Here is a 72,089-nt window from a genome sequence, read left to right on the forward strand (position 1 = left end):
TGGTCCCATAAGAGGAGGGGACAGTGTGGCAGACACTGACCGGTGTTGTGGAGGGGAGGGGACAGTGCGGCTGTCACTGCCCGGGGTCCCGGAAGAGGAGGGCATAATGTGGCTGACACTACTCAGTGTCCTATGACAGTAGGTGAAAGTGAGGACGACTTTGCCTGGTGTCCCCGAAGTGGAGGCGACAGCACAGATGACACTGCCCGGTGTCAATGAAGTGGAGTGTACAGTGGCCAACGATGTATGGCATCCCAGGAGAGGAGAAGACAGCATGGTCAACACTAACTGCTGTCCTCAGAGAGGAAGGGACAGCACAGCAGACACTGATCAGTGTCCTCTGAGGAGGGGACAGCATGGTCAACTCTGACCAGTGTCCCCAGAGAGGAGGGGACAAGACAGCCAAAACTGTCCATGATCCCAGGAAAGGAGGGGACAGTGAAGCTCTATGGACACTACCCATTGTCCCGAGACAGGTGATGACAGCGTGGACAACACTGCCCAGTGTTCCTGAAGTGGAGGGTACAGTGCAGATGACACGGCCCAGTGTCCCATGACAGGAGGTGACAGTACAGACTAAACTGCCCGGTGTCCCTGAAGTGGAGAGAACAGCACACAAGACACCGTCCAGAGTTCATGACAGGAGGTAACAGCATGGCCAGAACTGTCTTCTGTCCCAGGAGATGACAGTGGGACTGACACTGACTGGGGTATTGGGAGAGGAATGTACAGAACGGCTGACACTGCCCAGTTTCCCGTGACAGGAGGTGACAGCACAGATGACACTACCCAGTGTCCTTGAAGTAGAGGACAGCACAGCTGAACTGCCCTGGGTCCAAGGAGAGGAGGGGACAGTGTGGCAGAAACCGACTGGTGTCGCCAGAGAGGAGGGGACAGCACGGCTGACTCTGCCCGGGGTCCCAGGAGAGGAGAGGAGAGCACGGGTGACACTACCCAGTATCCTGTGACAGGAGGTGACATCGTGGATGACACTGCTTGGTGTCTCCGAAATGGAGGAGACAGCATGGCCGATACCGTGTGGTGTCTGGGAGAGGGGGGACAGCATGGCTATCACTGTCCAGTTTTCCCAGAGAAGAGGGGACAGCCGGCTAACACTGTCCGGTGTCCTGGGAGAGGAGGGTACAGCGCTACTGACACTACACAGTGTCCTGTGACAGGAGATGACAGCGTGGCTGACACTGACTTGTCCACAGAGAGGAGGGGAAAGTGCGGCCGACACTGTTCAGTGTCCTGGGAGAGGAGTGGCTGACACTGGCCACTGACCCGGAGATGAGGAGACAGTGTGGCTGACACTTCCCGGGGTCTGCTAAGTGGAGGGGACAGCGCGGCCAACACTGTCTAGAGGGTAATCCTCTTGGTTATGAGTATATTAAGTTCTGTATGTTAGAAGATGCTCAGTCCCAAATTTCTGTAAACCAGAAAGACTTGTAGAGTCCCCAACATTGACCACCAAAACATAAATGAGATAAAAGAGGGGGACAAATGGGAATGAGGAATCTCACAGAATGAACCGGCACAGCATACCACTTGGTTCTGGGTGCGTGCTGGTTATGTTTTAGAAGGTATAAACTTCTGCCATTGTAGAGCAAAATGAGGCAGAGAAAACAGAAAACAGAAAACAACAACAACAAAAAAACATATTTGGTATATCTCCCAAAATTAAGTTGAGTATGTTGAAGGGTATCTAGAAGTGGAAAATATATCTAGGACATGTAGTTGTAGAAATATGAAAGTCAAAAAAGGTAGAAACTTAAAAATCAAGAGGTGGTAAAATATCGTAGTTAAGATGGGAAAAGAGAAAAAAATTTGAAAATTTAAAGTCTGATATAAAAATGAGGTATACTGGAAAAAGGAAGAAAAAAATAGGAGGAGTACCCTCTGGTCTATATACTATATATATAGTATATACTATATATACTGGTCTATATACTATATATCCCTCAGACTTCCCCTGGAGGTTTCCAGTGCTGCTTGGTCAAGAACTTGCTCTTCCTATTGGGACTTAATCAAGATAAAAAGCTTCTGCACAGCAAAAGAAACAGTCAACAAAACTAAAAGACAACCTACAGAATGGGAGAAGATATTTGCAAATGACCTATCAGATAAAGGGCTAGTTTCCAAGATCTATAAAGAACTTATTAAACTCAACACCAAAGAAACAAACAATCCAATCATGAAATGGGCAAAAGACATGAACAGAAATCTCACAGAGGAAGACATAGACATGGCCAACACGCACATGAGAAAATGCTCTGCATCACTTGCCATCAGGGAAATACAAATCAAAACCACAATGAGATACCACCTCACACCAGTGAGAATGGGGAAAATTAACAAGACAGGAAACCACAAATGTTGGAGAGGATGCGGAGAAAGGGGAACCCTCTTACACTGTTGGTGGGAATGTGAACTGGTGCAGCCAGTCTGGAAAACTGTGTGGAGGTTCCTCAAAGAGTTAAAAATAGACCTGCCCTACGACCCAGCAATTGCACTGCTGGGGATTTACCCCAAAGATACAGATGCAATGAAATGCCAGGACACCTGCACCCCAATGTTCATAGCAGCAAGGTCCACAACAGCCAAACTCGGTGTCCACCAAAAGATGGATGGATAAAGTAGATGTGGTCTATATCTACAATGGAATATTACTCAGCCATTAGAAAGGACGAATACTCACCATTTGCTTTAATGTGGATGGAACTGGAGGGTATCATGCTGAGTGAATAAGTCAATCAGAGAAGGACAAACATCAATATAGAACATAAGAAATAGTGAAAGGGTTTATAAGGGAAAGGAAGGGAACTGAGTGGGAAATATTATAGAGGGAGACAAACCATGAGAGACTCCTAACTGGGAAACAACCAAAGGATTGCAACAGGGGAAGTGGGTGGGGGGATGGGATAGCTGGGTGAGGGGCACTGAAGGGCACTTGATGGGATGAGAACTGGGTGTTATACTCTATGTTGACAAATTGAATTTAAATTAAAAAATTAAAAAAAACCAGTTACAATTAATACAACTGATTGAGAGTATACTTAGGAGCCATAGTTTCAGAGAAATAAAATTGTGCTTTTGTTTTTCAAGGAAAAAAGTAGTCTTTTCCAAAAATAGCCATTCTCAGTGTTTTTTTGGTCTATAAACTCTGCACTACATTTCCACCAGCAGTGTCTGGTTCAGTTTCTCTTTATTCTCAGCAGTATTTGATGTTATCATTCTTTTATATTTTAGCCATTCTGTTGGGTGTGAGATACTATCTCATTGTGGTTTTAATTTGCATTTTTCTAATGGCTAATGTTGAATATCTTTTCCTGATTTGCCATCTGTATATCTTCTTCAATGAAATGTCTCTTTACTTCTTTTCCCTGCGTTCTTCTTTTTTAAAAAATTCTTTTTATTGGAGTTCAATTTGCCAGCATATAGCATAACACCCAGTGCTCATCCCGCCAAGTGCCCCCCTCAGTGCCCATCACCCAGTCACCCCATCCCCTGACCACCTCCCTTTCCACTACTCCTTGTTCATTTCCGAGTTAAGTGTCTCTCATGTTTTGTCACCCTCACTGATGTGTTCTTCTAAATTGTTTTTTCACTTGTTGAATTTTGAGAGTTCTTTATATATTGTAGATATCCATCCTTTGTCTATATGTGTTCTGCAAATATATTCTCCTACTCTGTAGCTTGTCTTCTCATCTTCTTGATGGTTTTTCACAAGAGCAAGTATTTTTAATTTTGTGATTCAGTTTATCAATTTTTCCTTACATTGACCATGCTTTTGGTTTCAAAGTTTAGGAACTCTATGCTTAGGTCTAGGTCCTTAGCATTTTCTCCTTTTTTTTTTTTCTAGAAGTTTTATAGTTTTCTGTTTTACATTGAATTCATTATTCATTTTGAGCTAATTTTTGTACAAACTGTGACATCTTTGTTTCTGTTTTTTTTTTTATTTCCTGATAGATGTTTCTCCAGAACCATTTGTTAGAAAGCCTATTTGAACTGAATCCACATATTTATTGGTAAGTTTTAGAAATACAGTTGATTTGTGAATGTCTATCTTGTATCTTGAAACTTGCATAACTCACTTATTAGGCACTGAAATGTTTTATGTAGATTTCTTGGGATTTTTATGTAGATAATCATGTCATCTGCAAATAGAGACATTTTTATTTTTCCTTTCCAGCTCCATATTGAATATCAGTGATGTGAGCAGAATTCTTGCCTACTTCTGATCTTAGAGGGAAAACAGTCAAGTCTCATTAAGCATAATGTTAGCTATAGGTATTGTGAATGTTCTTCATCAAGTAAGTGGAGGAAGTTTCCCTCTTTTTTTTTAATGAGATTTTTTATCAGGAATGGGTGTTGAAATTTTGTCAAATGCCTTTTCTGCATCAACTGATATAATTGAGTGAGTTTTATATGCATATAACATTGGTTGACTTTCAAATAGCCCACCAGTCTTGCATCTCTGGAATAAATGGTATTTTGTCAGGGTACATGCTTTTTAAAATATATTTCATAACTGCATTTGCTAGTATTTTATTAAACATTATTGTGTCTATGTTCATCAGGGATATTGATTTTTTATAGTGTCTTTGTTTGATTGGTTATAGTAATGTCATAAAATAAATTGGAAAGCGTACCCTCTTCTATATTCTGAAGGAGTTTATGTAGAATTGGTATAGAATTGTGCAAAAAAATTTGGTGGAGTTCTCTAGGACATTATCTAGGCGTAGACATTTGTTTTGGGGAGCTATTGAGTTATAAATTTTATTTCCTAAATAGCTATGGTTCTATTTAAATTGTCAATTTCATATTATCTAAATTATGATAGCTTGTATTTTTCAAGAAAATGGTTTGTTTCATTTAAGTTGTCAAATTTATGTTTGTAGTATTCCCTTGTTATCCTTTTTATGTTTTCAGAAACTGTAGCAGAACTTCTGTTTCATTCTTAATATTAGTGACTTGTCTGCTTACTTTGTCAATTTTCCTAGAAGTTTGTCAATTTTATCTTTCCAAAGGACTAGTTCTTTGTTTTATTTTCTCTAAATTTTTCTGATTTTAATTTCATTGACTTCTGCTTCTGCCTTTATTATTTTGCTTACTTTGGTTTTACTTTGCTCCTCTATTTCTAGGTTTCTGGGATGAAGGCTTAGATTTGAGACTATTCCCTTTCCTTAAATGTAAGTACTTACTGCTGTAGTTTCCCTCTTAGCACGTTATCTGTGTTCCACAAATTTTGATATATTGTGTTTTTATTCAGTTCAATTTACTTTTTCTCTTAAGGCCTCCTCTGAAACCCATGGATTATTTAGAAGTGTGTTGTTTAGTCTGGAAATATTCCTTGCAACTTTTGACTACTGATTTCTAGCTCAATTCTACTGTGGGAGAAGAACATGCTTTGTAGAATTCCAATTTTTAAAAATTTGTTGTGGCTTGCTTTATGATCTACCTTATATTTTCTATGAGTTCTTGAAAAAACGTGTATTATTTTATTAAATGGAGTGTTCTGTAAATGTCGAGCAGATTCTGTCGGTTGACAGTGTCATCGAGTTCTTCTATATCCTTAATTTTCTGCCTAATTTTTCTATCAGTTATTGAGAGATGCTGTAGTCTTCACCTATAATTGTAGATTTCTTCTCATTTCAGTTCTTTCCGTTTTTGCTTTGCATATTTTGCAGCTGTGTCATTCGCTGCATGCTCATTTAGAATCGTTATACCTTCTTGGTAGATTAACATTCTCTCTTTGTAAGTTTTTTTACTTTGGAGTCTCCTTTACCTATAATGATATAGCCACCCCTGCTTTCTTTTGAATAATGTTTGTGGCACATATTTTTCCATCTTTTTATTTTCAAACTTTGTATCGAAGGAATCCCAAATTTCTTAACCATAGCTTTGGCCATCGCTAATTCTTTTGAAAATATTTCAGGAGTGGTGGTAGCTAAAATTTAACTTTGGATAATAATGTTTGGGTTCCTAGGAGTATTTTACCTAGAACCAACTAAATAAAGAAGAAAATATTTTTCATGAGTGGGAAGGAAATGCACAGAGAATTTGAATTTTTGACTTGTGTATATTAAAGAAAAGGCAACTTTAAATGATTACATAAATACACGTATAAACACCCAACAGATACAAAGTCACCACCTGATGTGAGCTGGTGACCAAATATAAGGGTAATATATTTAAACTTTGTTTATTCTTTAAGAGTTTAATGTTTTTGTTTAACTGAAATGCTCTTACATGGCATGCAGAAGAATTCTGAAAATGATACGTACAAGATGTGATCATTGGTATCTACTGTTGGAAATCTCCATTCACAGATTCTCACAAACTTAATACTCTTGTATTGTTTTCATGCAGTAACAGCCTTTATTTTCCTAGGCTTTCATAAAATAAAATAAGTGTGTGATTAAGGGAGGCTCAGCATTCCTACTTTGTTCTTGATAAACTTCCTTAACTCCTTTCCCAGGGCACTTGTGTGGCTAGGTTGGCTGTATCTGCCTTCGGCTCAGGTCATGATCCCAGAGTCCTAGGATCAAGCCCCATTTCAGGCTCCCAGCTCAGTGGGGAACTCGCTTCTCCCTCTCCCTCTGCCATTCCCCCTGCTTGAACTTGCTTGCTCTCTCTCTCAATTAAATAAAATCTTTTTAAAAAATTAACTCCTTTCCCTCATCATTCAAGGCCAAAATGCTGAGAATTCTGGATTTAGGCATTTTTTGTCCTCTGGCAACATCTCTCTGTTCTACTCTCCAGCACAGCACATGCTGTTCCTGCACACTAAATCTAACAGAGGAAATTTCAAGTGTAAACAACATGTATTTGCATATTTGAGATGGAATACTAATATGTTTTTACATTGTAACATTCTATTTCTTGGAACATGTCTAAAGCAGCAATTTTTTTCTAGGATTTTCTTGAAATCATTCCTTTTACCTTTCTCTTTATTAAAAATATTATTCTTCCTCCAACAGGACTGATTCTTAGGCTTATGATTCCTCAGGATTAGAATACGAAATATTTGAACACAGAGCTCACTCCATGTCAGATACCGTATTAAACACACTGCATGCACAATCTCTTTAATTTTTATGATGTCATTATGAGATTATTACCCCAATAGAAAATTGAGATAATAAAAATACAAGAACACTGATTTCAAAGAAGTTGAAAGATAACTTGCCTGCATTCATGCAGCTACTAAGTTCTTGAGCCTGTGCTGGAATCCATGCTTGCCTGACTCCGGGGTTACTCTCCTACCACTACACTAATCCTATACTACACTATCAATGCCAGAACTAGCTATTAATTTAACCTATTAGTCTCTGAAGAAAAATAGGTCTTTGTGGTTTGGCCACCATGTAAGTACTATATACCTAACTTACTAATATCCCAGTAGCTCAATTGCCCAGCATCCTGCATTTTCTGCAGCTTCTCTTGCTGCTTCTAGACCCTGCTCAAAATTTGTTTCTCTTTTCCTCATGTTGGATTAGTGGATTCAAACATTGTTTTCTCTTTTCTTCTGTATCTCTCCTCTATTTTTAAGATTCCTATACAGATTTTATATGCTTGTATGAGAAACTCACAGTATAAACGCACGTTAAAAGACAACTGCCATTTTAAAGGCAGTTTTATTTATTGCTTTTCTTGCTATTTATTGGTTCCCTTAAATAATCCTCAGACTTTTCTTTAAAAAAAGATTTATTTATTCATACAGATACAAAGAGAGAGGCAGAGACATAGGCAGAAGGAGAAAGCCCCCTGCAGGAAGCCGGATGTGGGACTCGATGGCAGGACCCTGGGGTCATGCCCTGAGCCAAAAGCAGACAAACACTGAGCCACACAGGCATTCCAGTAATACTTAGACTTAAGAACCTTCCATTTACATACTTACATATATTTTTAGGGTTTCCAAAACAGGGCCCAAGATATGTATTATTATAGAGTGGAGAAATATTCCAAATATTAAATGTTATATTCTTCCTACTTAACAATGTCAATATTAAATACATTTTTATCAAACAATTGTTTATTGTGTGTATATGTCAGATACCACCCTGGACACTAACTTTTACCCTGATACCTGAACTTTTTTAGGTAAAAGAACATTTTTTAATATTAAAAATAAATTTTCTCAATATAATAATATAAAAATTCATTTAAAAAATAAAAAATACAAACACAAAAGAGTTAGGACATATACACCACCACTTTCAATACTTTTATGACTATCCTTTCAAATTTTATCTATATTTTTGAACTGTTAAAATTTTTTTTCAATTGACACTATGTAATGAACATTTTTGTACTTTAAAAAAATTTTTTAGATTATTTTTTTTAATTTTTATTTATTTATGATAGTCACACAGAGAGAGAGAGAGAGAGAGGCAGAGACATAGGCAGAGGGAGAGGGAGAAGCAGGCTCCATGCACTGGGAGCCCGACGTGGGATTCGATCCCGGGTGTCCAGGATCGCGCCCTGGGCCAAAGGCAGGCGCCAAACCGCTGCGCCACCCAGGGATCCCCTACCTGCAACATTTCTTAATGAAAGAAGGTACTTTTTATTGAATATTTGGTGGTTGAGGAAAACACAACCCACCGCCTCTCTTCCTTGGTTACTCGTTTCTCACGTGGCCACGTGCATAGTTCTTTTTTTACTTTTAGCATGTAAATTTGGAGGAAATACAGTCCAACTTGTATCGAAGTACAAGAAATTTAGAAATGATGAATATAGCTACCATGGGAAGACGAAAGAAAAATCACACAAACTTTTCAGGAGACAACAAGAAAGACGTCATTTGGGATAACCGTAACGTCACCGCCATGGCGTCACGCCTATAAGCGGAGGCGATAAAGTGTTAAACTCCGCGCACAGCAGCGTTCCATGCGCGGCGCGAAGTTCCGGCGAGTTCTCAGACGGTGCCATCCGCCCCCGCCAAGCCCGGGGGCGAGCGCGGACGAGCACAGCCGTTAGACCCCGCGTTTGCGTCACGCCTCGGAGCGACGCCCAAACCTACGTCTTCACACACGGCCCCGAGGCCACGCCCACTCCTCGCCCTGGAGGCCGCTGGGAGCCCTCCGGGGGCGTGGCCAAAGGTGAGGCGAGGGAACGCGCAGGCGCACTCAGAACCTAGTCAATCAGCCAACTATTAATCTCGCGAGGGTTGAAAGTCGGTGGCGTAGGTAGTTGTCCTGGATGCTGGTGAGATAGATGATTTTTTTCCCCGAGGAAGAAAAGGGGGCGGCGAAGCTAGTTCCCGGCGTCGGTCTCTCTTTCGCTTTCCTTTCCCCTAACTCCAACCCTCCGCCCTCCCGTAAATCAACCCGCCTTCCCTGACCTCGGTGACCCAGGCGGCCCCGCCCACTCTTGTCGACGTGATTCCCGCCGTGAGGTAAGCGCCGCTCGAATCCCGAGCCCCGCGGAAGAGGAGGCGGACGCAAGGGGGAGGCTGCGGGCCCGGTTCCGGCTCGTAGGAGGGCCGCGGCGCCAGGGGGCATTCGGGTGGCCCTCTCGCTCCTCCGTCAGCTCGTTGCGACGTAACCACCCAGGCCCGGGCCTTCTCATCTCTGCCGAGCCGGGCCTCTGGCAGCAGCGGGTGACGCACACGGAACATCATGTCGTCCGCGGCGGAGCCTCCGCCACCCCCGCCTCCCGAGAGCGCGCCTTCCAAGCCTGCAGCCCCGGCCGCCAGCAGCGTGAGCAACAGCAGCAACAAAGGCGGCCCGGAGGGCGTCGCGGCCCAGGCGACTCCCTCTGCGGCTGGCTCCGGCCCCGCGGACTCCGAGATGGAGGTGAGAGTGGCTTGTGGCGCGGGGCGAGGGCGCAGTGGGGAGGGGGAGCCGGTTCCCTCGCCCGGATTTCAGTGATCGCACGCAGAGCCGTTTTCCACCCCTCCTGCATCCAAACTCGGCCTCGGACCCTTGGGATCCGAAGTGATTCACCCTGCGCCCTTGTGCTTAACCTCCCCACGCCGACTCCGATGGATTTCTGGCACTTCATGTTTACATTATTTGTCTCCAGCGAATCTTGCCAAATTCTCCAACGCTGTTATTAAACACATGTTATTGATTACCGAGGCCGAGAAGGACCTACCCGGTTTTTGTTTTCTGTGGGTTTTTTTTTTTTTTTTTTTCGGTAAACTCCCATAATTCCCTCACCCATCTCTGATTCTAGCTTTTAGTTTCCACTAAACTTGCGGGAAGGTAGGGAGAGATGCCCCTTAGTGGCGAGGGAAGGATGCGCGGGGTAGGAAGGCATTTAAAAGCGGTGCGTCCGAGGGCCCAGACCTTGTTTTTCTTCATCCCAGGCCTTGTGGGGGCGGTATCCGTTTTGGGCAGAAACAATGGCTTGAGCTGGAAGGCCGAGTGCGCAGTGGGGATAAGCGGGGCGCAGCTGCTCCCATGGAGGGAGACGAGGCTCCTCCCAGGCACTGTTCCTTTGGGAGGGAAAGCGACCAAGGCAGCAGCAGCAGCTGTCTTGGACCCCCATCTAATTTGAGTCAGGGGATGGATGGGTGAATGGTGAATTAATGACAATGGGGCTGTTGGCTTTCATGTTCAGCGCAATTCCTCTTTTTGGGCCTTGGCCTTCCTTCCACCCTCCTCCCCCAACCCCCCCCCCCCCCCCCCGAAAATTGGTACTGCTCGCTAGTCGAGCCTCCCTTCCAGAGCTAGGGTTGGCCAGAGGATGGTGACAGCGCTGCGGGGGTGGAAAGTTTGGGGAGCTGCCAGGCGGGTCTCTTGGGCATGCTCCAAGACTTTGTGATGTCTGGGAACAAAGTAATGGCTTGCTCCTTCCAAATTTTATTCTTGGTCTTCGGTCTGTTTTGAGTTATTTTATAGTCACGGCCTACAGATTTCTGGGATTTTTTCCATCCTTAGGTAGAAGGAGTGAAGGTAATACTGCTCTGAAAAGGATCCTTGATGCAGAATTAACACGATACGTAAATGGAAGTGCAGTTTATCATTGGAGCATTTGGCGTACCAAAGTTTTACTTGGGCACCAAAGGTCTAATCTAGGGTGACGTAACATCACGTTAATAGTTTATGAGAGAATTTTGTGGTGAGGGTAGGTTTTAGTGCAGTAGGACATTGATATCCTGTATTTTTAAGTGATTTGATTTTAGCTTCAAATTCTTATCAAGTGTTGCTTATTTTTCTTAAGGTTTTAAATGGTTGTTTTGAATTACCAGGACTGTTTAACTGGAATTCTTGCTTCGTGGTGTATGTAAGTGGGTTTGAAAATCTTTGACACTGAAAGCAATTGTGTGTAAATAGACAATTCTCTGCAAAAGGGTGTCCATAGTTTTCATCAGCCTCTCAAAAGGGTCTGTCGTTCAAATTCTGCAATAACAACCAGTATCTCACTGGAGAGGTTAAATATTAGAAAGCAGAGTATTTTAAAGCCTAAACTGCCTTTCAGTTGCTACTTTAAAATTCAAGTGGAATTAAAGTTTTAAGTATGGATATTGATGTCATAACAAGTACCAAATGAAGTCCAGGCCATATTTATTTGCCACATAAAGAAATTGAGTCTTTTGATAAGTAGAATCTCTGATAGAACCCAGGTCTGGCTCTGAAATGGACCCATTTCCCACATATTTTACCCTGTCATATTCTTACAAGAAGGAGGTTCGAGAATTTTATTTCTTGAGGAATGACTTATTTTTGCTTTTTTGAAATAGGAACATGGGTAATTTCATTTTTTAAATCAATTTCTTCATTTACTAGTTTTAGTCTTGATTTTGTTTCTCTTCGTGTTGATTTAAAACAATTTTTTTAAAGTAAATGTACCTTTAGTCATTTTCTTAACTGAACTTGGTTGGAAATCATTGAAGTTCAGTGATAAAAACTAGGTTTGAGTGTATATATTTAATGTATCTGGCAATCCTAAATTAAATGCCTTTTTTTTTGTTTAAAAGTAGAATTTAACGTGGATTTTTTTTTTCAAAATTAGAAAATAAATGAAGTCTTGCCTTCACAAATTTTTTTCTGACAAGGCTGACCTTCCCAGGAATATTAGCTAGCTTTCTTTGTATGCAGTGAAATATTCATTTTTGCTTGGTACTGATAAGTTAAGGGAGTAATTTCGTTTTTTGTTTACTATGATTTTTTTTTTTTTTTGGCAACATGGATGGAACCTGTTTTTTAATCTTTGTTGGTTAGACTGGTATTTCAGTACACTGTATGCCAACAGACTAGACTGATAGGTACATTGTATATCAATAATCATCTGACCTGGAATCCAAATCTTTTTTTTTTTTTTTTTTTTTTTTAAACTATGAAAGAAATAATGACTATTGTTGGAAAACGTATTTTTTTTAAGGGTATATTTTGACCTTTCTCATGAAAGTACCAGTACCATTTTGTGAAGTAAACTAGTAGAAGGCTTTATCATTTCTATTTGTGGACACCAGAGATTTGTGATGAGCCTAAGGTAACATAGGTGCCTAAAGATCTTAGCAATGAAGTTAGACTAGAATATAGATAATTTGACCTCTCAATTCTGGTACTGTACCAGAATTGGTACAGTTGTACCTGCTCCAGTTCCCCAGTTTTTTAATCAGAGGTAGCTTTATTATAGTACATATTGCCAAGCACAGTTTTGTACGTTGTTAATGAAAATTATACTTTTACTAACTGTTCTTAGTTGTTTCTTTGACAGATGAGTAGAACTTTGCAGAGTAGTTGTTGCTGTTTTTTGTTTGTGGTCGTTTGAATGTCAGGGTGAATAAATTTGCAAGAAAGGATATTTATTACTAATTTAGGAATCAGATTGTAGTTAGGGAGTATTCAATTTAGGATGTATGATAATTTTTTTGTATTTTTTCCAGAAGATGGAAATCAGAGTGAGTAATGATAATTTCTAGGTGTATATTTGGCAGAACACAGTAGATATTGCAGTTTTATGAGTAGAAGGGAACATAATTTCTATGTCATCTAATTTGGTTTTATAATATTTATTGAATGAAAAATAGATTTATTGAAAGTTATTTTATTATTATTCTAGGATGATGTAGATAATAGTGTTGTGTTTTAATCTTGCAATAGTCCTGCAGTTCAAATACTTGGGTTAAATAGGTTGTTGTCATCGTGGCATTTAATTTCATCAAGATATCCTATCTGGTTATACTAAAGCCATGTAAGTATCTAGCAAGTTTGGAGTAGGAATGTATTACTCAGATTGTGTTTTAAGTAGAAATTAGTTTAATAATAGTATGTTAACTAATTTTGAAGAACAATCCATGATTTTTCCCTCCTCCCAGGAAGTATTTGATGATGCATCTCCTGGAAAGCAGAAAGAAATTCAAGAACCAGATCCTACCTATGAAGAAAAAATGGTATGCTTTAGGTATATGAATAGAGTCTATAATAACTTTCCATTAGGTGGTGACATGGACCAAACTTCTGCATTTAATTTTTATAATTGAAGCACTGATACCAATTGAAATAGGTGTAACATGGGATACTGTAATTTTTGTTATTTGCCTATGTAAAGCAAATTTAGAAGTATTACATGAACACACAAATAGTATTATGTTAATATATGGGATATGTTACTCTCCTTTATTTTGAGATTTATTGTCAGGGAGTGAGGAGAGTAAAAAACCAGAGAAGTAGTTATTCAGGGTATATTCTGCATCGATCTATCATTCTGTTTCACTGGGTACAAAGACAGTAATACATGCTCCTTGCCCACAGCTTTTTTACAATATGGGTGAGATCTTTACAAAACAGCATATGATGTTACTCTACTTGAATCCTCAGACACTGAATCACATTTCATACCTTAGGAAACTTGTAGCATGACTTAACCATAACCTATGAAGAGCTTTAAGCTTAAGTTCAGATTCAGTAATAATAATGGCTAATAGCAAATGCTTACTATGTACTAAGCCCTATTCTGAATGCTTTATATGGCTTAAACTCATTTAATTATACTGAAATCTTATTTTATGTTTTAAAAATATTTTTTAAAGATTTATTTATTTATGATAGACAGAGAGAGAGAGAGAGAGAGGCAGAGACACAGGAGGAGGGAGAAGCAGGCTCCATGCCGGGAGCTCGACACGGGACTCGATCCCAGGGACTCCAGGATCGTGGCAGGCGCTAAACCGCTGAGCCACCCAGGGATCCTGAAATCTTATTTTAACATGTTAAATAATAATACTACCATACAATACAACACAGTATATATGCTCTTTAAGAGTAAAAAACAGTGTCTTAATCTTACTGTCTTCACCTAGAACAATATCTGGCGCATAGTATATTTTAAGAACTATTTTTTGAAACTTACTTTTTCTTCAACCTTTGACTTTCTCTTCAAGATCAGTAAATATTTTTTGAATCTCTTAGTTTCAAAATCCTAAAAATACTTAGGAACACATGTATATATGGATACATAATGTACATGATACACATAGTAATATGTAAAACATAAATGATATATTTTAATTTCAGTATAATTAACATACAGTGAGCTTCAGATGAGCTTCAGATGTACAGTACAGTTATTCACTAATTCTCTGCATTATTTCGTCTGCCTCTGCTAACTACCAGTTCTCTATATTTAAAAGTCTGTTTTTTCTCTTGTTTCTTAAATTCCACATGAGAGTGAAATCATAAGGTATTTTTTCTTTTTATTTCACTTAGCTTCTTAGATCTATCCATGTTGTAATGGAAAGATTTCATGAAATGACATTTTTATATATATATATTTTATATATGATTTCTATTATATTTTATATATGTGTATATCTGTAATTGTTCCACATCTTTTCTTTGCTGTCAGACTTAAAGATATATTTGCCAGCTCTGCTTTTCCCATTCATTTCCTCAAATCCATCACAATGGATGTTCTGTCACTAATACTGTACTAGTGAATCTAATTTCCCATTTATAGCTTAATTTTACTTTCATTCATCTCACTTTTGTCTGATATCGTTGACCACTCCTCAGAATTTTTGCTTGCCTTGTGAGAGCTTTTTTCCCTTGTCGATACCCTATTGACAGTTCCTTTGTCCTTTATCACATCCTAAACATTTCTTGAACAGTTCAATCCTTGTCATTGGTTTTCTTTTTCTTTTTTTTTTTTTTAAGATTTTATCTTTAAGTAATCTGTATATTCAGCATGGGGCTCAAACAACCGCAAGATCAAGAGTAACGTGCTCGCTCCACTAGCTGAGCCAGCCAGGAGACCCTATCACTGGTTTTCTTTAAACTGAATTCTCAGCATTTATCTCTAGCCCAGATGCTTCCAGCCATTGTATTTTCATTTGTTTGTTGGACATTTAAGTCTTTCTTAGGAATATCTAAAATTGCATTTATTCTATCTCATACATCTACATTTACTGATAGTGACAGTTCTTCTTAATTTATACCCAAGCTGTCCATGATGGTACTTCATTTTAATAGTCTTGCAAGTTTAACCTCATAATTCCTCTTTTTTCTCCATTGACCTATTCAGTATTCTTTTATTGCATGGGTTATTTTGTTTGCGTCTGTATCTGTTTCCTTTTAATGATCTGGCCTCTTCCAAATCTCTCCATATATTTCTTTGAAGTTTTTCAGTCTCCTAGTTATTTCCTTGACTAACACTTTTCTTTTAAGCAATCTCCTTTATCATCTGCTAGTTCCTAACCATAGGTAAGTCTCAGTATCCATTCTTCATTCTTGGTTCCAAAGGATGCTGAATATTATTTGAGAAGACTAAATAATAGTGTTGATTGGTATCAGAATAAATTTATGGTTTATGGTTTTTACTCCCTTAGACTTTCAGTATTTATTGTGCAACAACCCATTTAGTTATTTAAAAACTTTACCACTCTGATTAAGTTTTCTATTTCATTTCTGCCATCCTGATTTTTCAGGCTGCTTCTACAGTTACAGGCCTTTAATTTATTTCCCTTCTATTTTCAAATATGTATGGCCTGTACTGCCCTGTGTCATTTCCTCCTGTTTGAAAGAAAGAAGCTGATTTTAAGCTATTGATTTTAATCTATTTGATTTTATGATTTATGTCCTTCAGGTTCCTAATCTTATTGTTTCTACTTTTTAAGGATGTTTTCTCTTTTCTCTTTAAGATCTCAAATCATTTTTATTTTAATATTCTCATTCTCAGCCAAGGTCTTTGCTTATTTTTCCTTCAACCCTTGCCACAGTTCCACTAAAAGGTTAGTCTGTAAATGTTGTTCTGAACTCCTTGGTTCTTTGCAACCATTACCACTTTGAAATGAATGAGTTGTGAGAATTTTGAAGTCACTGACTTTTGTGTAGAACTGTGATGAAATTTATACTTAATTCCTTAAGGCAGTTGTTCGAAACTTGATCATATAGAAGGTCTTGGATATTTTTGCTCTGAGGGGTCATGAAGCACACTTTGAAAACTTAAAACACCTAGAGCCACTAAAGGTTTTTAAACATTAGAGACATGTGATAAGATCTAAGAACAGGAGTGGGGCACATCCCCCTCTGTGTTGAAACATTATGTCTTAGGATTTTCCCGGTTATCCCTGTTAAAATTTTAGTGCTATTCCCAGTTCTTTTTACTCTGCTTTATTTTCTGAACATTTATCACCTTCTGACAATCTCATAATCCCTTAGGTTGATAGATTATAAGGGGGGAGGGTGCTTTCTTTGGTAGGTACACAAAACTAGTTGTTGAACTGAATGGCTATTTAAGAAGTTAATATTGATTGAAAACTTTTGAAAGAAGTGAAAAATACTTAGTGATTTTTGAATACTGCAGAATAGGTTTTTACCTTAAAATGTCTAACTCTGACCTATCTGAATTACTTTCCAGAGTTTATTCGATTCCAAATATAATTACAGTAATTGAATAGATTTTTTTCATCCCCAACATCTTCTAGTTGCTTGTTCTTATTTTATTTATATATGCATTGAAAAGTGAAATAGTGCAAAATACACATAAGTATCACAATACTTTAAAATAGTTTGTAATCTTCAAAAACAAAAAAGTGAAGCTTGTCTTCTACAGGAAATTATCATGGGGAAGTAAGTTGATTTCAAGGATCTTAAGTTTTTTTGGTTTAAATTCTTCCATTAGTGTGATAATAAGGAACATTTCAAAGTGGCAGATGTTAGTCATGAAAGGATGAAATAGTATTAACTGCATTGGGTTAATGAATATTTCATGAACAATAGATTTTTAAAAAATTTTTATTTATTTATTTGAGAGAGAGAAAGCATGAGGAGGGTAAGGGAGAGGAAGAAGTGGATTCCCTGATGAGCAGGGAGCCTGACACGGGGCTCAGTCCCAGGACCCCAGGATCATGACCTAAGCTGAAGGCAGATACTTAACTGACTGAACCATCCAGGTGGTTCCCCCCTCCTCCCTTTTAAAGTAAGCTCTCTGCCAGATGTGGGGCTCGAACTCATGACTGAGATCAAGAGTCATGTGCCCTACCCAACTGAACTAGCCAGGTGCTCTTTAATAATTGTTTTTTAACCTGATACCTTTTAAAAATTTGGCACAGCTTCACTGATAAATGACCAATGTATTTTTCCCATTTCTGAATAAATTCACTTGTATTTTTTTAAAAAAATTAAAAAATTTTTTTTTAAAAATTTATTTATGATAGTCACGGGGTAGGGGAGAGAGAGAGAGAGAGAGAGGCAGAGACATAGGCAGAGGGAGAAGCAGGCTCCATGCACCGGGAGCCTGACGTGGGATTCGATCCTGGGTCTCCAGGATCACGCCCTGGGCCAGAGGCAGGCGCTAAACCGCTGCGCCACCCAGGGATCCCTAAATTCACTTGTATTAAATAATTTTTTGGTCAACTATATTGATGAATAATTGACCCAGTGCAGTTTTAAGTATAAATCAGTGAGTTTTGGCAGATTGATGCAATCAACCACCTTATAGTCTTGATGTAGAACAGTTGTATCATCCCCTGAAAAGTTTGCTCTCATCTTTATCCCCTTGACACTTCAGATCTGCTTTCTGTCACTAGCTATAATTTCATGTAAGTGGAATCACAATATGTAGTCTTTCGGCATTTGGCTTCTTTCACTCAGTATAATGCCTTGCCTTTTTTTTTTTTTTTTTTTTTTCATTTAGTGCTTTTGAAACTTGCCTATGTTACATGTCTCAACAGTTCCTTTTTTATTGCTGAGTTCATTGTATAAAGGCATGCTGAAACTTTGGACTCTGAAATTGTATTAATATTTTGATAAAATGTTTTATTTTTTCAGCAAACTGATCGAGCAAATAGATTTGAGTATTTATTAAAGCAGACAGAGCTGTTTGCACATTTCATCCAGCCTGCTGCTCAGAAGACTCCAACCTCACCTTTGAAGATGAAACCAGGGCGCCCACGAATAAAAAAGGATGAGAAACAAAACTTGCTATCAGTTGGCGAGTGAGTAATAGTTTATACTTCAGAGTTGACACATTAATTTTTGATAATATTCATTAGAAGCATAAAATCACTTCATTAAAAAAAATGTTTTAGGGCTGTTATTTATTTGGCCCCAGTTAGCTTGATGGGATGTAGCCATACTTGTATAAATTATTGTAATGCTTTAGCTCTTACGGCATTTTACTGTTTATGGAATTCAGATGTTATCCATTCCTTGTAGAAGAAACAAATGCAGAGTTTAAGCAGCCTATTTTAACATCCCATAGGAGTAATTCGAATAATCCAAGCTTGACTTTAAGTCTGCTTTGGGGTATGCTGTAGGCATAAACCACATACATGCATCAAGGGGATCACTTTTATCTGAAGTCTTTGGTTGTTTAACAGAATGTTGTGATGATTTATGCCGTAGCAGTTTGTCTCAAATTTGTATTACTTCGTTGTTCTGCAGATTGAATTGTCAAGTTGTATGGTGCCTTTAGGTGGTTGTTTAAAATGTGTAAAGTAACTTACATGTTCAGTTTATAAATACTTTCTTGGAATTTTTGTACTGATTGGTTAATTAAGGTGTTTAATTAGTTATAACTAATAGATTTGATATTAACAGCTTTAGGATAATCTCAGTTTCCTGAAATGACCTCGTAATTCCCAAAGTGAAAAATGAAAAATAATCCATAATTAAATCCACTAGATTATCTAAGAGAGGAGATTATAGACTGTTATCAACAATGTTAAATTTACCATACAGTTTATAGAAACATGAAAACATGAGCTGTACCTTGAAGGAATTTTCATCAAAAGCATAAACACAGTACCTTAATCTTACTGGGCTATTCTACTCCTCTAATATATCTTATTCCTTATCCATTGTGTGTCACCTGTTTGTTTTAATACGTATGAAACTTCATGAGAGAGACATTTGCACTTCAGATGTATTTAAATTGTTCAGACTTGAGAAGTGTGCAGCTATTTTCATTTATTTTTTATTTAAAATTAAAAAAAAATTTTTTGAGAGCATGTGAACAGGGGGAGAGGCAGTGGGAGGGAGGGAGAGAATCTCAAGTAGGCTCCACACCCAGAGCCCTACATGAGCTTGGATCTCAGGACCCTAAGATCTCTACCTGAGCCAGAGTCAAGAGTAGGCTAAACTACCCAGGTGCCCCTTGCAGCTATTTATGCTTTGGAAATGACAAATACTGTAATGTGTATTTTTATGGTATAGGTAGTTACTATACCTATAAGGTAAAAGAAACACTTTTTTTTTTTTTTTAATTTATTTATGATACGCACACAGTGAGAGAGAGAGGCAGAGACATAGGCAGAGGGAGAAGCAGGCTCCATGCACCGGGAGCCTGATGTGGGATTCGATCCCGGGTCTCCAGGATTGTGCCCTGGGCCAAAGGCAGGCGCTAAACCGCTGCGCCACCCAGGGATCCCAAAAGAAACACTTTTATTGAGATCATATAACATAAAGATATTCTGTAGTAAATGTATAATAAATTGTTTAGCTTGGTCTTAGCTAGTGTTATTGAGGAAAAGAAGTCTTGCTTTAGAGATTTCTTCTCTATCCTTCAAGCCCTTTTAAGTGGAAAGTTAGCTTATGCAAAGTCATTAGGGTGATGGTACTGTCCTTAAGTATACAGTCTATATATTTTTCTCTTCCATAGTTATGGTCAACAGACCCTTAACTTGAAGTAATGAGCACATTCCAGCTTTTATCTTTTATCTTCAGTTTTATAACTAATAATCAACTATCTTGATAATAATAGATAATAATAATAGACTGTGATATATTTTTTTAAAGATTTTATTTATTTATCCATGAGAGACAGAGAGAAGGTCAGAGACACAGGCAGAGGGAGAAGCAGTCTCCCTGTGGGGAGCCCGATGTGGGACTCAATCCCAGGACCCCAGGATCATGACCTAAGCCAAAGGCAGATGCTTAACCCCTGAGCCACCCAGGTGTCCTAGACTGTGAGATTTTATTTTTAAAAAAGTTCTTTCCTAGTTTGTGGAGAATAAATTCTTATTGAGGATATATTTTTGTACTCAGTGTCATAGGATTAGAATGCAGAGAAGGACAAGGAATACTAAGACATTCTAATTTGAACCATATAAAACAAGCAAGAATGCTCTTGAATATATTTCCTGCTTTGGTCTGAGTTTTTAAGAAATGCATCTTTAAGAAGACTGATTATCATCTTCCATCAAGCATGTAGTTTTGATGGAAATCAAGCTATAAATTAGATTTACTGTTTTCTAATTTAAATGAAAATATTTGTTGAAAATATAAAGGTACAAAATTAGAAGCTTCAGAATTAGAGAGTAAGTACTTTTATTAACCTGAGCCCTTTATAGACTATTAAATTTGGCAATATTAAAACTGCAGAAAATTAATTTTTTAAGGCGGTATATCCCAACTTTCTTGGGATGTAGAATCTGGGCATTTCTAAAAAGCTATGAGTAATTCTGATAAATCCCTGGCTAAGAGTCATTGGTTAACCACTAAATCTCCAGTCTGCATATTCTGCAGCTTTTGGTGAAAGTTGTAGTTTTTACTTATTTTAAAACGTAATATATTCTTAATAGAAGCATGGTTGACACACAATGTTACATTAATTTCAGGTGTACAACAGAAATTCCACAACTCTGTACATTATGCTTATGCTCACCATGGTGAAAGTTGTAGTGTATTGGATTCTTAAAAAAATTTTATTTGTATTTGAGTATAGTTGATATACAGTGCTATATTAGTTTTAGATGTACAGCTTAGTGATTGGACAAGTTTATACATTATCTGTGTTCATCACAAGTATAGCTATCATCTATTTTCTTATATTGATATTACAGTATTATTGATTCTATTCCTATGCTCTGCTCTTTATTCCTGTGACTTATTTGTTTCATAACTGGAGGCCTCTCTCTATCTCCCTCTCCCATCATCTATCTGCCCAGCACCCCAACCTTTCCCCTCTGGCAGCTGTTCTTTCTTTGTGTTTATAGTTCTGATTCTGCTTTTTGTTTATTATTTTACTATTTTATTTTTTTTAGATTTCATTTACCAGTGAAGTCATATGGTATTTGTCTTTCTCAGTCTGACTTCTTTCATTTAGCATAACACCCTCTAGGTCTATCCATGTTGTCTCAAATGGCACAATCTCAACCTTTTGAAAGTTGTAATTTTTAAGGGTTGCCTGGGTGGCACAGTCAGTTGAGCGTCTGACTGTTGGGTTTCAGCTCAGGTCATGATCTCTTAGGGTCTTTAGATTGAGCCCTGCATTGGGCTCTGAACTCAGTGGAATCTGGTTAAGTTTCTCACTCTCTTCCTTTGCTCCTGCACCCTCCCCCCACCCGGCTCACTTTCTCAAATATAAAAAGAAGTCATAGTTTTTAAAATGAGACTCCTGGAACTATTTTCTGGCAAAAATACTTTAAAAGGTAACTTTAAATTACAAACTTTGGAACACCTGGGTAGCTCAGCGGTTGAGCACCTGCATTTGGCTCAGGGCGTGATCCTGGAGTCCTGGGATCAAGTCCCTCATAGGGCTTCCCGCAGGGAGCCTGCTTCTCCCTGTGCCTATGTCTCTGCCTTTGTCTCTGCCTCTGTCTCTGTGTCTCTCATGAATAAATAACTAAAATCTTTAAATAAATAAATTACAAACTTTGAGAGTTTTCTGTGTAGTTCCTCAAAGTGACATTACCTCAAGTGCTAGTCTATTTTTAATAATTGTATGTATATCTTAGAAATCCATGTAAAACATTTCAGGTTTAAATTTACTAATCCTGCTGTCCTACTTTTCTAGTATTAAATGCCTAATAAAAATTGTGGAATCTTTGTTGGCCACTTGACAATTACGTTGAAATAGTAGCTAGTACTTAAAGGTAAAGTGCTAATCAATTGATTTAATCTTGAACTTGACAGCTACAGACATCGTAGAACAGAGCAAGAGGAAGATGAAGAACTATTAACAGAAAGCTCTAAAGCAACCAATGTTTGCACTCGATTTGAAGACTCTCCATCATGTATGTTATATACATATATAACTGATTTTTTAAAAATCCTCTTTTAAGACATCCTTTGGTTAATGTTTTGGATCTGTCTTGGCTGTAATTTATAAAGGGAATTTTTAGTAATCTTTTGAAATTTATTGATTGTGAAATCAGATTTTTTTTTTGATGAAAATCATAGTATTAATATACTATAATATAGTGGTGCTGTATTTCAAAGGTGCATAAAAGGCCACTGTGCTTATTATTATTGCCTGAATGTATATATAAACCTAGGAATGATTTTTGCCTTATATTTGTCCCAGTTAAGAAAACTTCATGTGTAAAAGAAAGCACTTCATGAAGGCTTTTGTTAACTAATGTCAGGATTTTGTATTAGTTTTTGAGATTTTTTTTTCTGAAACCTTTGTTACTGGTTTTCTGAAAGAAAACTTGGTTAACCAGATTTTTAAGTTTTACTTATATATAATCTTGATAGTTTAGTGGCACATTTGTCTTTACTGAAGCCTAACATTTTTTTTCTGATCTTCCTCTGTCTTACTTGATAATTGATTTGTGTGATGGTAGTGGTTGTGAACAACAACAATTTAGGATAGTCAACATTGGACATACAATTTGGACTTGTTATTTAACTATAACTTTAACTCATAATAAGTTGAGCTTTAGACAAGATAGGATCTGGTTAGAAATTCCGCAGTCTTCGATGCCTGGGTGGCTCAGCGGTTTGGTGCCTGCCTTTGGCCTGTGGCGCCTACCTTCAGCCCAGGGCGTGATTCTGGAGACCCGGGATCCAGTACCGCATCAGGCTCCCTGCATGGAGCCTGCTTCTCTCTCTCTCTGCCTCTCTCTCTGCCTGTGTCTCTGTCTCTCTCTCTGTATCTCTCATGAATAAATAAATAAAATCTTAAAAAAAAAAAATTCAGTCTGTTTACAAAGTTTGTATCTTCCAATGTTTTTTGGCTATGAGTACTCAGTTACCATTTCTTTTCATGAAGTTAGAAACTAGAGCCAGATATATGGTACAGATGGTGAAGGAAATTTGAATTATTTGGATTATGTCTTTCTCACAGTCCTTGTTGTAACTAGTTTACCAGCATTGGCTAGCTTTTTATTTTAAAACAGTGTTTTTTGAAAGGTGATGAGGTACAGATGTGCATGTTAAAAAAAAAAAATCTAGTGATTGTGATGTGTATATACTTCGTAATTATTCTGGGGTGAGAAATGTGTAGTAAAACCCAAAAGAGATACTGTCTCCTTATATAGAGGGACCTTTTGAAAAAGTAACTTATGAAGGTAAAGGGAAAACAATCTCTATATATCTTGTCTTATTTCCCCTTTGTTAGGAGGAAAACTAAATCCCCAGAGAATGTTTGGTTATCATGGAAGGTTTAAAACACTTGGTGTAGAAACACTTGTGGGGGCCCTTGGGTGGCTCGTCTGTTAAGTGTTTGCTTTCAGCTCATCATAGAGTCTTGGGATCAAGCCCCATGTCCGGCTCCCTGCTTGGTGGGGAGTCTGCTTCTCCCTCTCCCTCTGCCCTGCTTGTACTCTCTGTCTCTTTCTCAAATAAATTTAAAAAATCTTTTTAAAAAAACCAAACCCGGGCAGCCCTGGTGGCTCAGCGGTTTAGCGCCGCCTTCAGGCCAGGCTGTGATCCTGGAGATCCAGGATCGAGTCCCACATCGGGCTTCCTGCATGGAGCCTGCTTCTTTCTCTGCCTGTGTCTCTGCCGCTATCTCTCTCTCTCTCTCTCTCTCTCTCTCTCTATGTCTCTCGCGTATAAATAAAATCTTTAAAAAAAACACAACCAAACCCACTTGTGATAACATTAAAAAAGATACAAAGAGGCAAGGGAGTCTCTAGGACCAGTATATGGTAACATAGGAACTGAGTGATTGGGGTAGGCACTCTGATGCTTCACAATCATGGTTTTTGTTTCTTTGTTTTCTTTCTGCACTTGGTTATTGTCCTTATCCAATTGCTCCTTCTCTGCTCCAGATCACAGCAGCTACCTCTAATGACTTGGAAATTGAAGACAGAAAAGTCAGGGTTAACCTGTGTGGGTTCAAGTTAAACCTTTGAATATCAAATGAAGTGGACTGCCTTATATATTCCTTGTGTCTTTAAAATGTGCATTGTGTTTTTTCTTTTATCCTTAGATGTAAAATGGGGTAAACTGAGAGATTATCAGGTCCGAGGATTAAATTGGCTCATTTCTTTGTATGAGAATGGCATCAATGGTATCCTTGCAGATGAAATGGTATGTGTTTGGTAGTTTTTTGGAAGGCTATGCTTTGTAATTTAAAGTATTTTGTACCATGGAATTTTATAAAAGTTAAGATAATGTGACATCATTTTTGTTGATTATAATGCAGAACTGTTAGTAAACTAATCCTCTGTTGTCAAACTTGGTTTAGTCCCGTAAGCAGAATCTATACTTAAGTTGTGAGGAATTACTATTTATGAAAGTATAATAAAAGTAATACATTTTGACAAACCTGCTTTTGGTAGACTCTTGTAATAAAATGTTTTGGCTATTTCCCTCCACTTCTGTAAAGTATAGGTTAATTGACTGATTTTTCATCAGTAATTATTTTCTTAAGGGTGGCAGCTTGTACAGTTCTGTCACAAAACATTTATCTCTTATTACTAGTTTTGTAGTGAGTGTTTCAAAGTTTCCTCATGGGGATCCCTGGGTGGCGCAGCGGTTTGGCGCCTGCCTTTGGCCCAGGGCGCGATCCTGGAGACCCGGGATCGAATCCCACGTCGGGCTCCCGGTGCATGGAGCCTGCTTCTCCCTCTGCCTGTGTCTCTGCCTCTCTCTCTCTCTGTGACTATCATAAATAAATAAAAATTTAAAAAAAATTAAAAAAAAAAAAAAAAAAAAAAAAAAAACAAAGTTTCCTCATGGCTATAGTGCTGAAACATATAATTGCTTGAAGAAACTATGGAGTCAAATGGGTCTTAATTCTAGCCCTTCTGCATGACTTTGGGAAAGTCATTTAAACTTCTGTGCCTTATGGGGATAATTAGTAGTACATCTTTATAGGCGAAGATTAAAAAACATAACACAGCTAAACTCAACACATACCAAGTTCTTGCCATTTGTTAGCTATTATAAACAAATAGCTTTTCTTTTAAATGTTTTTGTATATCAGGAAATATAAATATGGATGTGTTTGTTTTGTTTGTTATTGCTTTGTGGTTATTCTTTCAGGGCCTGGGAAAAACTCTTCAAACAATTTCTCTTCTTGGGTACATGAAACACTATAGAAACATTCCTGGTCCTCATATGGTTTTGGTTCCTAAGTCTACATTACACAACTGGATGAGTGAATTCAAGAGATGGGTACCAACACTTAGATCTGTTTGTTTGATAGGAGATAAAGAACAAAGAGTAAGCTTTTCATGTTTTATTATTTTTTTGAAATTAAAAGAATTTGAATTTAGGTTTGGGGGAGGGGGTAATAACTAGAGGAAGGATAAAAGAGAAGGCCAGTAATAAACTTGGTCTTCACAAATATTAATAATGTACGTATGTAATATTGTCTTGATGGTGAAGAATCCTACTGGGGAAAAAGTGTTATAGACTATAGGATGCCATATGGGTATAGTTTGTTTCTTTTACTTTGGAATTGGTTGTATAAAATCAAAGGCTGTGTTCTCATTCTAGAAGCAACATTCTTATTTTTAAAATAAATTTTGAGTTTATGAATTGGTTGGAAATTTGAGGAGCCAGATTTTTTTAGATTGATGTACATAATGCTAATTCATAGTCATAGTAGTTTTTAAAGATGAACTGAGTCAATTATAGTATTTTGGTGAGTTGGTATGGCATTTATTGAAATAAGTTAAAATATTGGTCAGTTGACGTTTTTTGGAAGGAAATAATAGAAATAATACTGTTTTGATTAAAATGTACTATTTCGAAAAATAATGTACTTAGTTTTGTTTTCTCTTCATTCAGCTATCAGTGATGATTCTAGGTTTCTTTTTTCCTTTTCTAGATAACTTTGCATAATTCAAGTTAACCAAGTTGCTTTTTATGTTTAGGAGCCCAATTTAAACCACTTTTTGCTTTAGTTTCTTGACGTGTAAAATAAGAATAGTAATAGCAAAGTCTTACTAGTTCTGTAAATGTGAAAGGAATGAAAATGTTTACTGCAAACAATCCTGGAGTCTTTATTCTATGGCAGAAACCACCCTCCTCTTTCTAACCCCTTTCCTGAGAATTTCAGGGTCTGGTGGAAATGAAGAGAGATATTTAAATTAGTTAATTGAATTTTGCACTGATCAATTTAGTCAATTATTTTTTATTAAATGGCTCTGACATTTAGAAATGATTAATGAAGTTAGTTTGAGCTGATTCTAAATGCTTGCATTCTATAGATAACTGTCCCTCTTTAATATTTTCCATCCTGTTTTATGTATTAGATTATTTGTCATCAATGTGTTTAATTTGTAGTTTACTTTTGCATGATGTAATTTTTTTCTCTTGCTACACAGGCTGCCTTTGTGAGAGATGTATTATTGCCAGGAGAATGGGATGTATGTGTAACATCTTATGAAATGCTTATAAAAGAGAAATCTGTTTTCAAAAAATTTAATTGGCGGTACTTAGTTATAGATGAAGCTCACAGAATCAAAAATGAAAAATCCAAGGTAATTTGGCAGTTGGAAGTGACATCATTAATACCTTTTAGAATTTCATCAATATGTAGAATATTCTAATGATGAATTTGGTTCTTTCAGTTGTCAGAAATAGTGAGGGAATTCAAGACTACAAATCGACTGTTATTAACTGGAACACCTCTTCAAAACAACCTGCATGAGCTCTGGTCACTTCTTAATTTTTTGTTGCCAGATGTCTTTAATTCAGCAGATGTAAGTATGTCTTACTGTCTTCTGGTTGGAATATTAATGTTTCTGTTTAATGCTATACATTTTTATAATAAAATTGGCCTTTCAGCACTGCTTGAGATAATTTTTAATTTTTCACTTATATGTAGTCTGGTGTAACCTGCCAAGTTTTTTATGCATCCTGAGAGTTTATTTTTGTGCCTTTCGACTTCAGTATCATTTTATAAGTCATTTTCTTTGGACTGTTACTAATTCACATACCAAATAGGTAGTCATGTTGGTCTGAATTTCTGCAGCTGTAAGTGGACTGTTTGTGTTCTTAAGGTGCTGTTTAGGTTATTTCCCCAAGTGAATTTATGAACTTCACGTAGCTTGTGTTTCTCCAGGGTGGTAAAATTTGGTAAAATCTGTCTAGCCATCTTTTTTTATGGTCTAACAAACATAGAACCTAATCTTTACCTTTTAATAGATTTGCACTGATAAAAATGGTTAAATAGATATTCAAACTATCATTTGTACCTAAGAATGTAACATGTATCTTAAGAGTCTGTGCTATTAGTAATTACAGTGTTTTTTTGCTGAACCAGAGTTCATTTTTGAACTTTGTTTTCGTAGTACGGGGTGGGGAGAAGGAGAGAAAGAGAGAGCATGCATATGTGTGTCTGGCTTTTGAAGAGTTCAGTAAGTTCCAAAACAGTTAATTTTGGTTTTTGTGTTAAGGGTCATTTTATTTTATTTTATTTTATTTTATTTTTATTTTTATTTTTTTTTGTTAAGGGTCATTTTAAAAGAATAGAGAAATTTCTGTTTTTGGAAGACATTAATCAATCTCAGGAAAATACTTTAGTTCTGCTTTTATGTATTTTGATGTTTTTATTTTAGAGATTTTTCTTAATACATTGATACTTTCATTTGTTTTAGTAATCTGTGAAAGCTTTGTTCCAGTTAACATAATTAATTCTAAGATTATGTTTACTAACAAAGCACAAATATATAGCAGATGTGTTGAAGAGGTAAGAATATGAAAGTTATTCTTGTTCAGATCCTACCCAAATGCTCATGCTGGTAATTTAAATTTAATTAAAATTGACACTGCTCTGGAAACTGTTTGAGTAGTCTGAGTGGCCTTGGTGAACAAACTAAAGTGATTTTAATATTTTAGCTTCTCTAAAGATATTTTGCAAGAATATTCTCTAATTCTATAGAACTTCCTTTCCAGCTATCTTTTTCAGTGTGAAACTTGTTATCTTGATGTTTTTGAGAAAAATGTTTAGGAGGTAATTTGATCTTAGGGTAGTTCTAAAATGAATTGCTAACAATGACACATGAAAAATATGGGATTGAACCAAATGATTTTTGCAGTTTACATCTCAAATACTAAACTAATTCTAGAATTCATTATTACAGCTAGGATAAATAGGGTATTTATAGTTAATGCTTGTAGTTCATATTTCTGATCTTCATTTTTTTGATCTTTAATCTAGGACTTTGATTCATGGTTTGATACAAATAATTGCCTTGGGGATCAAAAGCTAGTTGAGAGGCTTCATATGGTAAGTATATTGGAATAAGGTCAAAGCATTTTTTTTTTTTAAGATTTTATTTATTTATTCATGACACACAGAGAGAGAGAGAGAGGCAGAAACACAGGCAGAGGGAGAAGCAAGCTCCATGTGGGGAGCCTGACGTGGGACTTGATCCCGGGTCTCCAGGCTTTGAGGCCCTGCCCTCAAAGCATATTTCAAATGGGAAAAAATGATAGAAGTTTAAATTAGTGGATTATTTTCTGTTAACAAAAATGTATTGACTAGAATTAGATCTATTTGAATCTTGTCACTTAACTGTTTAATCTTACAATGGGGGCTAGGGGGTTACGAAGTATGGTGCTTTTAGTGTTAGAACCTAGGATGAAATTCTGACTTAATGGAAAAAGTAGTCCAAAAATAAGAGATTTGGTTCTCAAAGGCTAAAGAGATCCCATCTTTTGTTCTTAAATTCTGCAACTGTGTATATAAGCAACTGCTAATGGTACATCGTGAGCAGCATTGGTAAATTTTTGCTGTAATACATACATAGCTTTGTTACTTCTTACTGAAGATTCACAAGTGCAAGTTGGTAAGTGGATATATTTCTCAAATAGAACCCAGATTATGATGGCTTGACTAGCAGAATAAAGCCAGACAAGAAACTTCCATGTATCTCATCTTTAATAATTATGGCATTCTAAGATAGAACTTTGCAGTGAGTCTTGAAATGCTTACACTTTTTTCTTGCTGCATTATAAACAAAGGAAACAGGTCTTATATTTGTATCTCTAGCACAATGCCTAGTTCATAGTAGATATTTGAACTGAGGAAAAATTAAGTCTTAATGTTCAGATACTTGTTTCTGTATAAATTAATTATAACGTACTTTAAAATTCTTATGTACTGAAATTTTATTATGTTAAATATTGGAAGGTGATTATCTGTTAGACATGTTTGTTTATAATTAGGTGGCATTTAAACACGTAAGCATTCAATTTAGAGTATGGAGCATTTGTGTAGACTTTGTTTTAATAAGTAGGTACATGTATGTGAAGCAAACTACAACAATTCCACATAACAGAATCAGCCACTATAGGCATCACTATTTTGTTCAGACAGTAGTATGAAAATGCATATAATCGGGGAGAAGAGGTCTGGTAGCTACCTTTTTGTTCTCTGTCTTTAAACCTCCACCTGTGCTGTGGTCTCATGATGAAAGAAAATATTGAGTATCAGCATAGGTATACTTAGGAATGAGATCATTTTTACTTAATGTATCAGTTATCTAATATTGCAAAATACCTCTTCTGCCAAAAACAAAACAAAACAAACCCTTAGTATCTGTTTTAGTAACCCAAGAATTTATGGATTGGCTGAGTGGTTCCTTCACTAATTTTACTTGTACAATTACCTGGACTATTCTGGAAGAGGGCCAGTGGGCTAAGATTATACTAGCTTCCTTACATGATGACATTAGAGAAGTATTGCTGATTATTTTTCTCACCGGTTTTTTATTTGTGATTATATTTTTATAAGCTAGTGTAAACAGAACATAGGAAGAAACAAATCTTTAGTTTTGTAGATACTCTTGAGTTTAATGAAAATGAGCTACCTACAACATGGATAGGTTTTATAAACATGCTGTATGAAAGAAACAAGATGAAATGAGTATATGTTAGTATAATTCTATGTATGTTAAGTTAAAAATAATACTTAAAACTAATCTATGATGTTAAAGTGTAAGGGGGCATAGTGACTGGGAAGGTTGCAAGAAGGATTTTTGGAGTATTTTTAGGTGAGATAGTTGATTACGTGGGTATATTTACTTGATTGAAATTTACTTAATTGTATAGTCATGATTTGTATACTTTATGCTTTACTTCCAGAAGAAGGGTAATAAATTATTAAGTTTTTATTTTCATTTCAGTATACTTAGCATACAGTGTTATATCACTATTAGGTATATAATGCAACTTTCATACATCACCCAGCACTCATCACAAGGGTAGTCCTTAATCCCCATCATCTATTTCACCTTATCTCCCCACCTACCAAAAGGGTAATACTAAAATCTCTAACCATAAAAATATTTTAACGTGGACCTAGCTTTAAGTACTGTTAGTCTTCATGAAAGTACAGTATTATGCCTCAGCCCCCTGGTCCCTTATCTGCAGGTAATACATTCCAAGACTTCTGGTGGGTGCCTAAAACCAAGATAGTACCGAACCCTGTATACACTGTTTTTTCTTATATATATATCTGATAGTTTAATTTTTTTCTTTTATGATAGTTTAACTTATAAATTAGGCAAGGTAAGAGATTAACAGCAATAATTATAAAATACAATAATTGTTCCGTAGCATATGTTATATAAATATGGTCTCTCAAAATACCTTATTGTACTGTACTCATCCTTCTTGTGATGTGTGAGATGATAAAATGCCTATATCATGAGATGAAGTAAGGTGAATAATGTAGGCATTATGCCATAGTGTTAGTCTACTGTTGACCTTACGATATGTTAGGGGGAGGATCATGTTTCCAGATTATGGTTGATACTGGTAACTGAAGCCATAGATAAGGGAGGATGATAACTAGTTTTAAACCTGAAAGCCAGTGAATGGTGAAAGCATCAAAACGTACTGTTTTTAGTATTTTATTACAATATAGTAAGTATATATTCATTATATGTATTGAACAAGTAATGATCCTGTATTACCCTTCAGGAACTCAGAAATAATAAATTATATTTGAAAGGGAGAAATTCTAGAAATATATAAATTTCCATGTATTTAATAAACAATTTTGAGATCCTGAAATAGTAGTCATAAGATCATTGGCATTTCTTTTTTGTCTTAAGGTTTTGCGTCCATTTCTCCTTCGTCGAATTAAAGCTGATGTTGAAAAGAGTTTGCCTCCAAAGAAGGAAGTAAAAATCTATGTGGGTCTCAGCAAAATGCAAAGGGAATGGTAGGTATTCTTAGACATTTTAAAAGTCACTATTGATTCTTCACTAACTTTCATTTATATTTTATTTTTCTGATTGTGTCTGCAAGGAATTAATTGGCTGTCTGCCCTGTTGAGCTCAGCCTGAAAAGTTTTCGGTCATATAATTTAGGACTTGTTAATCAAATTTATAATACAAAGCCTTAAAACTATTAGTTTACAGAATCAGGCTGGGAGATTTGTGAATCCAAGGATTAAACTTGGCATTTAATTAAACAGGGATGTGTGTTTGTGTGTGTGTGTGTGTGTGTGTGTTTATACCTAAGTTTGGGTTTTTTAAAAAGGGGTGACTCAGATGTAGACATGATGTTAACTTGGTGGTTCATAAATACTGGATGTGAATCAGTGCTAATCTGATGAAGATGGAGAATATAGAGATAGAAAATTTAGGTGCTTTCTTTTAACCCATAAAGCTATTATTTTATATATATAAAAGGCTCTGTTCTGAGTGCATGTTTTAATTTAGGCAAGATAAAATGTCCTTTTGTGGATTTGTGGTGGTAATACAAGGTAGCTATTTTTTAACACCTCTCTAGGGCATAATAAAGATGTTGAAAACCTTGTAAGTTTCTTTTTCTTCCTTTCTTTTTTTTTTTTTTTTTTTTTTTACAGATAGAAAGGTCACCATGAATCAACAGTGTGAAATGGTTGTAGTAAAAGATAGCACTTTAGCACATGTTAAAATACATGTTGTGTTCAAAGGAGAGAAATAAATAGCCACCTTATTCTTTATTGGATACACTACATTTCAAGTGTATTTAATTCCATACTTGATAAATGTCTGCAAGCGGCTGGAGTTGTTGGTAGAAGTATAGAAAGAATAGAATGTAAAGAAATGGGCACATCATCTGAGGAAGAGATGACCACTGTAGACTTTTCAAAGACTTTATAAGGTAGCAAAGCTATTATTAGGCTTGTCTTGTATGGCTCTAAATAACAAAACTATGACATGAATCAGTGTTAAGAGAAATATTTTTTAGTTAAATATTAGTAAACTTCATATCAGAATTGTATAGAAAGGGTTGCCTTGAATAATACTTTATGCTTCATAACTGGAGTTGTTATGCTTGGATTGCTTAGGTTATTGAAGTTACTCTGTTCAGAGGATTCAAGGTCATGAAATTTTTGTATTTACATAGATTGGTCTTTCCTGCAGAATGTTTACATTCTTGATGTGCATTCAAAGCTTTTTATAATCCATCCTTAGTCTATGACTGTAGCTTTACTGCCTTCATATCCCCCCACCAATTTACTTTTATTTGTATTTAAATCACATTGTATTCATTTTATTCTCATCCTCATGCCTTACCCTATCATGATTCCTCCTCCCTCATTAGATCTTCATGTTCTCACCCAAATTCTACACTAGTTACATTGAATAATAATTAAATACTATTGGCACTCCATTGGAAAAGACTACAAATTAAAATTATGTTTAAAACTTCCTTGGGGTGCCTGGCTGGCTTAGTACAGCTTGGGACTCTTGATCTTGAGGTTGTAAGTTAAGCCCCATGTTAAGTTTAGTGATTACTTAAAAAATTAAAAAAATATGTGACTTAGGTTTTAAGTTTTGCTTAATTATTTAAAAACATGTTCTACTGCTTTGTTTTAATTCATCCCAGGGAAGCATACTATTTTGGACCTCAAGGTCCAAAGTGTAAGTGTAAACATTAGAACAGTGGGGGAATAAAGAAAAACAGGGAAAAAGAAAGATGTTATAATGCATGGTAATTCCTAACCACTTCTTAGAAGTTGATGGGTTCTTTATAGGTATTTTTGAGTTAAGGTATTTTGAGTTAAGGTAAGGGAGGTAATTAAATGTGAAAGTAACAGGGAAAGTAACCGGGCACATTTGAGCCCTTTTAAAGCATTTTTCTTCTCGATAGGTATACTCGGATATTAATGAAGGATATAGATATATTAAACTCTGCAGGGAAGATGGACAAAATGAGGTTATTGAACATCCTGATGCAGTTGAGGAAATGCTGTAATCATCCATATCTCTTTGATGGAGCTGAACCTGGTCCACCTTATACAACTGATATGCATTTAGTGACCAACAGTGGCAAGATGGTGGTGTTAGACAAGCTGCTCCCTAAATTAAAAGAACAAGGTAAGTACGTTACTGATATCAAATTGAGAAGTGATGAAAACTGTTTTACATTTTAATGTAAAATAAAGGATCAATACAATTTAAAATTACTGATCTGGCAAGTTGAAGTATGGGAGGGCATCGAGAAACTTCTATTCTCATTACCCAAACTTCATTTCTCTCCTCAATTTTAGGCTTATACATCTTTTTAGCGATCAGTAGTTAGGGCAGTTACACTCCTAGATTTTGGGGGAGACTTCTCACTTTATATATATATAAAGCATATATATATATATATGCTTTCCCAGATTTATAAGCTTTTTTTTTAAAGTGCCAAGAATACTCTTTCCACACATAGTTCCCAGATCCTTTGGTAAACAGTGTTGTGTTCATGGTATTTGTTTTTTATTATTTATGTGGAATTTTTAATTATTTAAATAATTAAATTTAAAAAATAAGGTTAACGGTGATTACTAAATATGTGCATGGACCCAAAGCAGATTTGTTTATAACATGGTGACTTTTTTGTGTGAAAATGAGTACGTCTGTAGTATATATAGAGTTATAGTTAAAATACATGAGTATAGAATGAAATGATTATGATGCCAGCTTCAGTCATTATAAATTCATGGCAAAACTTGTTTATATCTATACCACACTTCTTTTCCTCTTCTGGATTATTTTGAAGTAAGTCCCAGACATCAAAGCATTTCATTCACAAATTATTAATTCTGTGATATTGAAATAATATAGTCAGATTTCAGATTTTTCCATTTGTGTTTTTCCAATGTGTTTTGTTAAGAATGACTTTGTAGGGCAGCCCCGGTGGTGCAGTGGTTTAGCGCCGCCTGCAGCCCAGGGTGTGATCCTGGAGACCTGAGATTGAGTCCCACGTTAGGCTCTCTGTATGATGCCTGCTTCTCCCTCTGCCTGTGTCTCTGCCTCTCTCTCTGTTTCTATGAATAAATAAAATAAAATCTTAAAAAAAGAATGACTTTGTACCTGTCACCTCTCTAGTATACTAAAAATTAAAAACCTTCTAAGAGTTGTCAGTGAATTGGTTTACTTTTTTCTTTTTTGCTTCTGTGCCTTTTTGTGGAAATAAGTTGTATAAAATGCTTTCTTTGAAAACTAAATAGTAAAGGATTGACTTGGAAAGGAATAGCAAGAACTTGGTAGAAATACTCCAATATTAAAGAAAGCTGTATTAAACTCTGGAAGGAGAATGGAGACTATTGAGCATCCTTAGGTTTTCCAGGTATAAGAAGGTGAGATACCAGCAGATTATCAGCTTCAGTTTATAAGACAAGATAATTTCATAATCCTTACTTTTTTATGATGACTTCTTGGTCTTCTATATTCTACTGTGAAGGCATTGCTTAGTTGGCTGAAGAAATGGAGGCAGTTTAATAACTAGAATCATGGCATAGGTAAAAGATGACCATTTAGATGTGAGGCCACCCTTACATTATGGTCCTTCCATTATTACCAAGTCTGGAATTAGGTCTTCAGAACTAGAAGGAGATGGGTTTTGGGTGTGTGTTAGGGGACGTTCAGGGCCATGCACATGGGAGAATTGTGGTGGAAGTGGTGGTGGAAGGTTATTTTTAAATCCATGTGGAATAAAAAGGATTATTCTCTCAGCCTTGGGACAGACCCAGGTCAGGACAGTATACCCTTTTCCATTGATCTTAGTGTGTTGTACAGATATTACATTACCCTTTCCATTTGTGCCACGGAGGGAAAAATGTGGAGAATGACTGACTTAGATAAATAATGCATATATTTTTTTCTTTTTTTTTTTTAAGATTTCATTTTTATTTATTCATGAGAGAGAGGCAGAGACACAGGCAGAAGGAGAAGCAGACTGTATATATATTTTTTCTTATAACCAACTAGGTAACTTAGAGTTAAGGGGAACTGGTTAGTCTTAGTTTTGGTTAGCCTTAAATTTTTAAATACTTTTTTTTAACTTTTGAAGCTTCTGAAAATGGGCTGTTCTATTTGTTAACAGGTTCACGAGTACTAATCTTCAGTCAGATGACAAGGGTATTGGACATTTTGGAGGATTACTGCATGTGGAGAAATTATGAATACTGTAGATTGGATGGGCAAACACCCCATGATGAGAGACAAGTGAGTAAGATCCAGGGAGGGAAGATAAAAAAATTTAACAGATAAAATAATTGCCTGACATTTGTTTCTTTTTATACCTATAGGAGTCCATCAATGCATACAATGAACCAAACAGCACAAAGTTTGTTTTCATGTTAAGTACACGTGCTGGTGGTCTTGGCATTAATCTTGCTACTGCTGATGTGGTAATTTTGTATGATTCAGATTGGAATCCCCAAGTAGATCTCCAGGCTATGGTAAGAGATAATAGTTAAATATATTCTTAATATTTTCTTAAAGCTTAATTTCGTTAGAGCATACTAATGGTCTGCAAATTTCAGTGACAACCCAGTAGAATTTTTTCTCTGACTTAATCATTCAGGGAGGGTGTTTTATAGGTAATCTTTCATCTAAAGCAAGATATCTCTCTCTTACAGCTTTGCCATATCTTGGAGTATAGCTATGTCCAGTGTATCCTGATGCCCCAAGTGGGGGGGATAGAGAGAGTTGAGGATTGCCTAAGAAATTTTTTTATGGTTCAGATCCTAAAGTGTCCCCACATTCATTGCCAGCACTCAATCAGTGTAACTGGGTGCAAGGGAATTGGTAAATGATAGTATAGTTGTGCCTTGGGAGGAAAGGGAAACCAGTTTGGTAAGCTATAGATCTACCATGTTAGATGCTTAAAATTTATGCCCATGTGTAGAAGTTCTTTGGCTAGAACAGGAGGATCATTCTTAGATTGAGAAAATGTATGATCTGCGGATTAATATGGAAACTTATAAATTCTTAAGTTTGATACTTGACACATGGTATTTGTGACCATAACGCAGGTGTTGGTTGCTTATAAGAGTAGCTGAGGAAAATTGATCAATTAGACATAGGGATGTTTTGTAAGAATGTGTTTTGTGAACTTAATAGAAGTTAAACAAACGGAATTCAAATTAATTTGACTACTTGTATGTAGTTATTTGAAAACTAGGATTTTTATATTGTTTGTGGAGTTCTTTTTTCATGTTACTTCTTTCCCTAATAGCAATGAAGTTTGATGTATGATTTAGGTGGGAAAACAATTTGAATTTAAAACTAAGAAAAAAAGATTTAAACAATTTTTTATCATCCACCTTAAAATTTATAATTTTATCTGTCTTATCTGGAGATGTGTGAATTTTATTTATTATTTTACTTTTAAGATTTTATTTATTTGAGAGAGAGTAGGGGGAGGAGCAGAGGAAGAGGGACAAGCCAACTCCATGCCAAGTGTGGAGGCTGACTTGGGGCTTGATCTCACAAACCTGGCATCATGACCTGAGCCAAAATCAAGAGTTGGATGCTCAGTGGATTGAGCCACCGAGGCACTCTTAGAAACCTGTGACTTCTATATCAGTATAACCTAGAAGTTTTCCTTGTGAAATAATCAATTAATTTGATTGAAACAGAGAAGCTGCAAGGATCTGAGAAATATTAATCTAATAAAAATCTATTTTTAGAATAGTTTTGTTACATTAAAAACTTTCACACCTGAGAATATTTTAGTTTTCCGTTTTGGTATACACAATCAAGTATTATTTGTGTAATTTTTAACTATTCAAAATAACATGGTAATTTGCCTAGGACCGAGCACATAGAATTGGACAAACCAAGACAGTCAGAGTGTTCCGCTTCATAACTGATAACACTGTGGAAGAAAGAATAGTGGAACGTGCTGAGATGAAACTCAGACTGGATTCAATAGTCATTCAACAAGGTGAGTCTTAGAATTGTAAAAAAAAATTACCAAGTTGTATTGACAAATGTTTTTTTCCTAGATTTTCTGGAGGTTCTTATTATTGACCATCTGTGGGATCAAGCTAGCGGCATGAACAATATTTATATTCCAGAAAATAGTAAGCTTTAGTTTTTCATAAGAGGATGGGTTTAGGCTGAGGAAGATTGAGGTTTGCATTTGGCTTTGCCAGTTAGGTCTTTTATAAACCTTTTGAGCCTATTTCCTCATCTGTTAAATGGGAATAAAGGGAATTGAAGTTCAGGATTTTTAAGGATTAAAGGGGATAATGTATATAAAATACCCAGCATTCAGTGTGGTACATACTAAATATAGCTGTGGTAAGTATCATTTATATGTACTGAAAAGCACTCTATTAATTATTCTGGGGTAAAATGAAGACATAAAGATGAAACTCAAAGAATCTGATGTTATATTTTGTTTTCTAGTCTACACCTGTTTACTTAACAGCACCAGGTTCCAGGCATTGATTGGTCTTAGTGCTGAGAATAAAATGGCGAAAGAATGCAATGCATGTGTCCCTACTTTCATGGAGTTAATTTGTAATTTAGTGAGAGGGATGCTCAGAATAAGTGTTTATGTAAATAGGACTAGAGCTTGAGAGTGGGATTTTATTTTGGGTTGATTGAAGGGAACTAAATTCTCATGCCAGATTAGCTTTTAAGGAAGACATTTATGTTTTCATGAAGCTTTATTATAATAAGGTTAGTGATGGGGTGTAAAGTATTTATTAAAGTATAAATAAAGTATTTATTCCAGTAAAATGGAAAAATAGAAAAAAAACCCTTCAATTACCTCAGGGTCATATAGGTTTCTTTCATTCTCAAATTTGCATTTTGAGCATGTTCTTTTATCTGTCTATAAAGAGAGACTGTTAATATTGTTTGCTGATGATTCCATATTGTGTGTCTTCATTTTGTGAACTGCCTTTTAATTTCTGTGTAAAGGAATGTTGCATTTCTTTTATATCCTCTTAATGCCAACCATAGTGTTAATCACACCTCTGAATATGTGAAGACAATAAATGATGGCTTATTATTAGTTTTATTAATAATTATTTATTAAGTGCTTACTTTGTGCCATGCAAGGTGCTAAATACTTTGTATCCATTATCTCATTTAGTCTTCATGCAATTTTGAGGTTGGCATAAGAAGTAGAGGCAAGTCACTTATATACCATTCATGTAACTAAGAAGTGACTTATCTAGGACCAAGAAGTATATTAACTATTAGAGTGAAGTGTTTACATGCGAAAGTCTTTGGAACTTGCCAAACAGTAAGGTTTCTCCTGGATAATGTAATGGCGAGTTCTTCTCCCTCTCATATTCATCCATGTTTTTAGAAAAACACCGGCCTTATAGTATTTTTAATTATTTTTATCTGTGAAACATTTTTGAAAAATGAAAATTATAATCAACTTAGAAAAACTAAGTTTTTTTACTTAGGTTTTTGGTTTTATTGGGGGTACAAATTTTGTATATGTGCTGCTGAAGTGAGCATGGGGGTGGGGCTTAAATTTTAGAGCAAAATTTTGTGCTAATAGCTCTGTAGGCATTAGTCAAAGAGCAAGCCTCAGGTGTATCTCTTTGTATTACTGTCTTGCAGAGTAAGAGATGTAATTAAAAATAATGAGAAATCATAGAACTGCTTTCTGTCTGACCCGCTCCCCCTCTGTCCAATGGGGAAGTAGTTTCAGTAAGACCATTTTGTTAGTAGTGAGGTAGCTTTCAAATCAAGAAACATGTTCTGTAGATACATCCTAACTTTGAAATTCATAGATGTTGGTGGATTCTGTTAGGGATGCAAAGCTGTGATACACAAGCATTTAAGATCCAAGAGAACAATTTGATCTTTATCCATACTCCTTTATTACAAGTTGATTGGAATACAAAAAGTGAAGCTTTGTGTAAGTGAAAATATTTCTTGATATTTTTGTTTTTGATGCTTGTGTTTTCGAAAACACAAATTATAGGGTTGACCTATAATTCCTACCAATTGAAGATCTTAGTTTTCTTATGTTAAATTTCTTCTGTGATCAAAATAAGCTTTGAAGAGTTTCAGTTCTTTAGATTAGGAAATTTAATTTATTTAGTCCCTAGATAAAGTTTGGCAATATGAAGGTTTTTTTTTTTTTTTTTTTTTTTTTTTACACGTTAACCTTTTTTTCCCCCCACTTCACTTTTCGAAGAAAAAGCTGATTGGGGAGTACTAGTATTAATGTCTTTCTGCTTATCAGAACTTCTTGTGATTATGATTTGATCTCTTGATATTTAAAAAAAAACTTGCTAATTGTGATTTTCAAATATTCCAGCATGATACTATTCAGCCCATATAAGAATACTTTTTATTGGGCAGCCCCGGTGGTGCAGCGGTTTGGCGCCGCCTGCAGCCTGGGGTGTGATCCTGGAGACCCGGGATCGAGTCCCACGTCGGGCTTCCTGCATGGAGCCTGCTTCTCCCTCTGCCTGTGTCTCTGCCTCTCTCTCGTTCTCTCTGAATGAATGAATAAATAAAATCTTTTTTTTTAAAAAAAGAATACTTTTTATTGAGATATGGTATGCAGTAGGTTTCATTATGTAATGATGGATTAACAGGATATTTCAAAGTTTACAACTAAGAGTGGCATATTTTTATGTGAGAATCAGAATTATCGGCAGTGAATAAACATGATTAATATTTGAGGCAAAATACATGGTATTCCATCTAACATTTAAAATTCCAAGTTTCAAAACAACCTTGATTAACATTATACAACATTTTCTTTTTTTCCAGGAAGACTTGTGGATCAGAATCTGAACAAAATTGGGAAAGATGAAATGCTTCAAATGATTAGACATGGGGCAACACATGTATTTGCTTCAAAAGAAAGTGAGATTACTGATGAGGATATTGATGGTATCTTGGAAAGAGGTGCAAAGAAGGTGAGGTGTAGATTAAATGATTATGTTTTTAATATAAAATCTTTTAAATCAGAACTGTTTGAGGAAATACGTATGTGAGCCATAAAAAGGAGTTTTTGTGTACTGCAGAGCCTAACTTATTTTGACTACAGTTCTCAAGGTTTTTTTTTGTTTTGTTTTTAATTCTCAATATAATAAAGTGGTTTTTTACCCCTAGACTGCAGAGATGAATGAAAAGCTCTCCAAAATGGGTGAAAGCTCACTTAGAAACTTTACAATGGATACAGAGTCGAGTGTTTATAACTTTGAAGGAGAGGATTATAGAGAAAAACAAAAGGTAACTTGAGAAAGCTATTTTGGTTACTTGAAGGCCTTACTTTACTTAAAACTTGCGATTTTAAGTGTTAGCTGTAACACCTTGTAAATTTGTCTCCAAGCAGTCATTTTTATATATTCACATCTAAATTATTTTCATTTTTACATGTAATATCAAATTTTCAGTTAGTAATCTCTGAAATGTTTTAAAAGCTTATGTAATGAGGCTTACTATATACACTGTTAGAGTTGAAATATATTGTAGGGGTGATTATAATTTAGAATCTTTGAAAACAAATAATTGGCAGAATTAACATAACCTTACTAGATTTTTTTTAAAAGACATAATTGGCTGGTAGTGATTAAAGGGGAAAAACTTCGTAATTTCTTAAGTAATATTTGTTAATATATAGTGAAATTAGAAAATACAAGTTGGAAGAAAAATAGTTCTACTCAATGTTTTTTCTGTTAACATTTAAGCTTTGTATATCCTCTGGATTTGTTCTAGGCTAAATACATACCTATATTTTTCTCCTAGTTTGAGTTATAGCATTTTCTGTAGGTCTGGTCCTTCCTCCTCCTCACCAGATAAAATGTTCTCCATTTGGTCAAGAAATACTTAAGTATATCTTTGCTATTCACCATATACTGTGCAGTGTATTAATTACATAGTTTTGAGCAAAGTATAGTCCCTTATCCTTGAAGAGCCAATGGTCCAGGATTTTATGAATATCTTGCCACTTACAAATAACAGTTGTAATGATGTATACACAGTATGAATTGCATTCATCTAAGATTTGTGACTGTAAACAAAGTTGGTGATCTGCATTGTTTCCTGTATGCTAGATTGCATTCACAGAGTGGATTGAACCACCTAAACGAGAAAGAAAAGCCAACTATGCTGTCGATGCCTATTTTAGGGAAGCTCTTCGTGTCAGCGAACCTAAAGCACCCAAGGTGAGTTGATGGAGCAATAAAATATCCAAAAATACTAGAATTGTAAATATTTTTCTTATATTCTTAATATTAAAGTTAGATTGAGAATTGAAATCTTCTGTGGCTTCTTACAGTGTATTTCCATCAGTTTTCATTAAAAAGTTTTCTTAAAAATTAGTTGTAAGTATATGCATTTAAAGTTTGATTAATGTTCACTATTAATGATAAATTCAGTTGCTTGGAGAATTAGCCATCATAAGTTTTGAGAGAGGAAGTTACAATTAAAATCAAAGCAAAACTTTTTTTTTTTTATGGGTAATACTGTGTTTTGTTTTGTTTTTTTCTCTAGGCTCCTCGGCCTCCAAAACAACCTAATGTTCAGGATTTCCAGTTCTTTCCTCCACGTTTATTTGAATTATTGGAAAAAGAAATTCTGTATTACAGAAAAACAATTGGGTACAAGGTAATGGAAATAACATTTTGTTCATAACTAACCTGGTTTTGTTCTTAATTTAGTAAATGGAGGGTATATCAAGTTTTTTTTTTTTTTTTCACGGTTGGATTAAAACTTGTAAAACGTTATTTGGTTGGTTAAGAATTTAGGGCAGCCCCGGTGGCGCAGCGGTTTGGCTCCGCCTGCAGCCCAGGGTGTGATCCTGGAGACCCGGGATCGAGTCCCACATCGGGCTCCTTGCATGGAGCCTGCTTCTCCCTCTGCCTGTGTCTCTGCCTCTCTCTCTCTCTCTGTGTCTCTCATGAATAAATAAATAAAATTAAAATCTTTAAAAAAAAAAAAAAGAATTCATCACATACTTTCTAAAATCTACTGATGGATGATATAAACAAATATTTTTTTAGGTGCCTCGAAATCCTGACCTACCAAATGCAGCACAGGCACAAAAAGAAGAACAGCTTAAAATTGATGAAGCTGAACCCCTTAATGACGAAGAGTTAGAGGAAAAAGAGAAACTTCTAACACAGGTATATATAGTCTTTATGCAACATAAAATTTAGTGTAACCATTACTTTGTAAGGGTACTATGCTTAGGTATGTTGGGGTACACAGAGAAGTACATGTTTTGTCTTTCAAAAAGTAAGTAATTGAAGATGATAAAGCATGAGCCATATGGGTGTATGCTACAGTTTGATTGTCACTAGTTGTTGAAGTAGAGAAAGAGTATAGATTTGCGCAAGCCTTACAGTGGATACGTTTTTTATTACGTTTCTTCCAGTATTCATTTTCTTTTCCTGTGAATCTTCCACATTGGTACTAAGTTACTGTTCTCAATTACAAGTCTCTGGTACTTTTTTGTTTAACAACCTTTAGGGTTTAATCAGGATCTTTTAGAATCTGGCCTTAACGTACTTTTGAAGCTTTATTTTTCTTCCACTTTCCCAATTGTTATTTCTTTGCTCTTTAGTGTATGTTTATTGCTTTTTGCAAACTCCTGCTTATCCTTCAAAATACCGCAAAATCACTTTCTCACAAAATCTCTTTTTCACAAAGCATTCCTCTCTTCCACTCAGATTTAATTGCTTGGTTATGTAAACAATATGTGATATATTGCTAAAAATACAGATCTATGTGTATGAAAAATTACCACTTTAAAATAACTTAAAATCTAGGAGTAATTGAAAATTTTCTAATACTTCAGACATACTCGTAAGTGAAATAGCATTTTACCCATGTTCACTCTGCTGTTATTACATGTTTTGTTTCCATTGCTTTGAAGGGATTTACCAATTGGAATAAGAGAGATTTTAACCAGTTTATCAAAGCTAATGAGAAGTGGGGTCGTGATGATATTGAAAATATAGCAAGAGAAGTAGAAGGGAAAACTCCAGAAGAAGTTATTGAATACTCAGGTAATTTTTAAATCATTTTAATAGATTAAAAAATATTCTCAGGTTTTTGGAGTGCTATTTGGGGAGTTCAGGTTTTATTATTCTGAGTTATGTTTTGATAAGCTAAATTTTGCCACAAGTTTTAGGGCTGTATTTTTTTTGTGTTTTTAAAAAACTGAGTTGGAAAGAAAATGTCCTCTTTTTTAAAATGGCATAGTTTTTTTTTTTTTTTTTTTCCACCCCAGCTAACTGGCTATTGCCAAGAAAATAAGAATAGGTCATTGAATAATTATGCTTTCATTTTATTTTTCTCCACAACTTCTTAAGCACTATGTGCCATTGTTTCCTGAAATCACTTGAATTGTCAAGTGAAGAGGTGTAGTGTGCTGCAGTGAGTGTGCTTAGAATTCAAGAATAATAGAAATTTAAGAGTTGAGAGATACTTTTTTTTTTTAAAGACTTATTTATTTATTTATTTATGATAGAGAGAGAGAGAGGCAGAGACACAGGAGGAATGAGAAGCAGGCTCCATGCCAGGAGCCCGACGCGGGACCCGATCCCGGGACTCCAGGATCGCGCCCTGGGCCAAAGGCAGGCGCCAAACCGCTGAGCCACCCAGGGATCCCCCGAGTTGGGAGATACTTAAATCATCCAGTTGATCTCATTTTTTTATAGTTGAGAAATTAAATAATCGACTTATTTTGTAGTATTAGATGTGAGAAAAATGAAAACATTTCTTAATCCTTAGCAAATTAGAGTATTTATGATAAATTATTTATGTTTCTCCTCCTCCTTCCACCGGTCTCATCTGTCCAACTTTTATTCTTACCAGCTGTATTCTGGGAAAGATGCAATGAACTCCAGGACATAGAGAAGATTATGGCTCAGATCGAAAGGGGAGAGGCAAGAATTCAAAGAAGAATTAGTATTAAAAAAGCACTTGACACGAAGGTACAGTCTGTATTAATAAATATAGAACTTCTGAGAATATGTGAGTTAAAGGAACTTTTTAAAAGGAAATGAAATGATTTAAAACAAAGATTTTGTTCAAAGAACAGTATTCAAGTGTTATAGTTATTCTCAACAGAATTTACGTTAGTATACTTCAGTTGAAATATCTGGGTCAGAGTCTCTATGATTAGCTCTTTCCTACAAAGTCTGAGCCTGTATCTCTCTCTAGAATAATAAAGATTATAAAGTTGTTTCACAGCAAAGGTTATATAATGCAGTTGAAGTGCCTTTGGATAGAAAATTCTGATTTGGAATGGAACATATTTAGCTAATTTTATTAAGGCTAAGTTTGAAATATAGATTATACAGGATTTATATTTTATATAATATAAAATCTGACTTTGATAGATTGGACGGTACAAAGCACCTTTTCATCAGCTGAGAATATCATATGGTACTAACAAAGGAAAAAACTATACTGAAGAAGAGGATCGTTTTCTAATCTGTATGCTTCACAAACTTGGATTTGACAAAGAAAATGTTTATGATGAATTACGACAGTGTATTCGCAACTCTCCTCAGTTCAGATTTGACTGGTTTCTTAAGTCTAGAACTGCAATGGTGAGTGCCTGGGCCTTTTTGTGTAATGTAGCACAGTTTAGAGTAAGTATTGCTTAATATTCTTTAAGGTAAGTAAGGTAACTTACTAAGAGTAAATTGTGGTTCCACTCCAGCTTTGGGGGGTATATTTTTGTTACAGTATCATGAGTTCAGTCAGTTCCTTAGAAAACAGTTCTCATCTACAGTTAAAAATTTAATATCGCAGATCACGTACAAAATTTATTGGTGGTTCCATCCTTCTTTAATATCACATATCTTTTAACATCACTACGTAGGATAAGGACTGGTTTTTTCATTTTAATCAGGTTCTAAATAGGAAATATCACCATCAGTTTCACCTTATGAATGTGATGATCATAATTTAAGATTTGCATTTTTCAGATAATTTTGATTTTCTTAAATGAACACATTTCTATAAGGAAAGAACTCATATTCAGGCATTTGCCTTTCTGAATGTGTTGAGTCTGGATTATTTTATTTTTTTTTTTTATTTTTTATTTTTTTGGATTATTTTAAAATAGCTTGTAGTAAAGCACTTTTTGTATGGTTTAATGGTAGGTTTTGTTTCCATTCTCAATACTAGGCTGTTTGTGATAAGCAAGTTCCATTCCTAATGACCAAAAGTTATAATTCAGGAAAGTTTAGCCTCCATGAATTGCTCTTTTTATTACGCATTTTACCACTTCGGAGGTTTTAACTTCCATCTTGTGTTCTTTAGGGTGATAGTACCAAAAATATTCTATGGTCTTTATTTGGGATATATTAGGATAAGCAGAGTTTAAACATCTTTATATAGTGAGATTTCTCTAAGTTTATTTAAAGTATGTTGTTACTCTTCAAGATGGGGGACTGTGCACAGTCTTTTCATATTTGACCACTGAAGGATTATTTTTCACTAAACATTAACAGTGGCTACTCTTCTTGTGTATTCTTGTTTGGGAAATGTTGCACTATAAAGACATTATAAATAAAATTTGAGGAAAGACCAATTCCTATAGCTTTATTATTATTTTTTTTTAATATTTTATTTGTTTATTCATGAGAGACGGGGGGGGGGGAGAGAGAGAGAGAGAAGCAGAGACAGAGGCTGAAGGAGAAGCAGGCTTCTCTGCAAGGAGGCGGATGAGGGAATCAATCCTGGATCCTGGGATCATGCCCTGAGCCAAAGGCAGACGCTCAACTGCTGAGCCATCCAGGTGTCCCCCTATAGTTCTGTCTTTTGTCTTTAAGTGGGAACAATTCATACAGTTAATAAGAAACAAAATGCACTATCATGTTGATTTACCAGTACAGTACAAACCAGTACCCAAAGCTGTTATTTCCAAACATGTTTCATTTTAGAGCACACATAAAATATGAGATTATATATGTGCATGGCCCCTTCTGATGAACACTTAAGGCATAATCCTTGCCTGAGATCACATCTGTAACATTGTGGCATGTATGCCTCAGTACATTTGTTAGGTATAGAATTTTGATGTAGTGTATTACCTTTTATCTATATTATGTTGCAAATATTTCCAAACGTTGTATGGTGTATTCTGTAACCGTATTTTAAAATGATTTTGTTGTAGTTTGCATAGGTCATTTTTTTTTTTTTTTTTTTACAAGAAAACCATTTTGCTTACTAAGTCAGCAATGATGCAAATGTACTTCTCTTTTCTTCAGGGTCATATGCTAATGCAGCACTACACTTTATACAGCCTCCACAAAGGATTTCAGTTGACTAGAGAGAGATGATGTAGATATCATCATAAACTTTTACATGGCTATTTTTCCAAAATTGGAAAAATTCTAGTTAAGGGAAAGATGACACTTTACACTTCTTAGTAAAGCTCTGGTTCCTTTAGTTTTGGATCTATAGGATAGTTCTCAGGTATAGGTACTAAGTAGCAATGTGGCATATATTATGTTAATTTTCACTGGTTGAATTTCTTTGGGAAAGAAGGATTTATGAAGATGAAAACAGTGTGATTTTAAAGAATGTAAAAACATCGATATCTTGATTTTCATAGAATGGATTGTAATCAGTTCTTTTGGCTGTTCTAGATTTTATCTTTGGGGAATGTATGAGTAATTCTATATTATACAATTAAAACGTTATCATTTTAAAACCTTGGTATCCTGAAAACTTGTAGATGGATATACATGTTTACCATATAAATTTATATTTACAATTCAGGAGCTCCAGAGGAGGTGTAATACCTTAATTACCTTGATTGAAAGAGAAAACATGGAACTAGAAGAAAAGGAGAAGGCAGAGAAAAAGAAGAGAGGACCAAAACCTTCAGTAAGTATTCATGAAGATATATTTTCTTTGTAAGAATTTGAACATTATGTAGCTATCAGTAATGTGTTTGTCTTTATGTTATGAATTGTTCTTAAAAGTATAAATTTGATTGCGTTGTGTAGGGAATACATTACGATGGTATTCCGTAATTTGGAGATTCTTGAAAATCTGGGGAAGATATGTCTTATGAATGCCATGAGCCTACAGTTGACCTTGAGAGTACAAGGTGTAATTTTAGAATATGTAAAGAAATATTAGGAAAGCAATGGTTTTACAACCTTTACTGCAAACTTTTAAGGTTTGGTTTATGTCCCAGTGATATTCTTAGCAATGTTAACACAGATATTTTAAGAGAATTAAAAAAAGGTCATCTTTTTATTTAGTAATAATTTAGAAAGTCATGAATAAATGAATGCCTGAGTAATGTCTGGTATTTATGTAAAACCTCATTAAAATAATTTAGTACTGCTTTCTTTTGGTATCAAGGCATGTTATTGTTTGGTGTATTGGTTTACTGTTGTGTATTGCAAATTATTTAATTGGCATTAAAATTTTTGTGTTCATTAAGTGAGTAGACAAGATTTTGGAGAATTAAGATTATTCTGGGTAAGAAAGTCTAATACTTATTACTATGTAGCAGTTGTTAAAGTAAAAAAGAGTCCACGTATTTTATCTTTAATATTAGTCTTGTGATTAAAAGGAATCTTTCTGTTCATTTGTAGACACAGAAACGTAAAATGGATGGAGCACCTGATGGTCGAGGAAGAAAAAAGAAGCTGAAACTATGAATACATATTTGTTTCATAATCACTAACTTTAAACCAGTAGTTCTTTAATTTACGGGTCTTCATAAGATGTACTGTACAATACTCAATTGTTATGTCATTCAAAGACATCAGGTTCATCTGTTTACTAAGCTAGAAACATAGTATGTAGTTTCACTTTTTTAAATGCAACAGCTGTGCTGAAATTTTTTTTATCATTAACACTTGAAGTAATAAAACAGGCTTCATTTATTAATAAATGTTTCATTTGATTTATTTTTCTATTATAGTTCCATTTGTGAAGATTGTGATTTTTTGTTTTATCAGCTATAATTTCTACACCCAGAGCTTAAAAAACAAGCAAACAACTAAAAAAAATTGCACAAATAATATTTGTCCTTTGGTCTTCACTTAGTTGTGTAATTGTTTTAATTCACTTTGCCTTTGCAGAAATTTGGGTATCTTTGTAGTGCTATATAGAGTCTCATCTGGGAAGATTATGTAAATTGCATTCTCCTTGATTATTATATGGGTAGAATGAAACAAAAGGCAAGACAAATTATCATTAAATTCTATGCATATATCTGTTACGCTTTCTGTTTCTGTAGTTGGTTCTGAGGTGTGAATATGCCCTATTCTGTTGGAAGACTGGCTGTTTAGTTGTATAGCCAAAGACATTTAGTATTTTCTGGTTCCGTAAAGTGTTATTGTACCATTTTGTAAAAGGAATATTAATTTTAATTGTTTGGTAAATGTTTTGACAAATTACCTTCTTGAAGCAGCCACAACTTAGAAAGATAATGTCAAAACTAAGGTGATTTTTTTTTTAAAGACCAGTCAAAATAAGGTATGGATTTGTCATACTGTTAAATTGAAATTGGTAACAGAATGTATGTCCCCTTCCAGTTTGCCTTTTTTGAGTTTTTAGAGTAATTGAAAATTTTATATTTTAAAATAATTTTTAAGTGTGAATGGCAAGATTGAGTATAATAACCGGTTTTTATTTTCTATGGACAGACTTGATAAACTGGAGACCCTAAAGCCGGATTACCCAAATTGTAGTGTCAGGTTTTTAGCTGTACCAGAGGCCTTTATGTGCTACACATAATTTGTATAAAGTTTTATATGTGCAAATTGGGTACATAAACAGTTCTCCATTTTTCTAAGGGAATGCAATAAATGTAGCATCGTGAATAAATATAACTTTTATAATCCTTAAGTGGTCTTTTCTTTCCATTTTTTTTCTCATTTGATTTTTTATTTTTTTCCTTAGAACATTATCTCATTCCCTTAGATTTCTTCTAAAATTTCTATTACTTGTCAATTGTCTGCCCACACATAATTGAGACTTTATTTATAATGCTGATTTCTAAAGTATTACTAATACTGCTTACTTTTCCAAACTGTGGAATCGTGGCTGTGTTAAGCAAAATCCAGTGTTTATGGCAAGTTGTAATTTGAGCTTCCTTTTCTGCTTCCCCTAAATGACATCATTTTAACCTTGGATTCTGGAAATAATTGAGTCCAGTGTATGCAAAATTTGAGGAATAGGGAGTACTCTTAAGGGTGGTAGCCTAATTTTAGAAGAAACACTTGGAAAAACAAGGCTGAAGAAAACTGGAAGTCACCAAAGCAATGTTTTCAAGAGGTGGGGAAAGTAAAAAAAGCCATAGAGTGGAAATGTGTTAAAGAAATCAAGCTTAGCCCTTGAAAGCTCAGGGACTCGAAAGGGAAAGGGAAACAGTTTAAAAAAGCAGGAAAGAAAAACAATATCCAAATTTTGCATTGTAATTAGCCAATGTATTTCTTTTCCACATGTCAATTAGGATATTATTGCATATTTAAGAAAAAAGCCATGATTCTAATGATACTGCTAGTTAAGGAAAAATTAGCCAAAAGTAACTTTTTTTTTCAAAAGTAGCTTTTTAAAAGAGGAAAAATGGTAGAGAAGATAGACTCAAAATTGGAAACCGATTTCGTTGATACCTCCTCCTCAACTGAAAATAGAGGATATCCATCAATATGTAGCATGCTATTTGAAGCCAACCTAGAAGAGACTAGGTAGTTTACATGGGTGGCCAGGGTCACAATAATCCATTACCCAGAATATTTCATTTAAATTTAGTAAGGTACTATATTAGTTGTTGGAAAGGTTATAATTTATTGGAAAGATACCAGGTAAAACTAGTAAAATAATCATTACTTTCAACTTCAGTATTTTAAATAGTAAGTAGAACCTTAGGGAAAAGAGATAATGGAAGCTTTCCCAATGGCACACCTTTTAAAAATCCAGTACATTTCAAATTTATATAGTAGACTTAGAGTGTGGTTATTTTTATAGCACTACTTGCATATGCTCATGATGGTGTTAGTTTTACTTAGGAAATCTGAACTAAACAGCCCTAATTGGGAATTTATGAACCTCTAAATGTCTTCACAGGATAGAGTTTAGTGTGATGGATATATGAGAAATAGCAATATTTTGATAAGTTTTTGGGTATCTAACATTTAACCAATTAACCTACCAATTTGGTGATTTCAAGTTTTTCCCCAAATAGAATTACACTCTTTAAATATTACAAAGGTAAAAATATACCATTTTTTAAGAAAAATGCTTTTATGCCCTTAGAGTAATAGTTCAGTTGTAATAACATTTTAAGGAATATTTATAAATTGCATTTCTGAGGAATTGTCAGCCTTCGACACCTTTGTTAGTGTTTTTGTGGGGCAATTCAGTGAGCAGTCTCAAGCTGAGACAGTTTGAAGAGGTTGAATCAAGTACAAAATGGTGGACTTGCTTTAGGCATAAATGTAGTCTATGACCTGATTCCTGGGACCATTTTCCAGGAAGAAGCAGCTCTTTATAAAAATAGTGTAACCCATTTCAGTATAAAGGCATACCTCAGATAATGAGGGTTCAGTTCCAGACCACTGCAATAAAGTGAATATTGCCATAAAGTGAGTCAAGTGGCTATGTTGGTTTCCCAATGCATACAAAAGACCTTTATACACTAAAGTGTAATAGCATGGTTTTAAAACGGCAATGCACATACCTTAATACCTTATTGCTAAAAATGCTAACGATCTGAGTTTTCAGCAAGTTGTAATCTCTGCTGTGGGAGGGTCTTGCTCCCATGTTGATGGCTGCTGACTGCTCAGAGTGGTGGTTGCTGAAGGTCAGGGTGGCTGTGGCAATTTCTTAAAGTTTGCCACATGAAAGATTTCTCTGTAACAGGTGATGCTGTTTGATAGCATTTTATTCACAGAATATCTTTCAAAATTGTTGTCTTCTCAAACTCTGCTGCTGAGTTTATCAACTAAGTTGATGAAATGTCATTTCAACGGTCTTCACAGCATCCTCATCAGGAGTAGATTCCATGTAAAGCCACTGTCTTTGCTCACTCAGAAGCAAACCTTAAAAGTTTTATTAAGAGATTGCAGCAGCTTAGTCATATCTTCAGATTCCACTTCTAGTATGTTTTTTCTTCACCCCATCTGTAATTCCTTTCTCTACTGAAGTGTTGAACCCTTCAAAATCATAGAAGAGGGTTGTACTCAACATCTTCCAAACTCCCATTAATGGTGATACCTTGACCACTTCTCATTAATCACGAAGGTTTTCAGTGGCATCTAAAATGGTGAATCCTTTCCAAAAGGTTTTCAATGTACTTCACCTAGATCTATCAGAGGAATCACTGTGCCAACTATAGCCTTATGGAATGTATTTCTTAATTAAAAGATTTGAAAGAATGAGTCCTGGGTCTATGGGTTGCAAAAACTGATGCTGTTAGCAGCCGTGAAAGCAATATTCATCTTGTCCATCTCCATCAGAGCCTTGGGTGCATTGTCAATGACCAGTAATATTTTGAAATAACTTTTTTTTTTTTTTTCTGAGCAGGTCTCAAGAGTAGGCTTAAAATAATCAGTAAACCATGTTGTAAACAGATATGCTATCATCCAGGCTTTGTTCCATTTATAGAGCGCAGAGCACATTTAGCGTAATTCCGAGGGGCCCTAGGATTTCAAGAATGGTCAGTGAACGTTGGTTTCAACTCCCAAGTCACCAACTGCATTACCCCCCACCAAGAAAGCCTGGAGAGAAATGAAGAGTCAGAATACATGTGATACTTACCCATTAGTTGTGTCCTCTTACATGGGCATGGTGTCCCAAAACAATTATAAAATTCACAGGTCACCATAACAAGTATAATGAAGCTTGAAATACTGTGAAAATTAACCAAAATATGAATCAGAGACATGGAGCAAGCAAATGTTGTTGGAGAAGGGGCACTGGTAGACTTGCTCCATTCAGGGTTGCCACAGACCTTCATTTAAAAAGGAAAAAAGGGGGGGTGCAGTATCTGCGAAGTACAATAAAATGAGGTATGACTGCATCTGGATCCAAAATACTGGTGCATACGCCCCACACTTAGATTTGTGGCAATCAAGTTTTAGGTGGTCACTGATCATGGTGTTTTTTTTAAATTTTTTTATTGGAGTTTCATTTGCCAACATATAGCATAACACCCAATGCTCATCCTGCCAAGTGCCCCCCTCAGTGCCCATCACCCAATCACCCCAACCCCCCGCCCACTTCCCCTTCCACTACCCCTTGTTCATTTCCCAGAGTTAGGTGTCTCATGTTTTGTCACCGTCACTGATATTTTCACTCATTTTCTCTCCTTTCCCTTATTCCCCTTCACTAATTATTATATTCCCCAAATGAGTGAGACCATATAATGTTTGTCCTTTTCCGATTGACTTACTGCACTCAGCATAATACCCTCCAGGTCCCTCCATGTCAAAGCAAATGGTGGGTATTTGTCGTTTCTAATGGCTGAGTAATATTCCATTGTATACATAAACCACATCTTCTTTATCCACTCATCTTTCGATGGACACCGAGGCTCCTTCCACAGTCTGGCTATTGTGGACATTGCTGCTAGAAACATCGGGGTGCAGGTGTCCTGGCTTTTCACTGCCTCTGTATCTTTGGGGTAAATCCCCAACAGTGCAATTGCTGGGTCGTAGGGCAGGTCTATTTTTAAGTCTTTGAGGAACCTCCACACAGTTTTCCAGAGTGGTTGCACCAGTTCACATTCCCACCAACAGTGCAAGAGGGTTCCCCTTTCTCCACATCGTCTCCAACATTTGTGGTTTCCTGCCTTGTTAATTTCCTCATTCTCACTGGTGTGAGGTGGTATCTCATTGTGGTTTTGATTTCACTGGTGACTTTGACAGCAGAAGTGGTGGGGGCCGCATTCTAATGCCCTCACCATGTACACCTCTCCTTTCCTGAAACCACTTTTCTGCTTAGGTCTCTGGCATCACTCAGCATTTTAAGTTTCACTTGAAAAAGTATCAACCTGAATCTGATGTATTTTGAAAATTACGATCACAGTAATCTTTGGATGTAACAGTGATTAGGTGGTTTTTGAACCTTTAGAACCATTTTATTAGAAATGTAGAATCTAAAGCCTCATGTCAGGGGCACCTGGCTGGCTCAATTGGAGGAGTGTAGGACTTGATCTTGGGGTAGTGATTTTTTTTAAAAGATTTATTTATTTATTTATTTATGATAGAGAGAGAGAGAGAGAGAGAGGCAGAGACACAGGCAGAGGGAGAAGCAGGCTCCATGCCGGGAGCCCGATGCAGGACTCGATTCCAGGATCCAGGACTTCAGGATCGCGCCCTGGGCCAAAGGCAGGCGCTAAACTGCTGAGCCACCCAGGGATCCCCTTGGGGTAGTGATCTTGAGCCCCATGTTGGGTACAGAGATTATTTTTTAAAGACTTTATTTTTAATAAATAAAGATAAATTACGTCATGCCAGATGGGCTGAATTAGAATTTGCATTTTAATAAGATCCTCAGAGGTCATTCATATATATGCACAGGAAAATTTGAAAAATACTGCTTTAAAAACATTTTGCCAAAGCAAAATAAAATGTGATCTTAATAGCTGTTCAACAGATACTTTGATGTCATGTTAGTATAAAGGTAACATGGATTTTTTTTAGTTTAGGTGAGGAAAATCACTTAATGCTATGTCAAAGAAAATCCTTTTATCTTAAATTTTGGAGATGCAGATAGTTTTACCAGGAATTTTTCTGGTGAGTTTCAATATACTTGCATTTAAGTCATTACATCCCAAATATATATATATTTTTTAAGATTTCATTTATTCACACACACACACACACAGAGACAGAGACAGAGACAGAGACACAGGTAGAGGGAGAAGCAGACTCCATGCAGGGAGACTGACGTGGGACTCGATTCCAGGCTGAAGGCGGCACTAAACCGCTGAGCCACCTGGGCTGCCCCATCCCAAATATGTTAGAGTAGTGTTACTCCACTGTGTGGTCTGAGGACTAGCAGCAGTGACAGCAGCGGGGAGCTCGTTAAAAATATAGATTCTCAGATCACCCTCTACTGAATTGAATCTCTGTGTATGGGGTCTCGAAATTTAAGTCTTAAACTTTTCAGGCAATTCTACAGTCTGTACTGAAGTTTGAGATGCACTGTATTAGCACCTCTCAAAACACCTCTTGGTTGCCTTTAAATGGAATAAATTATCAAACTTGTGATCATGACTTGCATTGTCTTATTCAAATTTATAAATCTAGTCATGAGACCACGAAAGGAATAATGCCGAGCATGTAGGTAATTCAATGAATGACATCCGAGCAACCTCATTCTTGTAGTGAATGCAAGGCGCTCATGGAGCCCTGTGCCACCTCTCCTTATACGTATGGTGTACAAATGATGGTTAGAGAATTAGGCTTGCTGACAATGACTTGGATGAGTGGGTCATCTCTTTCATAGGAAGGACAATTTTTAACATCAGAACATGTAAAAGTAATTCTCAGCACATTTGTCTTGCTATATATTAAGACTTAAACTTTTAAATGGTTAATCTGGTTCGAAGTCAGAAAAGTAGGCTCAATATTGATGTGCAGACAACCAAATTTGCTTCCCAGGTATGGTCCAGCTCCACTTGAAGGACCACAGAGAAGGTCCTTCACATTTCAGCAGACAGTAGAGATTTCTGGGGAGTCATCATGACTATATAATGGAGTTACTGTCTGATTGCTCAAAACTTTGCTTACAGAGGGTCAGATTTCTCATCTGAGGCATGTTTCTGAGCAGAAAGGAAGTCCATAGTCTGAGGCTACTCAGTAATAAGAGACAAATTACACCCTCTAAAATGGATATGGTGCTGCTTAGGGTATCCATACTTCTAGTTTGTAGACCCATTTGCTCATGAGCCTTGTCAGCTGGGAATTAGTTTGGAGTAAAGATGACTCATTTAGAGTGGACTCATTCATTTAGAATGGTTCAGGGTGATATATGTTGAATATTAGTGCCCCTGTTTTTATCAGCACCTACATTTTGAGAACATGTCGGGAACCCAGGATGGGCTGTTCCACTGGGTTTTAAGGTTTTGCCCCAGCAAAAAGAAAATATGGACGGACTCCTCTTTCCAAAAGCTGTTTGCATGCTCTCCTGGTTGGACAGTGTAAATTCTGTGGATATACTTTCTCCCAGTTGTCGCCTTTCAAGCAAACCAAAATCTGCTCTGAGGAAGTTTACCAAGTATGAGAAGTGATAGGGGCAGGGAGGTTGGAGGCTATTGTTGCCATGTGAGTTACTGGACATACAACTGAAAGAAGGCAGCAGAGGACTGGATGAAAGCTTCGGATCCTGGCCATTTCCCTAGAGGAAGTGCTTCCTTGTGGCTGAGCATCAAGATCTGCATTGTGAAGTTTTCTAATTTGAGTGTCTGGGGATAACCTTTACCTTAGAAGATGACATGAGATATTTGGTATTAGGTGGTTTTTTGTTGTTGTTGTTGTTGTTGTTTTTTGGCATTAGCTTTTAAACACTAGTATTAAAAAGTGAATGCTCCATAAGTTTCTCTCTGACTCAAGTGCAAATTTTTGATCTCTGAAGAATCACCATTAAATACAGCTCATGAAACTGGGCTCAACATACCTAATTGGCCAGCCATGTTGTCTGTTGGTAGCAATAATATACCCTGTCAGTCTCCCTTTACCCTAAGGTAGTATGTTACTGACCATAAAGTGGATGTTAACATATAAACAAGAATCACATCACCAGGATATTGAACCTGTGGAGGAGGGAGGGTAAGCAACCATATTTCTTATGTTCTGGAGTATTTCTGTTCTATGTACAGAAACACATCTATCTGTTTCTGTACATAGAACACCTTTTCCATATTGCAATATTGTACTAGGTCATCCATATATTACCCTAGATCCTTGAACCTGGAAGAAAATACACAATACATAACCTCAGGGTCATGGTGACCACAGGGGAAAAGTCTGAGCAGATAAGAGTTGTGTGCTAAAGTGTATTCGTGAATTTGGCATAGATTTTCTTTTTTAGATGCAATAGTGATTGCAAGTGTTGAAGAATGAAAAATAAAAATCATAAAGACTTAAAGGAGGGATGCCCATGTGGCTCAGCCGCTGAGCGTCTGCCTTTGGCTCAAGTTGTGATCCCAGGGTCCTGGGATTGAGTCCCACACTGAGCTCCCTGATGGGAGCTTTTTTCTCCTATTGTCTATGTATCTGCCTCTCTTACTGTGTCTCTCACTAATAAATAAATAAAATCTTTAAAAAAAAGACTTTTTTAAAAAATTTTTTATTTATTTATGATAGTCACACAGAGAGACAGAGAGAGAGAGAGAGAGGCAGAGACAAAGGCAGAGGGAGAAGCAGGCTCCATGCACCGGGAGCCCGATGTGGGATTTGATCCCAGGTCTCCAGGATCGCGCCCTGGGCCAAAGGCAGGCGCCAAACCGCTGCGCCACCCAGGGATCCCTAAAAAAAAGACTTAAAAGAGACATTTTCCAGATTTTTTTCAAGAGCAGCCAATACATCTGATGATGAATATAAAGTTCTCCTAGAAATTCCTCATAAAACTCGAATACTATAAAAGTTATTGAGATAGAGGATGTCATCACTGGCTCTAAGTTTTGTTTCTTAAACAGATTATTTATCCCAAACAAATGAGGACTTTTCAAAGTCTTTTTACTGAAAGTGATATTCTTGTGCCTAAGTTCATACTGACTAAAGGTTGTTTTGTGTGTGTGTGTGTGTGTGTGTTTTTACACTAAATTTAGATAAAATTTAGAAGGATACATGGCCAATGGTAGTACATTCTTAGATACAACTTCTGTGGTATTTTAAATCAGAAATAGTATTGGGAGGAGTTTCATCACTCATGACAATTCTGATAATTAGTAGTAGCCACTTGGATATTTGGGGGTTGCAGCAAGAAAGGGAGAACATAGATGATGGACATGTTTGTCTTACGTTTGGAAAGAAAATGATATTTCATGGTTACATGGACCATGTATTTGCCCCCCGCTAGGCTAGAGACTATGGATTTATGTAATTGATATGACTAAAACTCTAAATTGTACCTTAGATATAGAAGGGCCTTAACTTTCAGAAAAGATCACATCAGTTTCTTCCTCAAAACCCAGGGATCCATCAGACATCCAGAGCTCCTTGATGCCCAGAGAAGAGGAATCTCTGGGCATCAAGACCAATTTAGCTGCAAGTGGGTCACTGACTTAATAGGCAGGAGAAAGAGAGACAGTTATGTAACGAAACCCAGGTAATGCAAAATAGAGTTCAGTTTTATAAATCTGAAATGAGTTAGTAAGCAATGTAGATTTTCTACTCTCATAAACAAAGCTTGTCAAGCAACACTATGAAAGTGATAGTCATGTCTGTAAACTACAAGGTCATTGGATCTAACACCACCATGTTAAGTTATCTGAAAATTCTTTTTTTTTTTTTTATATCTGAAAATTCTTAGTGTAAGGTAGAAAACATAGATATATTCTCTGATATACATTAATCTGTAATACATGGCTTCTTAAAGAATAAGCTCTTTCCCAAAGTATGAGTGCTAGTATTCCTATATTGATCTAGGATTTTCTGAGCATCTAATAAGGTCAAAGGTACTTTTCTAGTTATTGGAGACAACAGTAAGGAAGACAAAGCAAATGTTTGGTCTCGTGTTTTGGAAAGCAGTGTGGATCCAAACTCCTTTTAATATCCTTGCATAAAAGTCTAGGCTTGGGAATAAGTGAGCAAGATAGGCACAAACTCCCATGGAGTTTATATCAAACCCAGGGAGACAAAGGATTTATATAAAAGAATTTCTCAACCTCAGTTCCATTGTCATTTTGGGCCGAGTAATTTATTGCAGGGCCTGTCCTGTGCTAGGTGTTGAGCAGCATCACTGGCCTCTACCCACTAGATGCCAGTAACACTCTCCCTAGTGTGACAATCAAAAATGTCTCCAGACATTGCCAAATGTCCTCCTGGGAATAAAATCATTCCTGAATGAAAGCCACTGATATGTAACATCTTCATGAGGTAGTAAATGCTATGAAGAAAAATAAAGCAGGGTTTAAAAGACTAGAGAATAGGGGATCCCTGGGTGGCGCAGCGGTTTGGTGCCTGCCTTTGGTCCAGGGCGCGATCCTGGAGACCCGGGATCGAATCCCACGTCAGGCTCCCGGTGCATGGAGCCTGCTTCTCCCTCTGCCTGTGTCTCTGCCTCCCTCTCTCTCTCTCTGTAACTATCATTAAAAAAAATAAATAAATAAAAATAAATAAATAAAAGACTAGAGAATAATGATGGATAGACAAGGGTTCTTCTAGACAGGTGGTTTTCTGAGGAGGATCCATTTAAGCAGAGACATAAAGTGAGGGAATGGTCTTTGTATAAATCACTGGATGAAGTCTGCAGGCAAAGGAAACAGCAAGTGTAAAGACTGAGGTCAGAGGAGGCTAGAATTATGGAGAAACAGCAAGCCAGACCTTTGTGGCTACAAAGGAATAAGCCAGGGGAAGAGTGAAGTTGAGACTGCAGGGATGGAGGCTAGATAGCGTAAGGTTTTGTAGGATATGGTGGGAGATTGTGTTTTCATTCTGAGTGATATGAAAAACAATCGAACAATTTTGATTAAAAAGAGCGGTATGAATTATCTGTCATTCTTGAACCAAATTTTATAGATATTTTGGAATGATTCAATTTTGAAGACTAAGTGTAATTTATATTTTTCTCAAGACATATTTATACCTTCTCAAATTACTAAGATTGCAATTACTGCAATGCCTTAAATATTAAAATGGTGATTAAGGACAACTTATATATGCTTAATTGTACTTCTAGCAAAATAAAGTGCTGGTAGCTACTATAAACTATAAAATACTCTTTTGAAAACAACTTGACATACTTAAAACTGAATGTATTCTGGGTTATACACTTTCAAAAGTCACTGAAACACACCAAAAAGCTGCACTATACTTCATAAAGCAGAGAGATGCAACCCCTAGGCGTAGAGTGCTTTGAACATTATTAACATAGGCCAATTATATGAACTGATATGTATTTAGTTATAGAAGTTATCTGTGGCTTAGGTACATTTCTGACTCTCAGCTTTTAAAAATGTAAAATACCACTTTTTTACCTCAATTTTTTTGGAAAACCAAAGTTCATTTATTTTTCTACTTATTTTTAGCCTTAAGAATTCCTTTGAGAGGTTGTGCTATATGTCAAATCAATTGGTTTGTGGCAGAACATGTGTGGGCTAAACACTCTTAAAAATATAGGGATTAAAGGAGAGTTTTAAACAAGTGAATGGATAATCCAATATGAACTAATAAAATTCAAACTAAGGAAATGCTGGAAGGTATGTAGTAACCTAGTAGAAACCTTGAAATATATAGCTGTTACCAAAATATCCTTACCTGTGAGAACCTGATGTCAAGAACAAAGGTGACAGGATCCTTCAGGTAACAGATAATAGGTTTGGAATCAGTGATACATGGAACTAACTTCACTGTGTACATCCTAGAGTAATCGTGGATCTGTTAAGGTTTTATTAAATAGGATTTTCAGCATTAGCTCAACTGTGATTATCAGAAGAGATTATGCCATGAGAACCAATACTGTAGTGAGAATAAGACAAATGATAGGATTCTAAATGGGAAAAAAAGTGGGATAACTTATTAGTACACATAAAATACAGGTGAGCATCATTTCGGAAGTGGACTGGCACCTTACTTTCTCTGGCGACATAGGGATCCTTTTAGTCTGGATAGATCCCTGAGCTCTGATGACAGACTTCATCTGGGAGTATGGAGGCTAATGAGAGGACCAAGGAAGGAGGTGGTTGCCTCTAATTCTATGGCACCCGAGGTGGATTGGTCTTATCTCTAGGACATCATTGTTGCAGAGCCTGTATCTCCAGTACAAGAAAGTCTCTTGGAATTTAACTAAAGCCAGTGGATTTATATTAACAAAAAGGGCTTAAATTAGTGCTTGCAAAGTCCGATCAATTATGCATGTATTTTTCTTGCTATGGCATATCAGCTTTTTTGATGCTATATTTTACACATTTTTCTTTATTACTCTTCATCACTGAAGAACCCAGGATTTGAATGCCATACTTGATAATGATAGGAACTTCGTTCTTATCCCAGACCAAATCCTGTCCTGAAAACTGAATTCACTGGGAAATCAGAGAGGAAATTCCAGTGCCGTGCTGCTCTATGGAAGGTTGGGTCTACTCCTTCAGGAGGCTCAGAGTGAAGGAGTTATCAGGATGGTGTGTAGGTATCACTTGAGAGGACAGAAAGGTGCCGAGTTGTTGGGAAAAGGATAGAGTCTAGACAATAGCAGCATCTTTTTAAGGGCTTGGTTACAGTGAGCATCACTGTTACTCATCAGACACACTCTGGTTTCAAAAAGTTTACAGAAATCCAGCAAAGAAGCAGCATTGCTTCTATAGACCATTGATATTTCTCTATGGCTGATATTTGAATGTTTGTCAAAGCTTCTCATACAGAGGGCAACTTATTTGGGTCAGGTGGTGCTGTTGTCTAGAAGCAAGGCTTACTTGATTAGACATTCCAGCTGCCCTTGGAAGCAAATCTGTATCCCGAAATTTACATCAGCCTGCTTTTCTCATTGATGTGCACACTGATTGGGAGCGCAGTGCCCAAGAAGAGGTGAAAAGAGGAATATTGTTGATATAGGTTTACTGTGAAGAGGAAAGATTCTTACCAGCTTGCCTTTATGAGTAGATTGGTGATCAGCACACTTTGACTCTTTTCTAGGAGCTGGCTAGGGACCATTTGGTCATCCTGATTTTGCAAGGATTAACTTAACTCTTTTTTATTTTGGATTCCTTTTAATCCTAGGACATGAGTATGTTTACTTCTTAGTAGGTTTTCTGATTGTAAAAAGGTTTTTTCCTCTGGATCTCAGGTCTGGATACTTACTAACAGGAAAAGATGCTCCTCAAGAGAGACTCCTTCTTGCCATTTTAAATGCCAGGCAACGCACAAAGAAAGGGGTTAAGGAAGTATTTCCTGGTTACATTATAAGTAAGTCACATAAGGTAATTTTCAAAGCTTTTTGTGTCTGATATTAGTTCTCTCTAGATCTGTCTGACCTGCTGCTTATTTGCCCCAAAGGTGAACACAGGGAAGCTCTGGACTCATGATAATGCACATGGGTACATCTCAGCCTCACCTGATCTGGAATATTCACTTATATCTGTTTGGCTTTTACACTTGAGCCCATCAGAACAGTGAACAGTTGACCCTTGAACAACATGGATTTGAATAACATGGGTCCACTTAAATGTGGATTTTTTTCAATCTAGCACATACTATATTTTCTCTTTTTTTTTTTAACTTTTTAAATCTAGCTTGTATGTATTATATACTAGAGTACTCTTACAACAAAGTAACACACAAGACAGGTGTTAATCGACTGCTATCAGTAGGGCTTTGGTTACTGGTTTCAATACCTCATCTTTTGACCGTTCCTCATTTTTGAGGAAATTGGGATGATGATCACTAGTTGCTTGTTTCTAGGGGCCCCTCTTACCTGAAGTGGGGCAACTGGTGAAGCTTTTTTCCAAGTTGGTTTCTTGGCAAGTTTTTTCCTGTTTTTCCCAGTATTTTTGTTTTTCCGGTTTATTGGGGTTGCTAGGAACCATTTAATTTTTGTTAATGCTCAAGGCATTGGATGCTGCTCATGTGACTTTTTTTTTTTTTTTTTCCACAAATGCTGCTCTGAGTTACTAACAGCAATCCAAACCTAGGAATAATTTTGTTTAAAAAAGTGTTCTGACAACTTCTGAGGCCTTCTCTGAAGGTTAAGAAGCCAAGCCAAATACTTGCCATCAGACTTCACCTGCAGTATCTAAAGGTTAGGGTGGTGAATTCCTCTCTTCTTGAGGTCCCCAAAATATCCTGATACTCCAGCACCAGTCAGGAAGTGACCTTCTTACTCACCTGGGAAGGATGCTGGGATCTTGTAAGCAGGGTACCAGGTTGATTTTTCCGAAGGGCTTCATTGGCTCCAGAAAGTCGACCTTAGTTCCTTAAAGCTTTCTGGTCATATCCAAGTCTATGCATGGCTCCCTCAGATAGGTGCTATATTACCAAGACTTTGACTGGAATGTCTTATGTTTCCTAGGAGAACAGATTCTTATCAAAACTTACGGAAATAAATACACTGAAATAAATGAAAAATAATAAATGAAAACAGAAATAAATGAAATAAATGAAAACAGAAGAATACTCACTGGGAGTTTCTGAATTCTGGAAGGATTAGGTAGGGAGAAAAAGATTAAGGTTTCATATTTGTTTGCAAAGGATTATTTTGCCAGATTTTGGGAAGTCATAGATAGCTTCAGAGGCAGAGTTTCCTTAGATCTGGAAGAGCAAACATTAGAGAACCAGCAACATTTCAAAGGAGAGTCATATAACTATCTTTTTCAATTCACTCAGTCCTATGTTACTAATTTTTGTTTTATTTGATGCAGTTTTCCCACTAGTTTTAGAAATTCTTACTCTGTTTAGCTTTATGATCTTAAAGATATCAGAGACCGGTATTTGTCATTACAGTGCAACTGACAAGGAAATTCTGTGGCACACACTTCAATAATTAGAATTATAGGTAATTACATGATACCAGGACATATCAAAACCTTAGGAATTTTATATAATTTCTGGAACAGTGATAGCAATCACCTCTACTGTATAACCTAAGAAGTTTATCATCACTTATTTGACAATACTTCTCATGTAATTTGATATACCAACTCTATTCAGTCAAAAAGACTTCATTTAGAAGTTAAACTTTGGAAAGTTTGTCAGAAATATCAGAAGGCTTTAATAAGATTCTAAAGGCAAGAGGCATCTGGGTGGCTCAGTGGTTGAATGTCTGCTTTTGGCTCAGGGTGTGATCACAGGTTCCTGGGACTGAGTCCCACATCGGGCTCCCCGTGGGGAGCCTGCTTCTCCCTCTGCCCATGTCTCTGCCTCTCTCTCTGTGTCTCTCAGGAATAAATAAATAAATTAAAAAAAAAAGATTCTAAAGGCAAGTGTAGAGGCTTACATAGTTGTGTCAACTTTATCTTAATAGAATCTGCCTAGAAAAAAGTATTTTCTCTTATTAGATCTTTGATTAGTTAAAAAAAAAACACTTTGTTTCTAATTTAGATTAACCTAAGAAAACTGTCATTTTAACAGAGAGAAAAGCCAAATTCCTTTTTTTAATTTTAGTTTTAATTTTTTAATTTTTATTTTTTTAATAAATTTTTTATTGGTGTTCAATTTACCAACATACAGAATAACACCCAGTGCTCATCCCTTCAAGTGCCCCTCTCAGTGCCCGTCACCCATTCACCCCCACCCCCCACCCGCCTCCCCTTCCACCACCCCTAGTTCATTTCCCCGAGTTAGGAGTCTTTATGTTGTCTCCCTTTCTGATATTTCCCACACATTTCTTCTCCCTTCCCTTCTATTCCCTTTCACTATTATTTATATTCCCCAAATAAATGAGAACATACACTGTTTGTCCTTCTCTGATTGACTTACTTCACTCAGCATAATACCCTCCAGTTCCATCGACGTTGAAGCAAATGGTGGGTATTTGTCGTTTCTAATGAAAAGCCAAATTCCAATCCCATACTGCTGTACTTCTGATATGAAGACTCATTCAATCCAAGAGGCTGAATATTTGAAAATTATTCAGTTTATTCTGGTATCCTCCCTCCCCTGTCCCATGCTGATGATGTTGAGGCGAGGACTCCGGGGCACTGCGAGGACCTGCGTGCCTGTGACAGGTGCTGGGATGTGCCGACCAGAATCCCGATCAGGAACAAAGGGCTCTGGGCTGTAGGAATGAGGCCAACAGTTCTCAACTCCCCAGAGCCAGACCTAAGACAATTGCCTCGCCTAGGGCATGCCCTCCCCCAGGTGGTCACGTTCAATGACTGTCCAACCTGAGGACACAGAAATCCAGCCCTTTTGTCCCAGGCTAGGGTAGTTCTGAAGGGTGATCCAATGTTTGGAGCTCCTCAGAGAATCACGAAGACTTCTGCTGATGCACCACTGCTCACCTACTGCCTAATCTTGCCTTTTTATTCTTCCTTTGCTTCCTCAGGTGATCACCCCTAATAACCTTTACACATGAATCTCCAGAATCTTAGTCCTGACCAGGCACAAAATTCCTTTCCAAAGAGTCCCTTCTCACAAACCTTCTACAACTTTCCTTTTACATTCGTTCAGATTTTGTCCTAAGTTTTCTCTCTTTCTTACTTTCCTGGCATGCAGAGTTGTTCCCTTTATTTCCAGTAATCCTAAAATTTAGTGTGAAACTACCTGACTTTCAGTCAACACAGGCAGAAGTTCTACATCTAATGCTAGGTCCTCTAAAGATCTGTCCATTATTAATTAAACAACCTTACATTATTCTTTATATCAAATATTTTCCCAGGTCACATAAACATTTGGGTTAGTTCTCATTTTTCTGTGTTTTAAAATGCCCAATTCTTACAAAGGCTGGCCTTTAAACCAATAGAAAGAGCTCTTTTACAAATTAATTTTAGTAACACCATCCAGAGGTAGAGAGATTATCCCCCATTTACAGTATACATGGACATGTGCACAAATATGCAAACAAGATGCAAACAAAATCTTATAGCTTTTGTCTTACTAGTGTTTGGAGAACCCATTAAAGGTCTAATTTTCTAATATCTCCCTTTACAAATCTAATTACAAGATAGGATTAGCATTTATGGATCTGTTAGTTTTTTTTCTCCAGAGTCTAATGAATATTGCGGCCAAGTAGTGTAGCAACAAGAACAAAGACCATCTTATTTCTCTTCAGAGATTCATAACTCAATGTCCCTCAGTTCGGGAAGACACAGTCCAAAGGGCTGCAGTGGGTAATCAAATGACCATTTCCCATTTTCCAACTAGAACATAACGGTTTTTATCAGAAGATGTGAAAGCGGCAGTAGCAAACAAACCAAATGAAGCCCAGAGGACCTCTGGGAGTGTTGGCTTCTCCCCAGAAGTCAGGGCTTCGCTAATGAACCAAACAGCTTCATGGTCACCCCTTTTCAATTCAGGCTAGAAAAAGGAGGCTTAGCCAAACCAAACAGGAAGAAGAAATCAGCTCCGGTGCCCTTGTACACAGAGTACTCACCATCAGAGGTTTGCCCACACAGACACCCCAAACTGCTTCCTTGCTGCTGGAGCTAAGCACTGAAGGTTCGGCCGGGGTGCCTTGTCCGGGGTGGCCCCTAGGACCAAGAGCCTAGGCAGCTGCCCTGCCTTGGCCTTGTTGCTGGCCTTTCCTTACCAGCTGGGGGCCCACACAGGAGAAGCAAAGACTCCCAGCCAGCTCTTCAACTTTGTAACCAAACCCAGTTTCTCCAGCCTGATGCACAGCAGAGCCAACCACTGAGATAGCAGGTGGGCAGCAAAGAAAAGGCTCAGCCAGGAGGCAGCCCAAGGAGGAGACCAGAGGAAAAACCTCCAGCCTACCTCTTGGAAGAAGAGTCAGGGAAATGTAAAGGCAAAAGGAAAGAGGTCTGAGTAAAAGGCTGCAGCTATGCTTACAAGGGCCATTAACCCTTTGGTTGTTAGCTCAGGCTCACCATTTATTATGATTTTTTAAAGATTTTATTTATTCATTCATGACAGATACAGAGAGAGAGGCAGAGACACAGGCAGAGGGAGAAGCAGGCTCCATGCAGGGAGCCCGACGTGGGACTCGATCCCGGGTGTCCAGAATCATGCCCTGGGCTGAAGGCGGTGCTAAACCGCTGAGCCACCAGGGCTGCCCAAGCTCACCATTTATTTAAGCACTTTTGCTCATACATTTCAGTCGAATCAATGCAAGCCTGTGTCCTCGGCTTCCAGGATTCTTTGGCCAACTCTAAACCTACCAGCGACATGTATATGCTCATCAGCTCATGCCGGGCACCTGAGTGCATGCTCTACTTTATCTGGCACCACATGGAAGTGGGAACTGAGAGCCAGATAATGTGGGTTCAAGTCTTAACTCTGGCCCTGTTGCCTGAGTAACTCAGGGTGCTTTTATTTTTATTGTGGGATGTTTGTAGATACTTCGCGTGGGACTGAGGACTAAATGAGAAAATGATTTTTTTAAAAAAAAGCATTTTGTCAACTTCAAAGAAGGCGAGTAGTGATAGTGGATGACAACGGTGTCTAAGCTCATTAGGAATTTTAGTTCTTTAGCAGGCTCGCTAATGCACCAGTTTAGCCAGGGTTCACCCACACCTAGGATTTCTTCAAGCGGTGCCTGGTTGACTGTCCTCTTTCCCAGAGTCTTGGAATGCTGCTGTGCCCCTTCGCAGCAGAGACTCAGAAGCATACCTGGCCATCATCATGCTCAGCCAACAGTTGGGACATGTCAGAGTAACTACTGATTTCCCAGGGCAGGACTCCAGGTTGGAATTCTGGTAAGAGTGGAGAGTACAGACACACCTCAGGGGGATGCAGTACCAGTGAGGGGTACTCTGTCCATGCCTGGCAAGTGTTGGTCTGTACCAAGCCATGCTTGATATGGAGCTCACTATTGTCTAGAAGATTGGAGAGCACTGTTGGTTGCCCACACAGGTGCCATTAGGGCTGAGTGTGGGCTTGGTCCAAAGCCATGTGGAGATGACAGGCAGCATTCCCAGAATATGGAGGGATAGCCTGCATAGGGCAGGGCTTAGGCACCGGGACATCCCACCTGTACCTCTAGCTCTTCCAGTGCTTGTGGCATGGCCCTGAGGTTCCCGTTTCTCTTCCCCTGTGAATGCAATAATTATACCTTTGTTTTATGGTGTTACTTATCATTTATGTTTGGCCTCATCACAATTATTTTGATCAGATTAAGGTAATCAGGCCCATCAGGCCATGTATGTTGGCTAAGGAAGTTTTGGCTCCTACTTTGCCAAGCGGATGAGGCTGACAGACACCCGGGGAAAAGGATGTTAAAAGAAAACGTGAGAGACTGGCTAGGTAGGGTTAATATGAATAAGGAAAGAAATGGTAGGTATCATCTATCAGGTGCCTATTAAGTACTACAGTTATTAGTACAGTTATCCCACAGTTATTCCTAATGATCCTTGTACAAAGGAGATATTCTCCTTTTGCAGATGAGAAAATGAAGTCACAGTCACAATCGTCTTTGTAAATTATTGGCTTCTGTATTACAAGGGAAAAAAGCTTGGAATAAATTAATAGTCATTATCTTTCAATGGATTTTTAAAAAAAGTTTATTTTTAAGAAATATCTACACACAATGAGAGGCTCAAACTCACGACCCTGAGATCAAGAGTTGTATGCTTTTCTGACTGAGCCAGCTGGGCACCATTCTTTTTATGTATTTTTGTCAAATAATTCCTTGTCCAAAGAGGACTGATTTCTTGTTTCAACAAGATGCAAACCTGTGGAACACTTTCCTCAATGAAGGGACTCAGCTGGCCCTCTGACAGGTTTCTTCTAGCCCACAAAGGATAGGATTGAGGACATAAAAAAATCATAAATACCATGCATACAAATACATGCCTAGTGAGATTATTTCCTATTTGTTGAATTTTATGTAAAACACACAACAGATTCAGAATGATTTGAGAAAGGAAAGGAGGAAGAAACTAAAATATACTTCTTGCCTACAATGGCTAGCCATCTGGGGATTGCTGAGGGGTGGAAAAACATTTATTAGGGCTAAGAATTGTTACATGGGGTTTGCACTGATATAAGGTCTGGGTAGTTAGTAGAGGCTTCCTCCTCAGGCGGGGTCCCACCCATCTGGCCCTGACCTGGACCCTTCCCACACACTATCACGTAAGTGGAGCATTCTATCTTAGAGAAACTTGCCGTCCACCTCACACACTGAGACTGGCATGTATTCTGCGGGCTGGAGATGGCTATGCCTTTGATTTAACATTCCTTTTATGAGTATAAAAGTTGCAAATTTCAAGATTCTCCTCAGTTAATATATTTCTAGTAGCACTGTATCAATTTGAGTTAAGCAACTCAATTGTAGAACCTCTACAATTGCAATCAATACCTTTGCATGTACGTATTATGTATAACATGATGTATTTTTTTAAGTAGACCTCAGAAATGGGTTGTTTATGATATTGTAAGGGCAATACCTATAATCTTTAAAACTTACTGTCCAGGAGATAGAGATCTTAAAATACTTAGGGGATGTCATTACATTTGGTTTTTGTTTTTGAGCAGTATAGTATCGAGGAGGTGCAGGGTGAGCTAGAAAGAACTCTAACTTTAGAATCAGACTCAGTTGCAATCTTGATTCTCCAAATGACTTTGGAGAAGTTTCATTGTCTGTAAAATGGTTCTTTCACCTGAAGATAATAATACATCCCTGATAGGAATGCTGTAAGATTAAATGAAAAAATGTTTGTAATGCACTTCATACAGTGTCTGGTCAGTGGTCAAGTCAAAATAAATGAGAGAGCCTACCATACAGTCCTGCCAATGCTGTATGCACTGGACTCAAACTTACAAAACCTATAGCTTTTATTGTCTTAATTAAAATTAAAAATTAAATTAAAATTTAAAAAAATCTTTTATTGTTAAATTATAGCTGGCATGTAATGTTATATTGGTTTCAGGTGCATAACATAGTGATTCAATACTTCTATACATTTTCATTGCTCACCATGTAAGTAGCATCCATCACCATAAAACATTATTATAATATTATTGACTATATTCCCTATGCTGTACTTTTCATCTCTGTGAATTATTTTATAACTGAGAAAGTTTGTATCTCTTAATCCTATTCACCTATTTCACCCACTGCCCCCACCCCTGGCAACCACATTTGTTCTCTGTATTTATGAGGCTATTTCTGTTTTTTATTTGTCCTGTTTTTTAGATTATCCATATAAGTAAAAACATATGATATTTGTTTTTCTCTGTCTGAATTACTTCACTTAGCATAATGCCCTGTAGATCCATCCATATTGTTGTAAATGGCATGATGTCATTCTTTTTTTGTGGCTGAGTAATATTCCACTCTATGTGGAATCTTTTTTTTTAAGAATTTATTTATTTTTAAATATTTAATTTATTTATTTGAGAGAGTGAGCTAGAGAGTGAGCATGAGCTGGGGAGGGGGAAGGAACAGAGGGAGAAGAAATTCCCCACTGAGCAGAGAGCCTGATGCGGGGCTAAACCCAGGACCCCAAGATCATGACCTGAACCAAAGGCAGATACTTAACCAACTGAACCACCCAGGCACCCATGGAATCTTCTTTATCCATTTGTCCATGGATGGACACTTAGGCCACTTCCATTTCTTGGCTATTGTAAGTAGTGCTGCAATGAATATAGGGATATATATATCTTTGAATCAGTGTTTTCATTTCCTTTGGGAATTGAAATGGCATTGGGTTGCATGGTATTTCTATTTTTCATTTTTTGAGGAAACTCCATACTATTTTCCACAGCAGCTGCACCAACTTATATTCAAACTAACAGTGCATGAGGGTTTTTGTTTTTTTTTTGGAAAGTTTTAAAAAGTCCATTTATCTTCCATTTGTCTCATTACAGTACAGAAAAAATTCAAAATGGTCATAAAGAAAAATCCTTACCCCCAAACCTGTCTTATTGTGCTCTTAGATATTTTATATATATTGGAAGTCATGTAATTTCAGTGGTAAAGAATGAACGTCACATAAATGAACTTCAACAGGTTTCAAGCAGTTATGATTTTCTCTTTTCATTATGCAGCCCTTGTGCCAAAGAATTTCCTTTTGGGATACTACCACTCCCCATCCTCTTTGTTTACAATGACAGCTGGACTCAGAAGTGCAAGCCCCATATCACCACCAGTGCTGACAGCTCGACCTGCACATTGTACCCCTGAGCAGGCTTGGACACAGATGGGGTCAAGTGTGATTGACTTTGTGTCAGTGAAGAAAGTGTTGCAATCTGATTCCTGCAGTGGCTGTCACTGGTGCTGGGAGCTCTGGCCAGCCAGCCGCACAAGGTCAGGGTGTCATTAATGCTCTCAGTCAAGCAGATGGCTCTTGTCTTCTTGTAATTGGAAGATTTGGGAGTACAGGCCCAAAATAGGACCAAAAAATGGCAGAAAAAGATGCATTCTTTTAGGCTATGTCTGTGTGGATCAAACGTTTCTACTGACAGTAGCTCTGAGGGCAAAAAGGCCAAATACATGTCACCCTGGGGATCTGAGCAAGAAGCAGAAATGACAAAACATGTTTAAAATTTGTGGCTTGTCTCAGTAAGGAAAATATTCTATTTTGGTCCATACTATATTTGTTTTCATTAAAATATTTCAAATACATATCACTAATGCTTGAGGGAGATGCATCAGATTTCACATTAACGATCTGCTTTGGCACATCCTGACACCCGGGCAGGTACTGTACCACAGCGAAGTATCCACACTCCAATTGGAGAAGAATCCATACCTATTTACAGATTGCAACACCAAGGAACACCAGCATCAAGGTTTTATAAAGTAATTCAAGCCTTAAAGGATTTTGGATTATAGAGAAATAAAAATAAGCTAAAATAGGAGGCTCACAGATTTTGTCTATGTCATAGCCATGGCATTTGTTAGCTAAGAGGGCAAGGGACTGTTTTGAGGGCTGATGTGTGCTGGGTTGAGCAGAGCACTGACAAATGTGTCTTATGGTTACACACACAAGTGGGAAGCCAGCAGAGGTCTGCCTTTGTTTTTGGTGGCAGATGTGTCATTGTCAATGAGAAGAGACATCACTTGGGCCACAGCTGGAAAGATGACATGTGAGATACTATTTGTGTCTTTCAATGTACACAATAGCTTTGGCTATCTGAAATAGAGATATGAATATGTCACTTCAAAAAAAGCAAAATGGGCAATATGTGATCCCAGTGTATTTGCCATATTTTTCATTAGATTATCTCAGTGTTCAGCTCTGGGAGGCCTACTGACAATCCTGAAGTGACTGTACTAAGGAAACTGCAGTTCTTATTTTATTGCATTAATTTGTCCCTTTGTCCTTCAGGTTTGGATGTGGATACCCACCCGGTACTGATGAGCTGAGCTTTTTCAGAGTCAGAGGCCCATGAGGTCCACAGAGGTTGTTCAAACAGTTCATTTTTGAGCCAGTTATAGTCTCGGTCTGCCTCCTCCAGACCCGCTGTCCCTGCTTCTCTATGCCCCCTGGGAGATGAGTCTAGCGGACCATGACAACTGGGCTCCCTTTCCCTCTGCCTTCCCATTGATTCTGCCCAGTGGTATGTGCCCGCAGGACAGCAGAGTGTAGGAGCAC

The 72,089-nt window shown here is 36.8% G+C and overlaps 1 protein-coding gene across 1 annotated transcript; it reads left to right on the top strand.

Annotated features, from left to right (window-relative positions):
- Positions 1 to 9,149: 9,149 nt before the first annotated feature.
- SMARCA5 (SWI/SNF related, matrix associated, actin dependent regulator of chromatin, subfamily a, member 5) lies at positions 9,150 to 49,618 on the top strand. The gene is made up of 24 exons (XM_025438861.3): positions 9,150 to 9,800; positions 13,274 to 13,348; positions 18,222 to 18,388; positions 22,308 to 22,408; positions 24,553 to 24,653; positions 25,611 to 25,790; positions 26,900 to 27,055; positions 27,146 to 27,277; positions 28,738 to 28,806; positions 31,640 to 31,749; positions 33,672 to 33,898; positions 35,892 to 36,013; positions 36,097 to 36,249; positions 37,607 to 37,739; positions 40,550 to 40,698; positions 40,895 to 41,014; positions 41,839 to 41,949; positions 42,278 to 42,391; positions 42,787 to 42,909; positions 43,662 to 43,794; positions 44,606 to 44,724; positions 45,133 to 45,345; positions 47,528 to 47,635; positions 48,358 to 49,618. The coding sequence occupies exons 1-24, from the start codon at positions 9,624 to 9,626 to the stop codon at positions 48,421 to 48,423; spliced, it is 3,159 nt and encodes a 1,052-aa protein (XP_025294646.1). The 5' UTR covers positions 9,150 to 9,623; the 3' UTR covers positions 48,424 to 49,618.
- Positions 49,619 to 72,089: the final 22,471 nt, after the last annotated feature.

Source organism: Canis lupus, chromosome 15 (assembly GCF_003254725.2).
Source record: "Canis lupus dingo isolate Sandy chromosome 15, ASM325472v2, whole genome shotgun sequence".
NCBI classification, from domain to species: domain Eukaryota; kingdom Metazoa; phylum Chordata; class Mammalia; order Carnivora; family Canidae; genus Canis; species Canis lupus.

Coding starts and splice junctions, on each gene's coding strand:
- SMARCA5 (XM_025438861.3), top strand. CDS start 9,624: ATGTCGTCCGCGGCGGAGCCTCCGCCACCCCCGCCTCCCGAGAGCGCG. Junction 37,740..40,549: donor TTCAATAGTCATTCAACAAG/GTGAGTCTTAGA, acceptor CTTTTTTTCCAG/GAAGACTTGTGGATCAGAAT. Junction 42,910..43,661: donor AAGAGAAACTTCTAACACAG/GTATATATAGTC, acceptor ATTGCTTTGAAG/GGATTTACCAATTGGAATAA.